The following is a 72089-nucleotide window of genomic DNA, read 5'->3' on the forward strand; positions in this document are numbered from 1 at the left end:
GTACTCTGTGGTGACAGCAGGTGTTTGCTCTGTTAAGATACTGCAAAATTGCAATCCCAGGTTAGAGGCATCTTCATTAAATTTGATGTTCACATATGAATTTAATAACAAAATTTCATATGTTGATCAACACTGTGAGAAATGAGATGAAATTGTTAAGAAAAAGAAACTTAAACCAGAAAAGGAAAACGAAGAGGTATGCAAACTCTCAAAGACAGGCAATATATAAGTTTTTCAAATGAGCAGTCTGTGTTGCTGAAACAGATAATGCCCAACAAACATTCGCCCTTGTACAAACAATACAATGCTATGTACAGGACATAATGTGTTCCATGACAACTATAAACAAAGGTAAACTCAGTTTTACTAGCATTATTTCTTTTTATAAGGCTCACAGATAAGATTTTCAAAAAAAAAATAGCGATGACCATTATCAATGGATAAAGAAATCTTGTTTGGAGTTGCTGACAGAGGTGGGGCTACACTGGCTCATACGTGAAATCTGATTTTATGTGGATGTTCCCCGGGTTATCATTGATATGTTCACAGACTTGCTATTGCCTCTGGAAGTGCATGTTTGATAGACTATAATGAAAGCATTGTAATATGCTAACTAAGAAACAGTGAGTATGTGATTGTTTCTGTATTATGAAGTAATGCCTTATGAATTATGTAAAATAATTCATTAATAACCCATTTTTGATTAATCAGAGTCTGCTGAATATTCTAAAACCTAATTCTCAGAGATTATTAAGTTAATATATTCGGATTTCAGAAATAAAATCATAAGAGTCATAGGAATCATGGGAAATACAAGTCAACTGTGTCTTGTAACCATTTACATATTGCCAATGCCACCATGTACTTCCATTTTCTAGAAGGACTAGGTCAGTCAAGCTAAAGGTGAATATGTGAATACTCATCAAATCATATAGTTCTTGATTGAAAGAAGCTAATGTATTGCACTGCTTGATGTACTGTGGGTTTCTATTCCAGAGGTGAGATTTGTGCTGCTTAAACAACCTGCCTTACCACTACGTTTTTATTTCCTACTAAGGAAAAACAATGTAATGGGTATCTGGCAGTCAAGGTGGCCAGATATCACTTTTTAGATTATTGCTGGTTCCCATGAAAGAGAAAAACTCAAGAGACTAGTTCTACATTTGTCAAAACTGAGAGATTCAAAAGCATACATTTTTGCCAAGATGTTTGGCCTGAAAACATTTCTTCATTCATAACACAGGGATGTTACATGCCATCACAAGAAACGAAGGATGCCTTTGTATACATCCAAGTTCTGTCATAACCAGAGGAGCAGCTGGGCCATTTGGAGCACAGGGCAAATCCTTCACCCCCACAACACACACACACAGAAAAAAAAAAAAAACATTTTGTTTTTGAACAGGTGTTAGAAAAAAACTCCTTGACAAACAACTTTTCACAAAAACATAGACTAGGAAACACAAAAGCATGCAGTTTTATTGAACGTTTAAAATAGTTTTCATAGTTAATCATTTAACAGCCATGTAATGCATAATTAAACACAGCACAGCTTTAGCAATTTAAAGAAACCACACAGATATTAAAAATAAAGTAGAATTCAGCACAACCAACATTTCTTTGCAGGTGCAGCCCAAATGTCAACAGTAACATAAGAAATTATGGTACGGCGGTAGCGTTGTTACCTCACAGCAAGAGGTTCTCCCGTTCGAATCTCGGCTGGGCTTGGGAGTGCCTTCTGTGTGGAGTCTGCATGTCCTCCCCGTGGTTGGGTAGTGTTTGAAAGACATGTGCGTAAATGGGCATGCCTTTGTTGAAGGTTAAATGTCGAGCTGGCACCTCGGCGTTTCGGAAAAATCTACTGCCAATCATTAGTGGACCGGTTCTGCTGTGGCCACCCCTTACCGGGAAAAGCCAAAAGACAAACAACAACAAATAGCTTAGTAAATATGAACTGCAACTCAGAAAAACATGAATTGTGGCTGTGGCACATTCAAAAAAATCATGACCGAGGGAAAAGCTACTAAAATATATCTCCAACCCTTCAAAATATATCTGTAACTGCACAAGAAAGGTTTAGTGTGAATTGCAACACCATTTGTACTTGAAGTTTACATCATATTGGCTGATCCTTTTAACACAATGTTTTAATAGTCAGTACTAGTTCAATGAACACTGGATCATCTACACAGCAGGTTGTAGCCTATTGTCTGCTAACAGCATGCCTTAATAGTATAATAAGACACTAGACCCTTACAAAGTGTATGTTTATTGTTTAGCAACAAGGATGTGCTCTACTACAAAACATAGTTATAAAATGACCCCCAAACCTAACAAATAAATATAAATGCAAAGTGTAAGCAAATAAGTAACAGAAGAAATAAAACGTTATTGGGGGGAAAATTGTCCCTTGAATTAAATTGCTTCTGATAGCATGAGTCATACTGGTTTAATTTCATTTGTACAAAGTATAAGATTTGATTCTTACCTTTGTGATGAGAAATTTGCCTAGGCTTAAAATGGCCCACAAGAGTAATTAACCTAGTACTAACACAAACACACACACACACACACACACACACACACACACACACACACACACACACACACACACACACACAATTCTATGATTCTTTTCTTATTTTATTTGCAAAACAAACCATGCTAGGTATATATCCAGTTCTCATGTTAGTCATCAATAAAGGAAGTGTCTCAGCTAAACTTAACTTCATTTTAATTAAAAGAACATTTTTCTAAAAGGCCAGTAATAGTCCTAAATAGCATATCCAATAAGTATTTGTATATGGCATTACATACACCTATCCTATTTTATGATACATTTGTTTAAACAGCAAAGAAAAAAAGGTTTTCAAAGCCCTAAACAAACTTCTGGCTCAGACATATAGTATAATACTTTGGGCAGCACAATTTGTTATTCTGAAAATCTACAGTAATCATGATTATTTAAAGGTACTGTAATGGATACCTCAAGAAGCCTGTTAAGAATACAGAATACAGTGAGGCCCCTTTTTGATTGATTTTTCTCCTTAGTTCACCTAGACAACAAATGGCCTTTCAGACTATTAAGCAACATGGGCTAAATATTTAGCCCTGGCCCCTTACCATACCTCTGAACTGTCCAGATTTTGCAAAATGTCCAGTTTTACCTCATAAAATTTATGGCTTTTTTGCAAATTAGTGAGGATTGAACTCATTAAATAATGACATACATTTGTGTTTCAGATTTTTTTCTTCAGAAAAAGCATACTAATCCTGTTATTCTAGCAACTTTCTAAATTTAAACTATATAAGAATAATATTTAAAACCTCTCTCTCTATTTTGGGGCCTTTGGCTCCATTATTTTTGGCTCTGTTCAGATTTCTTATGCTAAGAAGTTGAGAGGTATGCCCCTTGACACTGCTTTCATGAGAAGCAGAGATGCATGTTACTTTTTTTTCAATGACCAAAAAGAGACTAGTAATATAAATTTGGAGGGATACAAGGGAACCTGCACCCCTCTGCAAAAAAATTGCATTTTCAGTGAGCCTTATCATAGGGGGGTTTAATCTTTGGTGAGTCAAAGTGGAAGGGTTTGCTATATCCTTGTCTTAAAATCAAGAAGAATATGTATTAAAATTATACTTGGCTTTGTGACATTGCTGCCTATCAAGCAGTGGAGTTGCATTGCTTACTTTCTTCCTCTAAATGCCACAGTAATCAGTTTAGTAGTTTGTCCATGTATGCAAAAGCATTTCACTGATATCTAAGTGAATAATTTACCACAGTGATCACTTCAGTAATTTGTCCATGAATGTACAAGCACTGAAAACACATTAAAATAAATAATGTCCCACAAAGATCCCTTCAGTAGTTTGCCCATGTATGCATAAGAACTCATATAATAGCAGAATGAAACACTTTCCCCAGCAATCCCTTCAGTACTTTTGATCACTGAAATCTCACCAAAATGAATAATTTCACCCCAAAGATCCCTTCAGTAGTCTGTCCAAGTATACTGTAATACGGCAAAGACATGAAAATTAATCATTTCCTATACAAAAATTCCTTCAGTTGTCTGTCCACGTATGCTCAAGAACTCACACCAAAATGAAACATTTTCCTCACTGGCCACTTCAATACTTTGTCCAAGTATGTACAAGCACCAAAATGAAACATTTCTCCCAACAACCTCTTCAGTAGTCTAGCAGAAACACCAAAATGAAACATTTCCCCCAATGACCCATTCAGTAGTTTGTACAAGTATGCAGAAGCACCAAAATGAATTATTAAGTAACTCTACTTACTTCAGAGACTTGTTTTTTTTCTGCCGTAATCTCTTTCCCTCACATTAAATGTAGCCACAGCTAGCAATTTCAATTGTGAAACCACTACATCTCTCAGCTCACTATGAGCACCAGCAATACAGCCCAAAACATTGTTTTACACTGCACCACAACCGCTTCTACCAGCACAGCCAGTCACAGGTCTTTTTAGGACAGTGCCATAGCAAGAAGACTTAAGTAAGTGTGGAAGGCATATAGAAGTGGCTCAGGCATTCATTTAGGATGTATGTTTTGCAGTTTCCCTTAAAGATAAATAAAAAAAAAAGTGGTCTGACTAAAATATATATTTTTTAGTTTAGATTGGCGAGTTGCATCCTGTACAAGACAGAACCCGGGTCAGTTGCCCCATTCACCCTGCCCTAGCTATGCTACTGGTCATCACAAATTTAGTAAGGCAGTTTTAGAGCAATATCACTTTCAGTATTAAGCTCCACATTTGGAGTGGCCACATTCCTCAGAATATTTAACAAATGTTTAACTTCAGTACTGCATATCTCAGCAAAAGCATAATTATTTATCTGTGTCTGTCTGGGAGTCCTATAGCAGCAAAGACAAGGGAAATGATACTACTTTATATCAGTCCTGATGGTGTCACTGTAACATAACAAATCATCCTGATTCCTTTAAAATCAATAATATTTTATTAGTAGTCATAGACTATACAAATGAAAATAATTCTTATCAAGGAGAATGAGGCAGAGAATGAAAGAGTCTTGTTAAGTTTCTCTCTCCAACAATTCATAGCAGCAAGACAGTTCCTAAAAACCTGAGCAAAGCTTTACATGAGAAAAGAAGGAAGGCACAGTGGCTCTCAAAATGTCTACAGTCAATCCACATATTCCTTAGAGGCACTGATTCCATTTTCTATGAAGATCTGTAAACAGCCACATACTTTTGTTAATTAAAATTCACTACTTTTTAGGGTTTATAAAGTAATACATTTTTATGTTTTTAGAAAATGCAATAAACAAATCGTGAACCTCTTTTGCGGTGCATGTGCATTTTCCAGTATCATCGCAGTTTGAGAAAATTCTTTGACTCAGTTTATTTAACGGAATGCTACTTTTATTCAGATACTGAATTCACCATAATTTTAAATTAAAATGGAAGTGTATGCACTTTGGTTAAGCAAATAGGTTATAACAAGGACAGTCCCAATTTTTACTAAATTTCTTAATATGAAAATGATATTAGGGGCTCAGTGATTACTGCTTTTAGAAATGGAAATCAATGTTAGAAGTCTGACTTTTCACCAAAGGTTTAAAAGCAGTAGCCACTGAAATCTTGGTTATGATCAATATTCCAATGACACTGTTATTTATAATGATGTAGCAAAATAGATTTTTGAACTAAATGAAAAAAATCAACCTATTTCATATCTATCTATCTACACACACACACACACACACACACACACACACACACACACACACACACACACACACACACACACACACACACACACACACACACACACACACAAACACACAAACACACACACACACACACACACATATATATATATATATATATATATATATATATATATATCTATATATATATATATATATATATATATATATATATATATATATATATGGGTCTACCTGATTATGCCGAAAGCTGAGAAGAATGACAATGAGATAACCGACAATGGAAGAAGACCGACAGTTGAAAATCCCGACGCTGAGAACACCGACATGTTAAGGTAAGTGTGCAGTAGGGATGGACGTTAGGGTCAGGGTGCGGGTAAGGTAACTGTGTGATAGTGACAGACATTAGGGTTATGGTGCAGGTCAGGTAAGTGTGCGATAGTGACGGACTTTAGGTTTAGGGGCGGGTTAAGTAAGTTAGGGTTAGGGTGCGAGTAAGGTAAGTGTGCGATAGTGACGGACTTTAGGGTTGGGGAGGATTAAGTGAGTTAGGGTTAGGGTGCGGGTAAGGTAAGTGTGCGATAGTGACAGACTTAAGGGTTAGGGGTGGATTAAGTGAGTTAGGGTTAGGGTGCGGGTAAGGTAAGTGTGTGATAGTGACGGACCTTAGGGTTAGGGTTTGGGTTAAGGGTAGTGCATAGATAGTTGTGTATGTAGGTTTGTAAGGTGTTTGGTGTGCTTGTGTTGTGTGTGTGTTTTTTGGAAAAGGTATTTGTTTTGTTAATTGTCGGGATTGTGGTTTGTCGGGCAAGTGAAGTTTCGTGTTTTTGAACTTTCAGTTTTGTGGTGTCGGTTATTTCTTGTTGGTTTTTTGGACGTGTCAGCGTTATCAGGTAGACCCATATATATATATATATATATATATATATATATATATATATATGTATATATATGTGTGTGTGTGTGTGCGTGTGTGTGTGCTTGTGTGTGCTTGTGTTATCTAAGGTAATATTTCAAATGTTAAACAACCGTGATTTGTTTAAAATGGGTATCTGCTATGAAATATTAATTTAATGTCTGATGTATTTAAGTTGAAATGCCTGACTGCAATAAATTATTTATAACTTGATTTATTTCCTGTAAATACATTGTACAAAAACATAGCTGTATTCCAAGATAAAAAGTGATGCACAATACATTGAATGGAGTTTTAGTTTCATCAGACTGGCATACAGACTGAAACTCAAATCACCTGTTGTTGCCATGAGGTGCAATAATTTCTTGCCTTTATAAACAAACAAAGGAACTAACTTCTATGATTCAGTTCTTGGCTTCCAATGCACAGAGCTTGCATTTTTTTTGACTCATTATTCATCGAAACTTGGCTAAGAGATGGGGTTGTGAGTAATGTATGCTTACTGACCCAAATGAAATCACAATCATGAGCTATAATTTGCACACGCTATTCCATTTTCAAAAGAACATGCTTTCCACGACTGTTCTTGTGAAAATAAGCGTTAGCAGCACTAGCAGCTACACTGTAAAAGCTCTGTCAGCAACTAAACTGAGTAGCTGCAGCAGATCACTGAGTGGAACTATGGAAAAAGCTCTTAATATAATTCAGCTTATTATTCAATTGCTCATCTTCAAATGAGAATTAAGGATCAACTTACTCTCTTTAAACTTTAGAACAAACTTTCCCAAAAGAGTCTGATCATTATGTCATTACTGAGATATTTGACTAATAGCATCATTTCCAGTGTTACAAATTCAGGATCACTCTGTTCATGAAATAGTTCTGCTTTCATTAGATCATGTTATGTATTTATTTCTTTATACTTACCCACTGTTTTCCTCCCCCCTATTCCCAAGCATTTAATTCCATGGGTTTCCTACTCCCCATTCTACTCACTTCTCTACAGCGGGATTATGAGATGTTTCTGTCTTTCTCTATTGCTTCCAATCTTTTCCTTTCAGTTCTCAATCTATTTTCATCTATAGCATCGACTCCTTCTTGTATTTGTCATTTCTAATACTCTAATAATGTTTTTTATGTGTGTACCTATCAGATTATATTGTTTGATGTAATCACATGTTTATCTTTCTCTGGCTTTCTTCATTACACCAGCATAATTACAAATTTACATACTTGTAGTTTTCACACATATTTTATAGGGATTGTAGATACATTTTTAATTATTTCTGGGAATGTCCAACCACTGGCCTGGGAGGGGACCTTCAGACTCATCAAGACAGAAGCAGTAAAGGAAGGAAAGAACCTAGTCTGCATGACCCCAAGACACCATAGCTCCATGATGTTACAGTGGAATTAGGTAAGTCCAGTACATAGCAGGGTGGTGACAATGGAGAAGAGTGCTAGTGGCAGTGAATGACACAAATAAGAGAAATAACATAAATTATGTTTTTGCAAGGACGTTGTTTAGTATTGCAGCTTGAAATATAACAATGTGGCCTTCGACTTAAAGCTGCAGTGCTGTAAAGGATTATAGATGGTGTATCTTGTAAATGTAAAGTATAATAAAAAATAAATAAAAGTAAATACATGAAAAAAATAATAGCAACAGTACCATCTAGAGTATTAATGCTTCAGGACCACTGGCCATGTTGTTTACAGAAAGGAGACAGTGCTGGGTGGGGAGGGGAATTCAGCTGGATATAAACCCTGAAGACTAGAATACCAAGTGATGAAATGTGGATTGTATTAATTGGTGCCTTCAGTTATACATTGGAATTAAAATATGTGCCACTACTGTTTAGTTAGATATAGCTGCTGCAAGACACAAAAAGCTAATTTAGATGAGTACTGTAGTTAAGTAAAGTATTGTCTAGGTGTACACACTTATGTGTATGTGTCTGTGTCTGTGTGTGACTGAGCTGACTATACCAGTGGCATTTAAGGCATAATCTAGAAGGGCATACAGTAATAAACCATACCATGATGGAGACCTGCACAGATAATTAACTTATCTGAAATTTCATAAAAGTTTGGAATAAATATAGAAAAACAAAGGGGAAGCATTCAAAAGTATTGAGATGTTAAGCAGAATACACTATCATATTGAAAGTAGTAATCTGATAAAACAGAAATGTAAAATAAAATACCTATACATTTGTTTTTTGCTTTATGATAAAAGTTCTGATGATATTTTAGTCTTACTTTGTAAAACTACTGGCTGTGCCATTAAAGTTATATATTTATGCTTGTTCCACAAGGAAAATGTCACAGTGACTTTTAAGATAGATTTACTTTTAAATGTTAATGTTAACAGTTTTACTTTCGATCAGGAAATGAACAAAAGTGAAATCGTAACTAAGCAGAATACTTAAAGACGTATATAATTAGATTTGCTAATTGTACTCTGTTACTTTACTGCATCTGAAAATGGTTTTGTAGACAAGTTTTTCACCACTGCTAATGACATTTCAAGCTACTATAACTTTAGTGTGACTAGTGGGCCTTCTTTAAAAGGAACTGTGTTAGAAGACACTGCCAGACTTCCCTGATGTGAAGGAAGTATTACTTATTTTAAAATACCAATGTCAAACTATAATATATGTCATCCATCCACCATCACCAATTAAAAGTAAACTTTCATGAAGAGTGATGGGTTCTTCTTAACCACTGTAATCCCATATTTATTATTTATACATAATAAGGGCAGGTTTGTGACTGATGCATTAGCTCAACTTGTAAATGAATTGCTGTGCACAGTATGTGTGATGAAGATTGTGGAGCCAACCTCCATAGATATCTTTAGGTATCTATGATTTAAGCCAATATGCTTTAATGAAGAGAAAATCTGGACAGATTTGTTGTTTGCCACCTTCACATAGGCTTAGATTTTATTCATCATTCTAGGAAAACCAAGCTGTTAGGATGAGTGCCTGCTGCTGTAGGCAACAGTTAATGAAGGGCCTGGAGAGATATAAATGATGGATGTGGTGGGTTAAATACCCTCAGGGTGATATGATTTTTTCACCTTCCAGAGTGTGGAAGCAGAGCTGAGGAGACACAGGGTGTTGGGATGAAAACCAAAACATGGGCATATGACACTGCCTGGCCAGAACTAGTCGGCGGAAAGTAAGGTACATTTAGGCAAGGACTCATTCCTATGGCAGTAAATGGGGTAGTGTAGAATAGGCTAGCCAGTATGACGGTCTATTGTGTTCTGCTTTCCGGAATGCAAAGGGTTCAAGACTACTGAGAAAAATGGACTGCACTTATGAGATAGGTCAATTTTTTCCTAGATGAGATGGACCCAAGAGCAGGCGTAGGGAGCTAGTAAATCCCACATGGAAAATGAGTACTAGAATCAGGAGAAAGAAACAAAGTTGTTGCTGCAGAGACATTGAGTTAGGGACCTTAGAAAAACAGACTGTATGCACATTATCAACAGAAGAATCTGTAGTTAACTGTCCAGAGAAGCCGGACATGGAGTGGCAAGAGGAGCTGCAGATGATAGACTGAGGGAATACTTCAGTGGCATGCTGTTTCACCACTTGGGGGTAGGATGTATGGCTCTACAGCTGACACTAGGTGGATGCAGGAGTATAGGAAGCCAGAACATGGATGCAGAGGATCCATAGATGCTGACATGGTTGGGAAAAGTAACACAGTTTTCCCCTATGAACTATGGGGAACTCAGTCTACATGGAGTATGATGGCACTCAGGGATGGGAAGAACTATTCCTGGTATGGGGTCATCACCTGGGATACTGAAGGAGTGCATGCACCTTACAACACATATCCCAATGTCATTGAAAGAAAAGATTTGGAAAGGTAACATAGAGAGTTTTAACCTTATAGGTACCAAGAGTGTTCAGAGGAGCTTACATGTCAAGGCAGTGAGTAATAAAGACCTGACATAAGCCTAGGCATAGGGAAAAAGCAAACTCTCCAAGGGATGGATAAGGATCTGGATAATTAGGTGGCAGTTTTAATGTACTTAATGGCTATCACCTTACATAAGGACCACAACTGAGGTTCTCCATGATTACATATTTCATTGCGCTGAAAGGCACACAGAAATACAGAGAGGGGGATGTTGTGTCTCCGGTTTGATCAGACATTTTGCAAATTAAAAGCTTTGGATGTCACACTGTATTGTGAAACAAAACAAAATGGTACAAGACTATTCAGCATGCACAAACCACAGGTCATGGGAATGTTTCAGCAGGACATGTGGTAATCAACCAGGAGTTGCTGGGCCTTAATACTAGGTAAATGTCACTGGGCAGTGTGCCATTTCCTATACAAGCACATGTGTTGTTTTCATGACTACTTGATCTTACACCATGGGAGGAGACTAGAAGTTCTCAGTCACCCAGGAGGGCAGTAGGTCCTGAGAATACTGTTATGAGTACAACTTAGAGTATGATGCAAAGGCTATGGCAGGGGCCCGGGAGAATGGCAAGACCCTTTGTCACAGGCAGTCAGACAAGCAAGTCAGCATCCAAGCCAGAGATGAGATACTGGAGTGGATGATGACACACTATCCTAATAGAGTGATGGCTATGTACCTTATTGAGGAATTTGGGGGGATAAGATTAAAACTCACCTAAAATGCTCAGACAAATTCTGTAATGATCTTTTATTCATTAAGGGGAAGGAACATTTGGAACATGAACTACTAGATCAGGAGATTAATTTGGAATAACTGGACAGCCCTTTTGTAACCTCACCATTTCAAAGGTACAAGATCTCCCTTCTTGGGCTAGTTCACTAAAAGCTAGGGAATTTTGCCAGTTCTGTCATCAGTCCTTTCCTGAAGGGAAATCTGTGAACCACTAAGTATGTGATTTTCCAGTATACATCACTAGATGATGCAATTACCGTGCTTGAAATGAAGGGATCCACATGGATGACCAAGTTGGACATCAAATCTACCTTTGTCTATTACCAGCGCACCTAAATAGCTGTCATCTCCTAGGTGTGAATTTAGAGCCAAATTTTTTCTTCGACAAAACCATTGCCAATGACTCTGTGATGGTGGACACCACTTTCAAAAATTTCAGCATGGCCCCTCACCGAATTTGATGGTGAGAGGAAGGATGGTAGGCAGCAGTGTACTCCCTAGAAAACTGTTTGATTGCAGGCTCAAATGTAAAGAGCATAAATGGGGCAATGCATAGATTAAAAGAAGTCTGTGCAGTTCTAGTAGTACCCCTGGCCAGGATTTGTAGGAGGACTTAGCTGAGGTCATAATCTTTTTAGGCCTAGAGACACCAGGGCACAAGATGGTTAGCCTACTGAGTGAAAAGGTATCTGAATTGCTGGACAGGATCCTTGTTCTGGGGGCCAAAAGGAAGGCTAGGGTAGGGGATACCATGGATCTATTGAGCTTCCTCAACTGTGCCTGCTAGGCAGTCACCCTGACTGCACCTTCAACAAAACTGTGGCATGGATGCTCAAAGGTCTCAAAAAAACACCAAATGCAAGAGCTAAAGGCCTAAGGATGAGACTGGTATTTTTAAAATATTTAAATGACATTACATTCTGGCAGGGGGACTTGGATATCTGATGTGACTTCCAGCTATACACAGATGTGGTGGGGTCCATTGCCATAGGGGGTTCTTGGCAAGAAAGTTGTTTGCAGACTCCTGGCTGGCAAGGAGCAGCACAGAAGTGAGAATAGACATCACATTCCTCATGATCATGCCCATTTGGGCAGCTCTTTGTTGGCTGGAGAGAGGAGTTGTTTAACAGCAAGATTAGGTCTACCCTGCCAATCAGACAGTGGTCATAATCCTAACCTACAGGTATGTCAAAGCTGATGGATTTTATAGAGTAATTAAAAGGTTTGTTTTGCATGCTTTACCCCATAACATTTCTTTTATAGCAGTGAGCATGCCTGTCCATTGGAATGGCATTGCTGGTTCTACCTCCCAGTAGCATTTCCACAAATTTGTAACTCTGGCCTTGGTTTTGGCTTTCAAAGGTCATATCAGTGGAAGTATGGCATGATGGAGTATAATAACACTGAAGCTGTTAAAGGAGTCATGGATGCCCTACACTTGGGTGACCCACACTAGTGCACTGCAGTTGTTCATGGCATTTACAAAGAGCTGATCAGACACTGACAGGAGGTGAACTCCTGGGTTGTTAAAGAACTATCTAGTTTATAGGTGAGACAATGGAGACTAGACAGAAACACACTGGGGCAACTAGCAGCCATTAGTTGTGTACTGAAGGGAACAGGCTGATATGACCTAACCAAGGACTGGGTGGTAAGAAGTATGATCAAAGGGTAGAAAAGAATCAGAGCAGGAAAAAGGGCCCTAGGAATCCTCTGGGAGAGGTGCTACTATCCCATTACTGAAGTGAATGAAGACAGAAGTGGATAATTACTGTGACCTGGGGACCTGAGGCAGCCTCTTAGTCTTGTACCACTGACCTTTCAGAGTTGGAGAGTTATTCTCTTGGTGAACTGGCTACTCCCAGCAGAAGGGGATGACTCTGGGGGATCCTTATAGTCAACAACGCATGCCTGCTCATTTGGTTGTCATTTTTGATGACAGATCAGAAGGTAGTGGGTTAGCAAATTGCCATTAAATCAGTGAAGTGCAAGGTATTCTGCCTGGTTGTTTGCCATGTTAAACTCATTAGAGCAGCTGCCACAAGAAACAGGAACAAACCATTTGTTTTTCAGGAGAGGGGGCAGCTGCCCCATTACAAGAAAGTGATCCCAGGGTATGTTGAAGGAGGGTTTGGCAAGGTAAAACGTGACAACTGCAGACTGCTCATACCACTATTTCATGATGGGCCAAGTCACAGAAGTGGGATAAAAACTCCATTAAGGTAATTAAAAGAGCATAGAGATGGAAGTTTGGGCCTTCCTGCATAAGTAAGATAGTTAGAAAGGGAAGGGTTATATGGAGAGCTCATGTTAACTAAAAGATGGACGAGCTATTTGCATAGCTTATAGGAATCAGTGGGAAAGGTAGTGATATATGTACAAAAATAAATAAATAAATAAATAAATAAGTAGATAGATATATACAAGCTATGTGTGTGCTTCTTCATTTAATTTATAACCATTTCCTGAACTCTGTTATTTGTAATGCTACACAATATGTAAAAAGATATTTAACCATGATTAAATACAAACACATTACAATAACTTAAGCAGCATGCATAAAACTGCCTTATTATTTCAAACAGAAAAAAACATTTAGCACATATCATATCCCCTGTGGTCTAAGGACAGCTGTCCATAATTTCAATCTACTGACATCACCATAACATTAGAAAATAAATAAGCGAATAAAGAAACAACAAAATAAATCCAATCTCTATTTATGTAGCTCAATATTCTTACATTGTTTAGATCAACTGTTAAATTATACTGGTATCTAACTGTTGTGTGTTAGAACCAATTATTTTAGTGCTTTTTTTTAATAATTTGTCTGTTTTTAGTTTTACTTGATGCCTGCTGAATGAGATGGGAAAATAAATGTGCATTGTGAAAGTGTCTATAATCAAGTAAAAAATTGCCCCTTATTCTCATTTGCCAGAGAATACAGACTATCTTCTGCAGCCTATCCTCTCAAGTAAAGTCTATGAATATGTTAATTCATTTGGCATAGCTTTCCTGTATTTTCTGATGCTTCTCTAGATGTTGTTTTGTGTAAGAGTTAGAAATAGAGCTGCCACATTCAGCTTTAATTTAACCAGATGGGAAGTAGTTTAATCATTACCTTTGCATTCCAAATGCATATTAGTCTATAAATATATCCACTGTTTCACAAGCAGAAACAGAAATATCATGAACATAATCTGTATCCAAATTGGGTACTCTCTCATAATGTTTACAGTAACTATTAATATGATTGGGGTCTACATATTAGCACCTGTTTATTTTTCATATTAACACAGTAGTGCGGTTTACGTAAGGCAATATTATGGCCAGAACAGTAGTAACCATAAACTTAACAGTCAATAAGGCCTTCATTTTTAAACAGTTTTAAACATTTAACAAAACTTTATTTGGTACTGCTGTTCTTCAATACCATAGAATGACACCACAATACATTTTTTTTTCTCTCTCTCTTTCCTTTTTTCTTTCTCTCCATAAGCTAAACCACAACCTATGTAGTATATTAATTGTTCACAACACCCTTACATCCTAACCTTATATCTTATTCACTTGGCAGTCCCTGCCATTCATCATTAACTGGAAGTTATTGCTAATTAATATTTTCTGATAACAAATCCTCTATTACACAAGCATCACTTCTTTATACAGACTAACAACTTACAAATAATAACTTCTTGTTTTCCTTCTCTGGAGTTAACTAATTTCCTTGCATATCTCTTTTATTGTGATTTATGGTCTAAATAAATGTCAGTGTAGTCTCTGTGAGCACCATCTTCTTCTCTGCTAAATAAACACCAGCTAAAATGCCAAACTTTGTTTTTAAAGCAGGGCATAAACTGGTCTTCAGCAGTTATAAGTACTCTCTCTAGCTCCCTCTCTCAGAAACACACACACACACACACACACACACACACACACACACACACACACACACACACACACACACACACACACACACATTCAAGGTGTTTTCCGAGCTGCACATTTTTTTCACACAAGCATTTTTCAAGTTTTAGAAATAGATGGTGTACTGTCCTTTCAAGGTTCAAGTGGGTATTTAAACATTGTATTTGTCATGAGTAAGTTAATAACTCCTGACAAAAAAAGGATCATCCCAAATCGAAAGCTCAACTAATTGTAAAATCTATGTTGGCCTGATTAAAGTTATTACATCACATCTGTGCTCCATTGTCTTTGTATGAAGTAGTAATGGAACAATTCTTAATATATACATGGTGACAAACACTTACCAGAGTTTGTCTTTAGTTCCTTCAGTAATTTATCTACAAAAAGATTTTCTATGAGTTTACCTGCACTGGATAATAAGCAAATGGGTCTATAGTTACTGATATCTGCTGTTCTCTTTTATTGTTATGTATTTTTCTAATTATGTCAGTTTATCATACTTCTGGTATGATATATTTATTAAAACCTTTTTTGAAATAAAATATGTAGTGGAACAAATAACTGTCATTAAAGTAATTTAGTAGCTCTGTTGCTGATGTTATTCAATCCAATGGCTTTATATATACTGCCGAAAAGGAACTTAAGTGTCTTAAATTACTGGTATCAGTAAACCTAATATTGTTTTTGAACTTTGCTATATCAATCTCTTGTGCTGTAGGTGACCTAATGTATGGTTGATAGCCGAATGACTATTTCTATGATGGTTTCAAAATCTTCATCAAAGAGATCCAGCTTATACTGTGTAGATTAACATTTATTACTGTTGTTATACTAAAATGTATGTTTTCTTCCTGTATTTTAGCTTCATAAAAATATCTCTTACTATATTCTTAACTCTATACTAAGTTTTTCTTAATAAGTTACAATATCCATTGTATGTGATTCTTTTAATAGATTACCTAAAAATCGTACTTATTTAATCATTCATAGATAGTATTTCCTATCCTTTTTGATAATGCAAGTTTTAATTATTTGGTGCTTTGTGGTTTATTTTTGGGGAGTTTTGAAAAAAATGTTTTCTTTCTTGCTGAAATGATATCTAATATTTAGCTGTCAGCAGGCATTGCTATTGTTGATCATAATCATCAAATCTCAAGTTACTTCCCTCAATTCTTTATTAACTGATGTAGTGTCACTTCTCCTTAATAGAAAGCATTGTATTATCAGTATAGATTTTGTTGTTGTTGCATTACTTCAGCCACTTGACACATTTATATCCCACTTCCCGTTAAGCTGAGAAGGATGGCTATAAACATAACCATTAAAAGAAATGTATGCTTTAATTATAACATGAAAGTTTCTGTAAGAGGAGGGACTATGTTGCAAGTTACTTCATGTTCTTTGTATTACCACACAAACTGTTCCATATTTTGCACTCTGCAAAGAACATCAGCAAAGTATGACATATTCTATTTCAATAAGTAACTTGCAATGTTTTTCTAACCTTAGAAGTACAGCTGTCTGTGCTTCATTTAATGTTAAGTAAATTTAAGTCAACAATAATAATTATATCTTGACAGTATATGATGAATAAATCATATAGAAATGTATCTAATTATTTAGCTGAATATGTTGGTTACCTGTAAATACCAAAATTTAATAGCAAACTGTTGGTAATTCCAAGCATTAATGTTAAATAATCAGTGTTTGTTTTATTGCTAACATTGCATTCGTCCACAATGATGTCAGTTTTGACAAAAATGGTATACATCATCACCTCTATTTTCATAAATGCTTTAGTAATCACCATATTACTTAAAGCCCTCAACAGTCACTAATCTATTGGATGCAGTCAAGTCTTAGCGGCACACCATTTTGATATAGTAAAGTTCATCAAAGAATTATTTTGTTATTCAGATTTCTGGCTTTTGTGTAGATGATGCATATTATTAGTTACCTAAAGGTGCTTATTAGGCTAATCTATAACAAATCCTGATTGCTGGCTGCTATAAAATATGTCACAAATAATCTCTTCCCTTACAATGTGAGGTAAAATTAATCTTTACCCAAACAGTACTCCTTGGGATTCACTTTATAATCTCAAAATACTGAAACATCGAATTTCAGTATATCAAGACTATAAAGTTGAATCTTTAAAATACCGAAACCCCAAAACCAGGAAAATAAAAATCGCGAAGCTAAACACACCATACACTACACTACACATACACCACAATACCCACACTACAAAAAAAACCCACACACACAAACATAACACAAATTAACAAACTTACACTACAAATAAGCAGGGGGGGGCAAGCACCCCTGCACCCCCACTACACATATATATATATATATATATATACCAACTCTGAGATTGCACCAAACAGAAAAAGACAGTAAACCCCTCGCGCACACACATCACATATATACAAACACCACCACTTTCAACACTTAAACACTCATACTTTTACCTGCCTACCTTAACCCACACGTACAACTTACAAACACACTCACATACACTCAAACACCTACCCAAAAGTCTTACAAAATACTCACTTAACTTAAATTCCACCTAAATCCACACACTAACCGGACACCATCCACACAATACATTCCACGTCACATACCATAAAACCATAACCACGAACTCGACATATCTAGATTTGCAGTTATGCACATTCGCTATTTTGAACATTCGAATTTATAGTCTCGAAATACTGAAATTCGATATTTGTATGGTATTTGTATGTATTGCAATATGCATGGTATTCTTGGGTAACCCACAGTAAAAAACTTATACATTCTTTCATCAATTTGTCTGCACATCAACAACTCATATACATTATCCTTAATAATTTTAACTATATTCAAGTATTGTACATGTGATATCAACATATAGGTATTTACCTCATTCAGCATTTCATGCATAGAGTTGATCAGTCATATTATTTCATAATCACTACAGCCCCTCCTTTATCTGCAGGTCTTATACTTAATGCTTCATTGTTCTGTACAGATCGTAAGGCATGTCTCTGATCTGTTACGAGGTTATGAAAGGAACCCTTGCTCCTCTCATACAAATTCTCATGAATCTCTTTCAAATAGGCTCTGATAAATGACTCAACATGGTTTGGTATAGCTGGTACAAAGGAGCTTTTCTTATTTAATTTTGCTGTATCATACTCATTATTAGGGTTCCTATCAGCATCTCGAACGTCGACAATATCGAATACGATATTATCAACGCGAGAATGCCGAAAGTGCAGAACATTGAACGTGTAACCGAAATCTCAGTAAGAGGAGAATTCCATTTACTACAATGCAGTGCGGTCTCGGAGTTGGTAAATTTAAGTAGCGGGGGGTATGGGTATGCAGTGGGACTTGCCACCCTGCTTACACCCTTTAGGTTTTTTTTTTTTTTTTTTTTTATATCGACTTTTGAAAATTTAATAGTTCGATCATTTCAGTTCGATATTTAGTGACTCAAACTATAAAATTTTCAAAATGCTGATATAGACCCCATTATTATCTTTAAATCACAGTTTCAATGCTATATTACAGCCAAACAGTCTTAGATCTGTCAATAGTTCACTTTCTTCAGTGCATGCAGAGGGTATGAAAGTCAAACCCTTATTTAAAATAGCTACTTCAGCTTCATTCAAGTGGTAATCTAACAAATTAACAATAAGTTAATTTACTGTTTCTGTCTCCTGTTCAGAGTTATTTTTATTTCTCATATTCATCACTGCAATCCATTCATTCACTTGAAGATTGTTTTGTATTTTCCTTTTTTATTTTCCTTCTAACAGTATCATATTTATATTTTCTTTCTAGCAAATTATTAACACTTTTTTGTTTTCTTTAACTTGATATAACATAGAATTTTTAATGAACTGATCTGTTCTGCTAGTCTTCTTAGAATCTGCTTCCAGACTCCAGACAGAAAAAAATCTTAGAATAACCAGTATTTACAATGTCAACTGGCCTGTATGATAGTTTTCTATTTTCCTCCCTGGGGCTTAGAGTCTGTATGTTTTTTTTTGTTTATCCTGTGATTAGACATAAAACAACCACCTCTGTCAAAATACCCTTCCTGAGCTATATTACCTGTAACAGTGACATTACATTTTACATTTCAATACAGGAAAGTCATCCAGAGTTACAACTAAACCTAATAAAGACCTGGACTGTTTGACTTCAGTGCTGAAGTTAAATCCATCAGAGTGTCAAACTCGCCTTAACCTTTAAGCCCACTAATTCATTAGAAACAGTTAAACAGGAGATACTCCCAAGAAGTTTGCCACCAATCTGCAGTAAATCCCTATGAGCTACTTCAATACATTTCTATAGTTGTGTTTAGTATTGTTGTAGTCAACCTTTGATTTACTACTGAAGATAGTAGTCATGTAATTTTTTTGTACCTGAGTTATTAGATATATCTCAAAAACAATCATTTAGTTATTGAAGATACTCTACTTTAAAAAAGAAGTTATGTGGGTGGCACAGTGGTGCAGCGGTTAACGTTGTCGCCTCACAGCAAGAGGTTCTCTGGTTCAATTCTCAGCTGGGGTGCCTTCTGTGTGGAGTTTGCATGTTCTCCCTGTGTTCGCGTGGGTTTCCTCTGGGTACTCCGGTTTCCTCCCACATTCCAAAGACATGCATCTGGAGCATTTCTCTCCGGGCCTCTGCTGAAAACAGGCTCTGTGGAACCTAGTCGGACATTCCCGGTCAACAAATATAAAATAAAAAAAAAACGTTATAAAGAAAAAACAACTCATAAATATATTAGGCCTAGAGCTAGAGGTACTTATAGATGCAATATATGTATTTATTGCAAATTTACTTATACTGAAATAAATTTTATGGCCCAATAAGACACCATATATTTGAAATGAATGCATATGGAAATTGTTGCATCACTCAGTATATATGGCATGTTGTGAACAATGTGAGTCATTTTATATAGGCAAGACAAACCAGATTTTTAAAAAACATATTGGCAACCATCGTTCAGAAATTAAAAGGAAGGTCTTGACCAATTCTTTAGATAAACACATATCCACTACTAATGACACACACACTTTCAAGTTTTTATACTTGAAAATGTGAAGGTTCCCATTAGAGGAGATGATATTAAAGATATCACAGAAAGACAAGAAAACACGTGGATTTTATTTTCAAAGCATACCAGAAACCTGGTCTCAGTGAGGTTTTTACTTTGAAACCAGAACTCAGCTATTTGCACAACAGTGTTAGGTGAATGTGGCTTTTTAAGATTTTAATTGTTTTATTAAAGCTTTAACTATTTAATTGTTTTACCATCATGTGATTCTGTATAAAAGGTTTTTCAGAATTCAGTTGAACTGTCTCTTGCCTGATGAAACAGAAGTCTCGTGAAAGTACTCTGTACTTGCATCTATTAAACTTTGGTGTTTTTACGGACCTATGTATGGTTTGGTACAACTTTAATTATTTAGTCATGCAATTGTCCACAATTCAGACATCTCTTATTATATAAGGCAACATTATGTGTGGACATTTTCAGACACTAGACTTTAGCATCTAATTATGTTTTATAAGATCATTCATAGTTGAACCATTTAGTGTTTCCATATGACATCTACACATTTAATTTTTTGCCTAGAACGATGAAGTATTTCAGATGAAGTATATACACCTGGATTCATTGACTCAGACAAAGTACCTAAAAGTGTAATCATAACAAATATATAAAACAGAAATAAAATCTTAATCAAAAGGAAAAGAAAATCAGTACACGAGCATGCATGTACCAGATAAACTCAAACTAAAATTCTATGGTAAGTTGAGATGTCAGATGGTTGAGATTTAAAATAATAATATTTCAATAAGAAGACTCAAATATACCCCTGTCAGCATAGATCTGTAAATGTAGAACCCCATTCTCCCCTGAATCTATATAACATGTTCGAAGAGTCAGTTCATCGAATACCATTTTACATCAAAATGAACTGTTATAGTGTGATCGCAGTACAGTGAAGATCGGAAAAATTTGCCCTTTCCTAACTGTAGTATGATCTCAGAGTCGATATATATAATTAGTGGGGTGTGTGTGGGTTGCAGCCGCCCACAAGTGCGAGGTAGATGAATGGCATTTTTGATGTAAAAGCTGTTCATTGAACTGACTTTTCGTGGTTGTCATATAGACCCTTCTCCTTCCCCTGGTTCCTCCAGTCACTGTGCTGCTAGGTGAATATAGATTATTTGGGACTTCATCTCTCTGCGTCATGGGGCCAGAGCCTATAAGCTTCAGAATGATAGCCTATCAATTAATACAAATACAAAATAAATTCAACTTAACTGACATTAAATATTTGATTACAAACTGATTATATTCCAGCCAAATCAAATGTTTTCACATATTTTGAAATGAGAGCTTGACAGACACAAAATCACAAGCAGTTAATATGGCAGTACAAAAATACTAAACTTGTATTATGCCACTTTGAGAAATGTCTGCTTTGTGGGCACCAAAAGAAAACTGCCTCCCTTATTCAATGTTTAACTTTGCTTACAGCAACCAGTACTAGCTGTCACATATCACATCAAGTGCATCTGTTATTTGGCATTTAGCACACCTCTTAGTGATGACAGAGAAGTGCAGTTATATCAGAGATGCCAATAATCCCTGTCTGCAGATCAAATGCCACAATGTGAAATAAGCTTTACTAACTGTACTCTTGATACTTCCATGTAGACAAGTCAATGAATGCTAATAAAATGAACAGTGTATCCCTGTTTTAAAGAGTAAATAAAAATTGTGCTAACAGACTCCGATGTACTTAATTATTTCTTCCCCCTAACTGTGTCCATAATAACAGACTGGTAATGGAAGGAAGCCAGCAGAAGGAATCAATCAAGAGGATGGGGCGGGAGGAACAGGGTCAAGCAGCCTAGAAGGTACAGGAAAGGGACAGAAAGATGTACTGGGTAATATATAGACGTATTTTATCTGTTTAACATTCTTTACCAGGAAAGACTGAATGGGACAGAGCCCATTTTTAGCAGAAGCCCAGGGAGAAACACTCCAGATGCATGTCTTTGGAAAGCGGAGGAAACCCGAATGCAGGGAGGGCATGAAGACTCCGTGCAGAAGGCACCCCAGCTAAGAATTGAACGGGGCAACCTCTTCCTTTGAGGTGACAATGTTAACTGATGTATCATTGCACCACCCACATAAATATAAATACATATACTCATGTGTGTGCATGTATATGTATATATACGTTTGTGTATGCATATATACATTTGTGTATGCATATATATATATATATATATATATATATATATATATATAGAGAGAGAGAGAGAGAGAGGAGATATGTGTGTGTGTGTGTGTGTGTGTGTGTGTGTGTGTGTATTTATATATATATATATATATATATATATATATATATGTTTGTTTCTTTCGGCTTTTCCCGGGTTAGGGGTCGCCACAGCGGAACTCCGGTCCACTAATGATTGGCAGTAGATATTGACGTGCTGGCTTGCCAGGCCTAACGCACAACCTTCAACGAAGGAACGCCCATTCATGCATGTTGCCACACAGAAGATACTCTAACTGAGAATCGAATGGGCAACGTCTAACTGTGAGGCGACAACACTACCGCAGCACCACCACCGCAGTGTATGTATATATATATATATATATATATATATATATATATATATATATATATGTATATATATGTATATATATATATATATATATATATATATATATATATATATATAGAAAGAGATATATACAAACATATACCTCATTTGATTGGGTTAAGCAAACCCAGCCAGTAATTTTCAGGTACAATCTTCATCAGTTCAAATGAACTGGGAGTAGAGGTGAGCTGTACAGTCCAAGGGTTAAGGTAGGACTGGTATTGATGTGCTTTAGTTTCTGTTTTTGTTATGGTAGCATATAATTTAAAGGTCAGTGGGAAATTGCAAAATGGGGCTTGTTGCATATTAATGGTTACTGAGTAGGTGTAGCAGGAACTGAAGCTTGTTTGCTGCATTAAATATTTCTTGAGATAGGAATTTAATTTCCAAAGATCTGAAATTAATGGTTGATTACTATAGTTAACTTTGCTAACCTTTAGTTGCCATTTCCATGATATATAAAATGGGAAATGGATTAACATGAACTTTCAGGATTAGAACTTAATGCAATTGAAGGATTGTATAGTTTACTAAGTACATAGAAAAAGGTTTGTGTTTTCTTGCTTATGTAGTTAACAGGTTCTGATTATCTTATTTGAGGTGCATGCATGGATAGCATGTGTTCAGTTGTGTCTGGCATAGTGGTTTCTAGAGAGAGAGCATTGAAGCTTTTTGGTTAGTTGCTATGATTCTAGGTATACATTAGATATGCTCCTTATTGGTGGTTGCTTTCGTCTGAAAATAACAAACTTCTTCAGAACATTATAACATTCTGATGAAGTTTGTTATTTCCAGACGAAAGCACTCAACCTGTATTATTTGTTTTCATTTTATTTATTAAAGTTATATTATTTCTTTTCTGTACTGGGGCAGTTTTGCCTTCATTTTATTTAAATACATATGGCCATCCTCTGTAAAATTATCAGTTAACTGGATTCAAGCCCTGTTTCAGGTGTGCTTTTCTCTGTGCTCACTGCACTTACAACTTGTGCCAGCAAGGAAATTATCTTTTGAGCTTACTAGGTGAGCAGTTTCAGTTTGGATAAAAATCTATGGGGTGCCGGACATAGATATCATGGAGATACTTGTCCTGATCAAGGCACTCAACTTTTTGAACCATCAGTGGTCTCCAGGACTTCTTCATGTGGTTGCAGAGAATACCACAGTCAACAAGCAATGGGTAACCAGGTAATACACCCTTAGCAGACCAGCCATGTTAGTCTACTATATAGTTTCAAAGCACAACTTCAATCTACAGGCATCCTACATTCTGTCAGAGCAAAAGAGCATGACCAGGGTAGAGCCTCACAAATGGAAAATAGATCAGGTGGTCTTCCAAGATTTGACCATCTATGGGGAATTTCTCAAGTGGACCTCTTTGCCTACTCTCTGAGCAATCAACCGGCAAACTTCTGTTCCACAACTCCATGCAAGAAGACCTGAAAGACAGACACCTTTTCTTTTCTTTGTACAGGAATGTTCCTGTATTCCTTTCTACCCTCTCCACTAATATCCAGTGTAGTTTTGAAGATTCAGAAGAACTCCCCCCCCCCAAAAAAAAAAAAATCACTGTGGCACCTCCCTTCTGGAGCCAGTTAATCTGGTTGACTTAAGGTTCTTAACATGGAAAACAGTGTTACTGATTTCTTTGATGTCATCAAGAAGGGTATCTGAGTTGCAAGCTCTTATAGTGAATCCAAACATAAGGCAAGTACTACCACACTGTGTATGAAGCAACTTCACTTTATTAAAACAATAAAAGCAATACCAAAAGCACATTTGGGTAAATCCCTTCATCAATGGAAGGAGTCCTTTACTTTTTGTTCTTTACTTAGCTCTTATAGTGAGTCAATCCTATTTCAATTTCCCAGAGACAGGGTTTTTTAGAACTAATCCTTCTTTTATGGCTAAAGTGGTATCCAAGTTTACTTTAAGTCGTTATACTTTTCCCTATTTTCTTTCCTGAACCTAAAAATGAAGGGGAAAAGATACTCCACACCTTGGATGTCCAGAGACAACTCATGCACTATATTGACAGAACTAAATCTTTCAGAGCTTCAGATCAATTATTCATTTTTTGTGAAGGTAAAAAGATACAACCTGACTATTTCCAAATGGTTGTCCAAGGCTATTATCTTTTGTTATACTCGCCATAACAAATTTATTTGAGGCAAGGTCAAGGCCTACTCTGCCAGGGCCTTTTCTTCATCTATGGCTTTTGGAAAGGGTTAGATTCCAGAAGTGTTCTAGAAGCTGCTACTTAGTTATATGAATATACTTTCACAAAGCACTATAAGCTTGATTCGTTTTCTATGTCTAGATCAACCTTTGCTAGGATCATTCTCCAGGGGCTCCTGGATCCTTCTCCTTATGCCTCACAATTATATATAGCTATGTTAATCTACATATATAACTACGGCTACTGCAGCAGTGACCAATATGAAGAACATAGTACAGTTGTGTAAGTTGAACTTGTTGATGTTTGAATGATTACTGGTAGCTGCTCCCTCTCTTCATACCCCCTTGTTTTTTTTGTATTTATTCTAGGGTGTAGATAGACATATTTTTTTGTTCTTAGCATTGCCTTTCATGGCTCAGCCTCTCCCTCTCTGCTGACAGGAAATCTCTGAAGGGCGTTCCACACAAACGTGTCTTTAAGTCAGCTTATCTCAGCTCAAGCTGCTTGACAGTTTGGGTGCATGGAAGGTAGCCGCAGCTTTGGAAGCTGGCCAGCTGTTGTATCCTTGGCAAGAAAAAAACTCATGTAGCTAAGGCTACTGCAACAGTGATCATTTGAACATCTACTGTTATGGCAAGTTCAAATTACACAACTGTACTTTTTAGTCAATATTGATATTACTTGAGTTTCCCCACCTCAGAATATTCATACACCAAAATGCGTGTCAATGCATATTATGTCCTCCCTCATTAAAATGATCTGTGAACAGATTTTGAAGTTTGTATAAACCACCAATGCAGTCCAAAATAGTGAACATAACACAGAAAAGGCCAGAAAGACTCCAATATTCAGCTTTTAATAAAAAATTAAGCCAGTGCTCACAAAAACTGCTCCACAATAACTACTCTAGCGCCTCAGCTTATCTAAGCCTTTAACAGAGTAGAATACACATCCATCACATTAAATTTAAATATCTACTCTAATTGAATCAGCAATTAGTCAAATAAAAACATTTAAATAAACATTTTTTTTAAATATTTTTATAGGTTTTGAAGTTTGCATCACCTGTACTATTTTTCTAAGCTGAATACATTTACACATTATACCTCTGAGATAGGTGTGTGACATTTGAATTTCTTGACACACTACTATCTAGAATGCTGAGGAACATGTACTAATGCCATTCTCAATTGCACTATTGATGGCATTCCAAATAAAATTTCTTAGTTTTTACCTTGGGGAAGTGACTGTCTTTCACTGCTGCTGACTACTGCCAGTCAGTGGAGCACAGTGCCAAATGACACACAAACGTTCAAGAGAAAAAAGTCACATTTTGAAACGTACTTTAAATGTAAATTTCTGATGTTTCTACAACTTTGTTATATTGCAAAAGGAAACTGTACAGATTTGAATAACCAAACCATGGTATCAAGAACAATCATTTAAAATAATTTTGCATAATTGTCACAATGACATATATTAGCAAGAAGTAAAATTGTTTACGTGTACTCAAAATGTGACACTCTATCAAGTCACATTGAAAGTGCAACAGAAACAAGTTATAGAAGTTATCATTTCTCATTTGCCAATAAATGTCTGCATGAATAAGATATTGGCAGCAGTTAGGATATGCATGTACTCATACAATAATAAAGACTGCAAACCATATAGGTATATTCCACTCTTTCTTTGTAGTGCCCTATTCCCTTATCTATGCCTTTCTAACACCAATGCTATCTGACTTTTTTGCATATGTTATCTGTATAAATACTTAATGTACTCTCTTTAATATGCTCAATATTTCTTAATAAGAGACAGTAAATGTAGTCATTAAAACAGCATTTGAATGTTAGGAATAAACAAGGATATAGGGAATCTCCAAACGCTGGATCCCACACAGTTTGGTTTTATGAAGGTTAGATCATGCCTGCTCAACTTGGTTAAGTTCTTTGAGTCAGTCACCAGAGCTGTGGATGAAGACAAGGTGGTTCATACAGCCTACCTTGATCTGGCCAAGGCCTTTGATACCATTCCCCTCTCAGGAATCATAGAGAAACTCACTAAGCTAGGCATCAACCCCTATGTCACTAGGTGGGTTGCAAACTGACTTACAGGTAGAACCCACAGTGTGAAAGTAGCTGACTCCAAGTCAGACTGTTAACCAGTTACGAGTGGAGTCCCACAGGGTTTGGTCCTGGGTCCTCTCCTGTTTGGTATCTACTTCTCTGAAATCCAGGCCAACACAAAGGAACTCTGGCTGACAAAGTTTGCAGACAATTGCAAGTTGGAAGTTATTATTAACTTCCCAAGTAATGTTGACATCTTACAGAAAAGCCTCACTGAGACCAATGACTGGTGTCAGAACCATGGCCTTAAGCTCAATGCCAAAAAATGTGTCATCATCCCCTTTGGGAAAAACCCAGTTCCTATGAATTACCACATTGATGGTAGTCCACTGAAAACAGAAGGCATTATAAGAGATCTGGGAACACAGGAGAGCAACCTCTCTTTTGATCAACACATTTCTGCTGTGGTCAGAAAGTCCTTCTGTGTGGAACATCTCATTATTATGGGTTTTGCATCCAGGAAGAAAGAGGTCATTGTCTCCCTCTACTCTTTTCTCATTAGGCCAATCATTGAGTAAAATGCCCCATTTGGCATGTACCTCACTAAACACCTGCAACAACTGGAGAGGCTGCAAAAGTACCTCACAAAGAGGATCCTAGGCCTTAAACATTATTCCTATATGGACAGACTAAAAAAACTCCAACTATTCTCTGTCTCATATCGCCTACTTAGAAGCAATCTCTGCTTGACTACAAAGCCATGTCTGATCCAGCTCTGTTAGAAATGCTACATCTAAAGAAGTCCAAATCCCTCTGCACCACATGCTCCAGAGACCTCAACCTCATTACCACAATTAACAGAACATGCTGGAGGGACAGGTTCATAACCTAGAGATTGCCCATGCTATGGAATAAACTTCCTATACATGTCAAGCATAGCACCTCAAAGGCACTCTTCAAGAGAAATTTTGATGAGTGGATAGGAAATAGAAAATTCACCCCAGGAATCTTCCAGTGGCTTTACTTGACAGAGGCACTGGGAACTAAGGTCAGGTGGCATAATGCCAGGGTAATCCTATGGGTTAGGCTTGTAAAGGCTCCAGGGCCATTAGCCTAGTACACACCTATGAACCTATGAATGTTGCTAGCCTATCTCAGTAAATGTACTTTCAGACTTTTTGATAAGTCTCTTCTCCTTGACACTCCCTCAATAAGTGCAAGTCAAATAGTGAAGACTGAAACACTGATTGTTCCTGCAGTCAGACTGATCAAAGATACCTGCAAGTTATTAGCAGGTAACATCTATTGATGTTCATCTTACAGTGCTGGGGTATGTGTATGCAATCATGTAGTTCATTCAACCATGTTTACATTCCCTACAGTTTAGTGCACATTGTGGTATTCAGGGATGCTAAAGATTTAACACCTTAATTGCATACTGACAGTGTTCACAGGGCTGACTCTGTACTATGCAATACTATACAAAGGTAATAATGTAACTAATTAACTTGTATCATAGCAGGGAGATATTTTGTATCAAGAAAGCTTGATAGTGCTAAATACACACATTTTTGGAGATGTATCTACTTTCTAAACCATCTTCTTGTCAAGTATGTTGCTATTTCTTACAGAATACTTCCAGTGTAACATTAAGAATTAATTGGAGTGGCCAGTGCAAACCACTTTTTATCTGTCTTCTTTTTCTTTATCCTTTACTGTTGGCATAACCTATGTATACCAGTTATCTGTCTGTATTACGAATTTAGTAAAGAATGTTACCTGACATAAATTTTATAAGTTTATTTTCTTGGAATTTGAACAGTTATTGTAGAAGAGTGTAATATAGCTTCATAACAATGTCAGGTATTTCTATGTGTGTAGCCCAAAGAATGTCTTAAGAGTGTGATATTTACATGGCTGCCCTCCACACTAGTGGATGTGGCACTATAATAGTTTTTGGCATTCTAGTTGTACATTGTGAGTTAGTATTGCTACTGGTGTGGTGTATCACAGTTACACAACTGTTGTCCACATTACAGAACTGTTATATCACTTGTTATTTTATTAATATTTTTAGTAGGGATATCTTTAACTTGTATGTAGTCATAGGGAGTATTACCTTTTAAATTGTTGTGTGCATGATGGATGCATACATTCATACATAATGGAGTTCACAGCTATCCTATTTGCATATTATAAATTTAATTATGTGTCTGTTTTGTGTTTCATCTCACACAAGGATATAGCAACCAAGAAGAAATTTGCATCGTGGAAACCTCCACTCAATGATGCCAAAAATTAGATCATTATCTAGGCTTTATGTCACCAAGGAGCATTTATCTTAGGGAGAGGTGGGGGTGACCAATCTGCCCAAGAGAGGATATAACAGCAAATGTCCAATAAAATCAATGCTGTTGGTGGGCATGGGGGGAAGTTCCTCCCAGGTATGACACAAAGAAAGTTATATTATAACCTCTGCTCACTGCAGGGTGGATGCATTTGCATGGTAACAGGTAGCTATGGGAGGTGGTCCTACTACCAAACCACCCCTAAATGAAACATGTGTTTCTGTCCACTGTCAGAGATCCGGACAGCTTGGCAGAGAGTTCAAACAGAATCCTTCGTGCTGGTGCTGATGTGGAAGACAGACCTAGAGTGTCTCAATCAAATATTCCAGGTATGAAAAATAAAAATAATTGCCATTGTATATATCTTTATAGGCATATATCTTATATGTCTTATATATGTAGAGTCAGAGATACTTGTGAGTTGGACACAGAGCAACAGAAAGATAGAGGAAGGTGTTTGGAGGAAAATTCAACTGGTCAGTAGATTTTTGTATGAGATCATTCTTAATCTGCACATCTAATTGGAACTGTTCTCTGTTTCTTGTTACATTTGCATTGTGATACTTATTAGCCTTCTTTTCTTTATCTTCTTTACATACAGGAACATCTGGATTGCAGTTTGTAAGACAACCTGTACATGGTAAGGACACATTTGTTATTTGGTATCAGTGTATATAAGGTAGATTTCTGTTTAACTGAAGGTAATATTTGTATTGTTTTGGCATCCCTTATAATTTAACATGCCTTTCATATTACAAAAGTTTTGAACAATTGTATTCCCTATTTCTTTTTGTTGTGTTTATTGATTATTAGCATACGTGATCCTGACAGTGGCACTGTGAAATTTCCACCACCTAATGTCAAAGTACTGGTAATCTCTGATGAAGAGGCACAGTCTGGGGTTGCAGAGGGTCAGTCTAACTCTGAGACTGTGGCTCCCATATCCTTGCCCATATTTTGGACACAGTATGCCTATGCAGATTCATGACAAGAAGTTCTCTAATATAGAACAGGTCAAGGGAGAAACAGTTAATCAGGGTAGTGTGGTTACTCCAGTTGCAGAGATGGTTGCTTCTCCCTGTAGCCATTGACAGAGTGAGGTGCCACACAAAAAGGTTTAGGATTTCCTGTACTTGTTTTGCTACTGGCAACTGCCTTCTACCTAATTTATGCTCTGGCACATCCCGCCATGTCAATGACTCTTTTTTACTATGTCAGTGTATGGTTTCTACCCCCCCCCCCAAACACATTTGTATACAAAACCACTTGGTTTCACACCTTTGTTTTCTCAGCTTGTTTTGGTCACCTTTTGCCAAACAGACACTTCCCATATGTCCTGAGAGACCCGTTGAGAACATGGTTCTCCTCAGGGCTGAAGTTGTCTTTTTTCTCTCTTGATCTCTGCTACTACAATATGCATTTTCGTGAAGCAACGTACAGTAGTACGACAAGAGAAGCTTATTTTACAGAAATGAAGCCCAGTCCTAATCTCTGCATCAAAGCACTGAAGGTATTCTCCAAGGTAAATGTATTACTACATATTTTCAGTCTTAACACCTAAGCTCATTGCCAAACCATGCTTGCAACCGCATAAAAAATGTAACCTAAGTTCAAAGGAAAAACATATTAGCATTAGCAGATGGAATAAATGCAACAGTTGCACTAATTTTAGTTCAGTATCCTAGCAGCAGATAACATTCATATTAATACAATAAATCAGACTTCTACACATACAATGTACAACCACATAATGTACGGTTAGGATTTTCCACCAGGACCTTGTGCAGTTTCCTCAGTAAATGAAAACGCCATTGCAAACATCTATCATTTCCAGTATCAGCATGTATTTGTCATAACCTAATCAGCACAGAAAACAATGTTCAATATCCTTTCCCTTTTCCTTTCCTGTACTCAATACACAGCTATTGCATATTATATACTAACTCCCAACGTGGTAAATGCCTCTCGGTTAAAAAACAGTAGCAAAAAATAAGTCCAATAAATACAAACCAGAGGCAAACACGGCAGTCTAATAAATCCAGCATCTCAAAAACATACAATGAAGCACATTTTCAAAGTTCGTTATGGAAAGCTTCAATCAAGAAACACTTTATTGGTAAAAAACTGGTTTATTTATGTGCACGTAAATAAACCAGTTTTTTACCAACAAAGTGTTTCTTTATTACACAGCTATGTTTGCACAATTAATTAATGACACTTCACATTTTCAATTCCTGTCATTACCATTCCTGTCACTGACATCAACATAGAGCAATTGCACATTAACTACACTTTACACTGAAACCAAATATTAGCTGCATAAAATTGTTCACTGAGTTTAATTTCCATATTTACCCAGTAATTCGTAAGTATAAAATACGTAGTTGTTAGCTTCCTTAAATGGTTTTGAGCTTTGCCACATCAATTGTCACTGAGCTTGGCTGACTGCAGTTAAATATGGTGGATGTAAAACTACTGACAAGAACTGTGGCCCATTTTTACACTTCTTATGCAAATGAAGCAGAGCCAAGCTGATCACCATAACTCAATATCTTATGTGTTGGTGTACATGGTCTCATCAGCATTAATTGATTTTGATACTTTGATGACAGCTCTTTCTATCATTGTGAAGCAGAATGTCTCCATCAGATATAAATATGCAAAAGTATTGGAATTCACAGAACACATTCCACAGACATCCTTCAAAATATACCACACCTTATTACTTCCTAACAGTCACTTACTTTGAATGAAACCATAAAAAGAATTGCAATGTGTTATTAAAGTAATGCATGTTATAAAACAGTAATTATGAAAGAAAAACTAACAAGAATACTTTTCGAGTTTTTCTGCCATAACCTATTACTGAATGATCATAATGACATTATGGAATCCAGGTCAGAATGTTCCTCTGCATAAATAAATACACAGAGAAACACATGCTGAATTAATGAAGTGCTGACTGATTTCCATTCACACAACAAAATAAGATATATCTATGAAAAAAGCACTGGGAGGCCCCGTGACTTCTTCAATACAATTGGAAGACCAACCTTGACACTGCTAATTTTTCAATGGATAACATGGGAAATCGATGCTCCACACCTATGGTCACCCCCTCGTTAATCACGTCTGACCATAAGCTAATCACCCTTAACATCCACATCCCACCCCCAACCCCCAGTAAGGAAACCTCCATAAAAAACTTCTCCAAAGCCAACTTCATGCTACTCAAGTCAGAAGTGACAAACGTCATGACACCCATGCAGACGGGAGCTGAAAGTTCAACTGCTGAATCCTACACTAAGGCACTGTACGAGCACATCCACTCATGCATAAATCGTGCCATCCCAAATAGAACCAAGATGCTCTCATCCAAAAAAAGGAAGCCAATCTGGTGGTCCCCTGCCATAAACAAACTTTACAACAAAAAGAAGAAACTGTTGCAGAAAAGAGGAAAATCCCAAGATGCAAAAAACTTCCTTACCAGCCTCAGTAAGAAACTGAGATCCCTCATAAAATCCTCCAAAGCTAGTTACGAAAATAAAATTGCCAAAGATTCCAAAGACAACAAGGCATTCTATAACTATGTCAAGAATCTAAATGGCAATGCTCAGATCTGCTCTGAGCTAAAACAGAATGGGATTAAATATACTGATCCCAAGGATATTGCCAATATCCTGGCAGATTGATTCAGTGCCAACTTCACCCCCTCTCACCCCCTAAATGGCCATCTCAATACCAGAGGATTGGTAAATTCCAGTAATAACGGCCACACAGGTAAAAAACGCACTCTCCAAAGCTAAGAATACAGCATCCATGGGACCAGATGACATCCCGGGCTGTGTACTACATGAACTACAATATGAACTGGCACCTCACCTAAGTGTCATGTTTAATCATAGCCTCACCTCAGGTTTCGTGCCCACTGAGTGGCGCACAGCTACAGTTATCCCACTCCACAAGGGGGGATCCACCTTGGATTCCAGAAACTACCATCCCATCAGTCTGACAAGCCTTATCTGCAAGGCTATGGAGCGTATTATCATGGAACTTATAAACAAAGACATTGGCAACCTTCAAACTCTGGACCCCACCCAGTTTGGGTTCGTGAAGGGCCGATCTTGTCTCCTGAACTTGACTGACTTCTTCGAATCAGTCTCCAGAGCCATGAACAAGGGTAAGGTGGTCCACACAGCCCATCTAGACCTTGCCAAGGCCTTTGACACCATCTCCCACTCTGGAATCATAGATAAACTTACTAAGCTGGGTATTAATCCCTACGTCACCCAATGGGTTGCTAACTGGCTTACTGATAGAACCCACACTGCAAAAGTAGCCGACTCCAAATCCAGCTCCAGACAAGTGACAAGTGGAGTACCTCAGGGTTCAGTACTGGGACCGCTCTTGTTTGACATCTACTTCTCTGAAGTACAGGCCAACACTAAGGGACTCTGGATAACAAAGTTTGCAGATGACTGCAAACTGGGAGCCATTATTGAATCCCCAAATGATGTGGATACTCTACAAAAGGGCCTTACAAAAAGAGATGCTTGGTGCCAGAGCCATGGGCTCAAGCTCAATGCCAAGAAATGTATAGTTATCCCCTTTGGGAAAAAACATGCATCCATGAATTACCATATAGGTGGCAGTACACTAAACACCGAAAGTTTGATAAGAGACTTAGGGACACAGGTGGACAGTGGTCTCACCTTTGATAACCACATCGCCACAACATTCAGGAAATCCTTCTATGTGGCACACCTCATCACTTAGGGCTTTTCATCCAGAAAAAAGGAGGTCATTGTCCCACTGTACTCATCCCTCATTAGACCCATTATAGAATACAATGCCCCGTTTGGTATGTACCTCTCAAGACATCTGCAACAACTGGAAAAGCCACAGAAACACCTCACTAAAAGAATCACAGGCCTAAAGCAGATGCGCTACGCTGACCGCCTTAAAAAACTCCAGCTATACTCTGTCGCATATCGTCTACTCAGAGGCGATCTTTGCTTAACATACAAGGCCATGTCAAACCCAGAGCTGTTGGACATGCTACACTTAAAGAAATCCCAATCCCTCAGAGCCACATGCTCCAGAGATCTAAACCTTGTCATCACAATAAACAAAACATGCTGGAGAGGTAGGTTCCTGACCCAGAGACTCCCCAGACTCTGGAATAGATTGCCCATACATGTCAAGCAGAGTGCCTCTTTGGTCCTCTTCAAAAGGAACCTTGACGATTGGATGGGACAAAGGAAATTCACCCCGGGGATCACGTCAGTCGCCCTGCTAGACAGGGGTCCAGGGAAGTAAATAGTTTGGGAAGAAATAGCCAGGGAATTGTTATGGCTAGGCTTGTATAGGCCCTAGGGCTGATAGCCTAGTACCAACCTATGAACCTATGAACCTATATGGTTGAATGGATTGAGTATGCTTATGCCACACCTCATGAGGTGTGTTTCTTACCCTCTGATCTTCTGTCCTGCAATTACATTCCTCACTTTTGTTCTGGCACTTTACAGGATGACATCAGCTGTAAATGCCCCAGGTTGTGCTCCAAGCTAGCTGGATATGAAAACCAAAATCATAGTGTTCCTCTTACAGGAATCATTCCTGCAGAGTTTTCACATGCATAGGCTGGCACAGACTGGAAGAAAATTGACATCTGGCAGGAACTGGAGGAACACCATCATTCCTATCAAGGATCCCCTGTTTTGGACAGCAGAGTTGGCAGTGGTATGATGACCTGCAGAGGTGGAGGGGTGACCTGCTGTCTCACTGTATATTGCAGGTTTAGTAGAGAAGGCCAGAATTCTACAGTAAGTATTTTTACTTTTCTCATTTTCACTTTTCATTTCCATAGGTTTGTAAATAATGCTTATTCTGAAAAAGGCGTATATGTATGTATTTATGGAAGTATACATAAATATACATAGGTAAGCAAAGATTATTTTTATGAAAGGCATAAAGCATTTAAGAAAGGCAAATTCACTATACGCCAGAATTTGATTTTACTGTGGTACTTTTATAAGGCAGCCATTATTTCCAGAATAACTTATGTACACACACATGATGGGTGACTAGAGTTGGTCTGCATGCCTCGGCAGAGTGGAGTGGTGCAAATTAAGGAATGACCTGCATACAACTTCATGCAGGTTAAACTGTTCAAATTATTTTTTGCCAAAATTAATAAATCTCTTCCTTTTAGCTGCTTTTGTTGATATCAAGTTAAAAAAACAAAAGTAATCTGTGTAAAGTGTACTGTAATGTACACAGTTGAAGTAAAATATACAGCAATGCAACAGTTGTTAGTTGTACCCCCAGCACCTACTAGACAAGCTGGAGTTAGTACAAATCTATAAAAGCTGATAAAGCTGCAACTTTTAGTTGTAGTAAACAAAGTTAGGAAGAAATGGGAATAGGAAGTTAAAAATGGTCAGTGAATACACAAAGTCAGTCATTCTTGTTAATAATTTACATTTAGGGTATAAAGGCCAGCTCTGCTGTTTACTAATTATAGCTGAGTAAAATAATCCCAGCCATGCACAAACACATACATGACACGCAAATAACTATTCACTTATTTTGTTCTTTCAGTAGTTCAGTATGAGATATCACATAACTAAAAGCAAGCCCAGAGATGGTTTGCCAAGTTAAGCAAAGGTACTCATGAGTATGCAAACATTATTCATGCTTATAAAAGTATTATGTAGGATGATGCAATGCATTCTGCTGCAAATAAAATGAGTCTATCATTTTTTTAAAGAAACTATTAGGATATAAATAGAAATCAAGGCAGACTTGTAGAAATACTTCAGTGCCAATAACCTTTACACAACAGCCCAGTCTAGAACTATATAGCAAAATATTTAATCAGTGTAATGTGTAGTACCATTTAATTTCTTATAACTGTTTATTAGATTCTTACAAGGTACTGTCAATAAAGTACATATTAATGGAACATCTAATTATGAGTTAATTTATCTCCATTTAGTGCATCTGTCTCCTGAACTCTCTCTCTCTCTATTTCATTTTAGTTCTGTATTATTTTTCATTTTTTTCTCTCCCTTTTTATGTGCTTTTTTCTAAAGTCCAGAGATCACAGGAGCAGCCAAACCAAATTGCTCTCAGGTCAGAGAACATTCAGTATCACCCTCTACCTACCCAGGACATCCCCACAGGGTCAGGGTAGAGTCTCTGATTTTGTAGGCTCCTGATGCAGTGAAGACAGGAAAGCCATGAAATGGGTGAGGTTCAGGACCTGGCTGAGGATGTTGTTGAGTGAGCAGTGAAGAAGCATATTTGGCCCATGTAGGACCTTTTTCAATGAATGCAAGTCTCACTGCTCTGGATGGCTATGACCACTTAGTCACCAGAGTTCTCTGCCTACATATCATCAGGGTCTTCCACTGTATAAATATCAGGCAGTGGAGACATCTGAGGTCCTCTAGACCAGGTAGGCATTGCTCAAATACACCTCTCTCCTTCCTTCATTTTCTCTCCAAAACCGTCTTCCATCTTTCCTCCTCAACTTCTCTCTCATATAAAAACAATTTTAAAAATAGGGAGATCTATCCCCTGACAAAACATAGTATCCTTCTTCTCTCATCTCTTCTAGCATTACTCTCTTGAAGTCTTCCTTCTGTGTGTCCTTTATGTTATGTTATGTCTCCATGTTTTCTAGCTTTCCTGTTTTCTACTTTCACACCATTCAAAGAACCAGTCAGAGTGCCCACATAAGAACACCCCTATAAGAACACCCCTAGAGTTGATAAATAACCCTTTTATCTTTTTAAAATTCATTCTGAATAGTTGTGCTGAGCCTACTTGCCTTAACTACCTGCCAATATTTTAAGTGGGCTTGTGCAGTGCTGTTTTCATCTACAGCTGCCAAAAAATATTTGAAATTAACCAAGACTTTAAACATTAGCAGATTAATTCACATATAACTAAATGATTTGTTCCCATTTTAAGCAGCTGGAGAAAGTGGGCATTCCTTTACACAGGTTTTTGTATTGCCATAGTCATTTCAATTACCTTGCACTCGATGTATTTGCATATCGGCATTGCTGTGCTCTGCAGAGATACACAATGCACAGGTCCAAACCTTGGGATTATGAATACCACCCATTGTTTCTCATTGGCCATTCATATAGCTTTGTTAAAAATTACATCAGAATATTGTATCTTCATCTCCCACATATAGAATGCCCAAATGAGCTTCATTGTCTTTATTGACCATGCTGTCTGGACATAATTTATTTTGGAAACAGTACCAAATTCAGTGCCAGCACTGCATAAATAAGAGCCATTATACCACCAAAAACAGAATGTTTTTGTGAAGATAGGTGAAGGCTGCCAGCCTAGCCAGATATAATTTTGTAGATAATTCTGTTCTTTGTAAATATTAGTGTAAGTCACATGCTTATTCTCTTTGCTAAATGCTGAACTTCAAAAATGTAACCACATTGCACTCTGCTGGAGGAAAGCTGATAAGTCAAGCATGGTATAATTCTTTGATCTAAAACCCAGATCCAAGATGTCTGGATGAAGGAATTCTGGCTATTGTATTGAGACCAGAGTTAATTGCTATAATTTGCATGCATAATGTCTTTTATTGCTCTGACATCTTGACCAGTTGCAAGATCAAAAGGACTATTAATCTTGGAGTTTCTGTTAGCCTGGGAACCAGAAAGAAATGATGCAATCTGAAATGAATCAGTAGCACTGTGTTATCAATTTAAAGAGAGAGAATCAGAGGACATTTAGCATCTGTCTTTTGAACATCCTACACACTAGCATTCTGCCTGTGTTCTATATGTAAGTTTATTTTAGAACTGTGTTTTCTCTTAGATATAGCTAGAAACGAGGAAGATTAGAATATGTTTTTCTGTATCGATGTCAGACTTTTTCTACTGTATTATTTTAAATAATTCTCTGTGATCTCTGAACTCTTGACTAGCACTGCGTAGTAAGAAGTATTGTCTTGTGTTTTTATTATTTATTATTAAATATTTTTAAACCTTAAAACTGTGGCTGTTTTGTGTTGAGATAATTTAAGCTCTAAGAGTACACTGCATGTATTTAGTGATATTGCACAAACCCACTCCAATAGCCTTGCTGTTCAGTCACACTTACCGTTTGGATAATAATATTACACAGTATAATTGGACACCCTTTCATAAGGGCCTTTTAGTAGCTGATAAATAGTAGTGGTAGGTGGCAAGTGGTACTACTGTATAGTCTGGGTAAAAGGGGCACAGCTGGAGAACTTGTGTCAGCCTTCCACAGGAGTGTCTGTGTGGTTGTATATAACTCTTATCTCAAAGTGTGTGTGTGTCAGCTACTTGGGCAGGGACACGAAGCACTAGTTGGACAGTGATGGTGCTGGGGGGTTTAGCTTGCCCACTAGGCTGAGATCTGCACCCTATAGCTGTGCCAGCAGGGAGTCTTATTGGGGACCTGGAGAGAAAGGGAGAAATCAACCCCAGACTGACTGTGATCTCTGTGTGCTCTTAAGGGAAATTGTACTTTACTGTGTGTGTATTTATTATCCTTTCCCTATATGGCACCCCTCACTGATGTTAATGGTGAGGATTGAGGCTCCTTCATTGCTGGGCCAGTGCATGGGCATCACATAATTGTTTGGCAGTGGTGGGATATCCACACCACATATTAATTGGTTGACCAATATTAATCGGCTTGTAGTAGTGTGGGTAGTGTGAATTCCTGTAGCTTGTGTACAGTGTTTTGATCACTGAAGGTGTTTTTGTACTCTAAATCAGCCACACAGTGAAGAGTTCAGATCACAATTGTTTTATTTATTTTGTTAGCTTAGTTAGTCAGGAAGAGCAGGCAAGCATATTAGTAGAGGAGTATGGAAAGCTGAGAAGGAGCCAGCTGGCTGAGATGTGCCAGGCTAAAGGACTAGTGCATGGAAACCTGACTAAAGCAGACATGATTGCAGCTTTGGTCACAGCTGCATCAGAAAACAGCAACCAGGAGGATGATCAGACTGGCTGTGGAGATGTACAACACTCAGGGAATGGACAGCTCAACCTTTGTGCAGAGGACTTAAGAATCCATCTGAAGCTAAAGAGACTTCAGTTGGAGGCCAGGCATTTGGAAATGGAAGCTGTTGAAAAGGAAAGCAGAAGCAGCATGAAAAGGAGATGCTGACTCTTTGCCAGAGTCATGGAGGTAATGGGGAAGGGAGTAACTGAACCCCAGAAGCACAAAAGGTCAGTAAATTTCTTCTGCAGTTTACAGAGTGGGATAATTTTGATAGTTTCAGTCATATGTTTGAGAGGGTATGTAAACAATATGATGTTGACCAAAGGCTCTGGGTATGGTTCTTGACCCCCTTACTCCATGGTAAAGCTGTAACTGTGTTTTCTAAAATGTCTGATGTTGACTGTTTTAATTTTACTGCTGTTAAGAACTGTTTGTTAGAATTTTTTAAGCTAAAAAATGAAATGTATAGGAAAAAGTTTTGTGAGCATTGATGCAAGGCAGATGAACTGTAGGGTGATGCACATGAGGACCACCCCCTACCATCCCCAGACTAGTGGTCTTGTTGAGTGGTTAAACTCTACAATCAAGTCTATGCTACAGGCATTTGCAGACCAATTTAAGATGGAGTGGGACAAATATTTTCCCCATCTGTTGTTTGCTTACAGAGAGGTTCCCCTGGAATACACAGTTTTTTCACCATTTGAGTTGCTGTATGGGCATTGGGTGAGGGGACTTCTAGATTTAATTCATATTAAGTGGGAAGGTGAGTGTGAATCTCACATGGAGTCTGTTGTGGCATATATCCTAAACCTCAGGACAAGGCTCAGGGAACTCATGGGCTTGGCCCAGGAGTACCTGGCAGAAGCCCAACAACAGAAAAAGGTATGGTATGACAGAAATGCTTGAGCTAGAGAGTATGCTGTAGGGTAACAGGTAATGGTTCTCATTCCTGTCAGACACAACAAGCTGCAAGCAGCCTAGGAGGGACCCTACAAGTTGGTAAGAAAGGTAAGTGAAGCAAGCTACATGGTAGAACTGCTAGGCAGGAGGGAGGGGCACAAATAGTACCATGTTAACATGATGAAACCTTACCATGATAGGGAGGCCCTTGTCCTGAGCATTTGCAGTGGATTGCAAGAGCAGTCTGAGGGAGATCTGGTGACTGACCTCCTCAGTGAGACTCGGACTGACACCTCAGTGGAATGGGTAGCAATGTCCCAGCAGCTATCACCTACCCAGGTTTGAGAAATCTGAGCAGTGTTACAGGAGTTTGGGGACATGTTCACTGGGATACCAGGATGCACCCACCTGGTGCAGCACCAGGTGGATACAGGACCCCAAAGGCCTATTAGGCAGGTCCCTTATAGAGTTCTTGAGAGAGTCAAACAGAGGGAGGAGATGCAGGAAATGTTGGAACTAGGGCTGATTCAAGAGTCCAACAGTCGCTGGGCCTCCCCAATGGTGCTGGTGCCAAAGAAGGATGGCAGCACCAAGATCTGTGTGGACTACAGGAAATTAAATAGTCACACAGAGTAAGATGCTTACCCCATGCCTAGGACAGATGAGGCCCTAGAGCAGCTGGCTGAGGCTAAGTATCTTACAACTATTGATCTTTCCAATGGTTACTGACAGGTGCCCTTGACTCCCAGTGCTAGAGAGAGGCAGCCTTTTTGACTCCTTTTGAATTGTATGAGTTCACAAAGATGCCCTTTGTGATGAAAAAACCCCAGCAACTTTCCAGAAGCTGGTAGATCATATCTTAGCAGGAGCAGGAGGGTTTGCCCTTGCTTACCTAGATGATATTGCCATCTACACACATTCCTGGCAAGAGCACCTTCAACATGTCAAGGAGGTGCTGGGCAGACTACGGAGAGCAGGGTTGACCATTAAGCCCAACAAATGTCAGGTGGGTATGGCAGAGGTCTCCTACATGGGACATAGAGTGGGGAGTGGTAAGATCAGGCCAGAACCTGTGAAAGTAGAAGCCATTCAGGCATGGCCAGCACCTGTTACCAAAAATCAGATGAGGGCATTCTTAGGGACAGGAGGATACTACAGAAAGTTTGTTCCTAGTAATAGTATGATAGCTGCTCCCCTCACAGACCTGACAAGGACAAACAGGCCAGATAAGGTAGCGTGGACCCCAGCATGTGAGCAGACATTCCAGAATGTGGCCAGCCATTCCAGTAGCTTAAGGAAGCTTTGGGAGGACCTCCTGTGTTAGCCAGTCCAGATTACAGCAAATAATTTGTTGTGCAGGTGGATGCTTTGAACCATGGGGTGGGGGCTGTACTTAGCCATATTTCTTCAGAGGGAGAAGAGCACCCAGTGGTTTATCTCAGTCGTAGGCTACAACCCAGGGAGGAATGCTATGCAGCTGTAGAAAAGGAATGTCTAGCTGTAGTGTGGGCAGTGCAGAAAATACAGCCTTATCTGTATGGAAGAAAATTCACTGTAGTTACAGATCACAATCCCCTAATATGGTTAAACAAAGCCAGCCAGCAAAATGACAATTTGCTAAGATGGAGCCTAGGGTTGCAAGCATATGATACGCCAGTGCAGCACTGCAGTGGTATTAGCAATGCCAATGCAGATGGACTCTCAAGACAGGGAATGGGGTAAGTATATTCAGATAGACCTAACCCTCTCAAGCAACAATTCTCAAGGGTCACTTGAAAAACTAGCTTGAGTTCTCCGGGGGGGGGTGTGAAGATAGGAGAAGGCAAAGATAATTTTGTAGATAATTCTGTCATTTGTAAATATTAATGTAAGCCACATGCTTGTTCTCTTTGCTAAATGTTGAACTTCAAAATTTTAACCACAGTGCGCTCTGCTGGAGGAAAGCTGATAAGTCAAGCACAGTATAATTATTTGATCTAAAACCCAAAGGCGAGATGTCTGGATGAAGGAATTCTGGCTATTGTTTTGAGATCAAAGTTAATTGCTAGAATTTGCATGTATAATATCTTTTAATGCTCTGGCTTCCTGACCAGCTGCAAGATCAAAAGAGCGATTAACCTCTGAGTTTCTGTTAGCCTGGGAACCAGAAAGAAATGATGTAATCTGAAATGAATCAGTAGCACTGTGTTATCAATTTAAAGAGAGAGAATTAGAAGGTATTTAGCATTTGTCTTAAGAACATCCAACTCACCAGAACTCTGCCTGTGTTCTATATGTAAGTTTATTTTAGAACTGTGTTTTCTCTTAGATATAGCTAGGAACTAGGAATATTAGATTATTTTTTTCTGTATTGATGTCAGATCTTTTCTACTGTATTATTTTAAGTATGTCTCTGTGATCTCTGAACTCTTGACTAGCACTGTGTAGTAAGAAGTATCGTCTTGTGGTTTTATTATTTCTTATTAAATATTTTTAAACCTTTCAGCTATGGCTGTTTTGTGGAGAGATAATTTAAGCTCTAAGAGTACATTGCATGTATTTGGTGATATTGTACAAAGCTACTCTAATAGCCTTGCTGTTCAGTCACACTTATTTGGATAACAATATTGCACAGTATAACTGGACACCCTTTCATAAGGGCCTATTAGTAGCTGATAAATAGTAGTGGGGGATGGCAAGTGGTACTACTGTATAGTCTGGGTAAAAGGAGCACAGCTGGAGAACCTGTGCCAGCTTTCCCCAGGAGTGTCTGTCTGATTGTATATATCTCTTATCTCAAAGTGTGTGACAGCTACCTGGGCAGGGACATGAAGAACTGGTTGGACAGAGAGGGTGCTGGAGGGTTTAGCTAACCCACTAGGCTGAGATCTGGACTGTATAGCTGTGCCAGTGGGGAGTCTTATTGGGGACCTGGAGAGAAAGGGAGAAACCATCCCCAGACTGACTGTGATCTCCGTGTGCTCTTAAGGGAAATTGTACTTTACTGTGTGTGTATTTATTATCCTTTCCCTATAGGGACACCCCTCACTGGTCTTAGTGGTGAGGATTGAGGCTCCTTGATTGCTGGGCCAGTGAACGGACGTTACAGTTTTCATAACCAAAACCTCATTATCTATACTAAAATGGTAAACAGTGAAGGGGGAGAAGTTGACACTTTACATATAATAACAGCTTTATTTTATAAACTTTTATATGAGAGATGCCTCATTATTATTTTTGTCTCCCATGGATGTCTATAATTTCAAATGCATAAGTCACAGCTACATTGTCTTTTAGTTCTGCTTAGCATTTTCATAATTATTCAGTGCAGAGATAAAATAAGCCGGTTTGTACTGTCAGACTGTAGGATTTGAACTTTTCAAGGACATTCCTGTTCTCTGAACAATACACAAAAGAGCATTTCATCTTTATCATCTTAACTAGTTCACAACTCCGACACAGTATTACATCATCATCTTCACTACCATTTCCTTTTTTGAGGGTAACTACAGTATTTACAATTCAAATGTGCACTGTGAGTTGCAGATAACTATTTATGAACAGTGACTGAAACAATGAGAGCACCTTAACCAGTGAGCACCTGTTATTTACAGAACATGAGCAGGCTAAACAGATTGTTTTGCACCTCTGTTTTTTAGGATTTTCATGAGATTTTTTTCACAATTGTGTATTATCTATTACTTTTCACTCTGTCCAAAGTTTTGTGTATCCTTTATTACTCTTCAAATTCGATGGGTTACACTTACTGGTTTAGCCTGAAAAAGGTCTTTTGGCTCAGTGCACTAAACCCCACAAAAAAAAAAAAAACCCACACACACTCACATTTGGAAAAATAAGAGACAATCACTATTCATTATTGTTACACAGCCCTGCTAACAGAATGTAATAGTTGCACTGATCATTTTATTGCTGCAATACGTTCTCATGTTCAGAAGCTTTATTTTATTATATAGATATTACACACTGCATTCCGAATAATAAGTAATACCGTCATGGCAACTGTTTATAGTTTTGTCTCACAGTTTTTATCTTTTGCTTCCATATTTAAAAAAGATGCATCAGAATATTTTATTTTGCTAACACTATTGGAAATGTAGGTCTGAGTACATTTAGGTAAATTATTTAACATCAGCTAGTAGCTATGAGAGTTCTAACTGATTGTGCTTTTTAAACGTCCTTGATGGGAATCCTTCATTTTCTAAAAGATCCTGAATTTTGCTAGTATGTATATGATACTGAGTATTACTTAAAATGTCAAAAAGTATGTGGAGCTAACATTTTCCTTACAATAGGTCTGCACATATGTATATTCGTCTGATTCATACAGTGTAACCTAAGTTATATTAAAATAATGACAGGCATCACTATGCATCTATGAACTGTTTGCAGTGTCTAAATGTTAGTTAGGACCTTCTATGTTTGCAGATTTTATACTGTCTAAATTTATTCAGCACTGACAGAATGGTGTTCAACAATACGGAAATATATTCTAATAAGTAGAGTATGCAAGAATTTTAGAGTGTTCAGAATTCTAATTGCACCTGTTTATAGGTCTTAGCACTTCCTACTCAAATTACAGTAAAGAAACCACATAATATGTTTCAGAAGAAATTAATATAGAACTGCTTATATATATATATATATATATATATATATATATATATATATTTTTTTTTTTTAAGTACAGAAAGCACAGATATGCATTTCTGGTATCAAAATGATTGATGGATGGACTGTGGAAGGAGCAAGGTAGGAAACCTGATGATTTCTGAATTCACTTAGTTGCAGTTTAAGGGATAATAGAAAATGATAACTCACATTTGTCCAACAACAGATTAACAATAACAGTGTTACAGTTCAGAGAAGACAATTTAAAAATGGCATAAACCTTACTTAGAGATTCAAAAAGAATCCATCACTTATGTTAAGGGCAGTGGTAAAAAGACCCTGTTTCTTTGATACAGTATTCTGTGATCCAGTGGCACATTACATGCAATGAGGAAATACCTCATTTCCATCTAATTTACATGTTCCTGAATTACCATTAGCTATTGTGAGTGCAGATCACATTTTTTCTGAGGTAGTTAACAGTGTGGCCACTGTGTCATGTTACCACAGGCATCTCAACATTCAGTCTGATATAGAAACTACACAAATTTACACACACACACACACACACACACACACACACAGACACATGCACACACACACACACACACACACACACACACACACACACCAAATATCCTGTACCTGTCTTTGTGCTGTCAGAATGTCTATGATGTTTCCTTTTTCTTGTCCTCATAAATCACTGAGGATTAAATTCAACCATTAGTACCAGACATTACATTTTCAAACTTCATATCCTTTAGTAAGTTACTGCTATTGGAAAAGATGCTGTTCTAGCAACTATCTATATTTATAAGAGGCATAAGTAAACTCTGACCCTGATTGTGTGTTGTTGACACATCATTGATTGTAGCTTTGTCTACATTTCTATTGTTACAAGGTTGAGATATACAGTTATATTTAACCTGTCTCTCTACTTCATAACTCATTAACTCATGAAATGTTTCAGCAATCACATAATGCCCAAGATCTGAATTATATATATATGGATCTCGGACTATTGAATGAAAGTTCAATAGTATATGTATGTATATATACATATATATATATATATATATTTACCAGTTTAGAGCAGCACTTTAAATGTCATGCTTGACTCCACTAATTAGTTATTTGTCCACTGAAAAGTACTTTTTTTAATCAAATGCCTTATTATTCATGTTAATAAAATGTAGTTTATAATACAAGAATTTTAGTGGCTTGCTAATACATATTTCTTAACCAGAAATATACTATTTCAACAACATGATGTAGTTAAATATTTTCAAAAGGGGCAGGAGTGGTCCTCATTGAGGAAGTGGCTATCCGAAAAGCAAATATTGAAGTGACATTTCAGTGAGGCTTTTTGGTGAAAATGCAATTAACTGAAAATACTGCCTAACTATATTTTGTTCTATAAAACCAATTTTTAACTCATGATGATCTGACATGATTTTATAGATTAGTTGCATGCAGCTCTTCTACTGTAAATCAGATTGTGATTTGTTTCTAGGACAACGAGATCTTAAGACTCTCTAATCAATTCCAGTACTACAACATTCTTGTATCTGTTCAGCGTCTATGTAATCTATTTCTCAGTGAATCTATTTTTTCTTCATCTCTGTAAAATTATTAAACTAAATATGTACAACCAACCTGATAAGAAAAGGATAGGATTCCTTCTCTTAAATTATAAAATCTGAACCTAATTTTACAATGAAGAGTAAGACGGTATCCTGCTTGACATTCTTTTCCAGATTTTGAATATCTATTTATTTTATTTATTTTACATTTGTTTACCGTGGAAGGCCGACTGGACAGATCTGTCAGTTTTCGGCGGAGGCCCAGGGAGAAACTCTCCAGAACAATTGCTAACATACTACAGATAACATATTTACAGATTCAGTTATAAAAATATAGCAGACAATAACATATGATTGCATAAGATATTTACATAAGCATAGAGATTTAGACATATAATTACAAGTATAGCAGGTAGTAACATATGTTGGTTGTTCATACGGTATGTTTAGCAGAGATAATCTTGAAAATGTATTGAAGAAAAGACAAAAAAGGAAAGACTAAAAAAGGAGGAGAATATTGTTTGAATAATTCCATTTGTATCTATAGCTTTATAACATTTAGATGCTGGCCGTATTGAAAATTAATCTATATAAATAAAGCATGCAATTCAAGAAAGTGGAATGCAAAAGTATAATGTGCAGTTGAATGTTGCAAATAATCAAAAAATATATTTTCCCCTCAATGATTAATGGGGACAAGTTTCTAAAGAGTGTAAACTTTTTTAACAGACAAGGTATCTATCTAAACCCATTAAAATTATAAGCATATAACCACATACACAGAACGATTTGTCTTATCTGTAAAGCATAAGATAACTTGAAGTGTCCTTCATAAACATAAAAAGTCAGCTAAACAGGAAAGACTCTCTTAAACTGCATGTCATAATTCTGTTTGTTTGTTTTGTTTGTTTGTTTATTGGTCTGTTTGTTTTTTTTTTTCTTGCTTATTTTAAATGGGTAAGCAGGATGGCTACAGGATCCCTGTTAGACATAACTAAAGACAAAGACATCATAGAGCTTAACAGTATTGCAAGAATAGCATTAATGGGAAATATATTACATCCTAGTAGTGTATATAATTTATAGTCACATTACAGGCATGTGGCTTTTTGGGAGCATTCAGTGTCTCATTGAATGCCAGAACAGTATATGTTTAATTGAAGATTATACAAATACATAAAACACCATTATAAATTTTTTGCTTCTTACATTTAGTTTCCAGTTATCTGTTTAATGTAATTCAGTGCTGCAGGATGGCTGGATTCTGTCTTGGCTCACATCGGCTGAAAAGCTGAGAAACTAGTCCCAATAAGTATGTCAGCCCACTGCAGCACACGCACACACACACACACACACACACACACACACACACACACACACACACACACACACACACACACACACACACACACACACACACACACACACAAAATGCTGACAGAAGGAGGCTATGCAGACTCTGTACAGAAGGCTAGAACACCAAATTGAAGAGTTAAGCACTGATAGGCAGCAGTGCTACAATGCTAACTGCTGCAAACTATAAAACCTAAAAATCATAATTTAGACGCTAGCTAACATTCTGTCAAGAAGAAGTTGAATATATCAGTTTAGGTAGAAATTTCGAAAAAGAGAAGGGGATTGAGAAGAATAAGAAATTTGAAAAGACACTTATTTTAGAATACAATGGGTATACTCAGGACATCAGGAAGCTAGTGGTTAGGAACTGGAACATCTTTAGGGTGCAAAAGGAAATTAATGACTTGGTGGGTCCAGAGCCAGTCTTAGTTTTTAAGACGGGGAGAAATTTTAAGCAAATACTAGAAAATGAATCAGTAATTGATAAGAGTAACAACAGGGGCATGGCACCATGTGGAAGGTGTAGCTACATTTATAAGGAGAAAACATTGATTTTTGGACAATGTTCTACATAATAAAGTAACATTTGTCCATGGCAACTGTGCAACCAACAAAATTGTTTATTTAGCAAAGTGCGATAATTGTGCAGGATTTTACATAGGGAAGACAGGAAGAGCACTAAAATCAAGGATTTATGAACATATATATGAAATAACTAAGAAAAAGGAAACAAATGCACTTTATAGGCACTTGCTGATTTGCCCCAAATATAAGAAATTGTCTTTTGCTACTTTGGAAAAGATTAAAATCAACCCAAGGGGATGTGACTGGCATTGAATATGTCTGAAAAGGGAATTGATATGGCAGTTAAAACTTAATGCTACATCCACCCAGGGCTGAATGATCAGGTGTCTAGTGGACCTATTTTAAAGGAAAGAGCTTACACTTTAAGTTGAAATTAGGTGAGTATGCCTTTAAAAATGGATGAGATAGAATTGCCTTTAAAAATGGATGAGATGTAATTTACTTTGATTGCTCATAGATGAGTTAATGTTTTAACATTTTAGTATAAAAGAACATGTACTGTGGAATGTATTTATCTGATGAAGTCTCCTTGGGAGGTGAAAGCACTTATGAAATTTAATTAAAAGTGTTTTTTTGTATTTGGTTTTGGTATTTTGATTTGGCCGTTCCTTTGGACTTTTTGATCAAACGTCATATCAGATGTTGTCACACTATGCCTCTATACCCCTGACATCTGTTTCAGCAGCACAATAATCATTTTTTAATTGCTTTCCCTACAGTGTTGCACATTTCTGACATTGTGTAGAAGCTGACTCCTGCATTCAGGCACCACCTTTCTAAATTCTATCCTGCCTACCGATGGATTAGACACATACCATTTTAATGTAAGTGACTAGTGCTTGTTATATCTTACTACATAATGTTACATGACAATATTTAATTTATAAAATCTAGTTGCAGTTTATTCTGTATATTATAATTTAACATATATTGAAGTTAGTATCATTGCACCTATAGCCAGGCAGTGCTGCTTTCTGGAATCAGTTAATGGAATAAAACAATTTGGGTACATTTATTTTTCTATTTTGTTCTTGTGGGAGTATTCATATGGGACATAAACATACTTATTAATAACTGTTTGAGTTTACAGATGATTTTTTCATTAATTTGTTAAATTTGTTAACAGGAAAGTAGTCTAATTAAATTGCCAGCTTAGAGTAAAACAGTTTACAAGCAGATGCAGAAGGCATCAAAAAAAGACTTCAAGATAAAGCTGACAGATCATTTAAATAGCAGATGGATCATTGGGAAACAGTTAAAAGCAGAAGGATTAGTGATCATAGACCATATATTTGGAATTCATGGAGCTATTCTGGTACTTAACACATTAAAATACCAGCTAGTCAAATGGCAAAAAAAGAACTCAAATCCAACTAACTATTGTAGACTTCAATAATTGCTGTAGTAAACATATAAAGCAAAGCAATACCCCTTAATGTAAGTTAGTGATTCATATGGCGATAATACAATGTAGCCTGAATGTTATTTAAAAATCCCCTAATCCAAAAGAATAAAATTACACATATATAGCTCCCCCACTGAGTGCAGAACATTGGATAGATTATTAATTACTACTCAATGCTAGAAGTCTAAACCTCAAAACGCACTAACTCGAGGCACTCCTTAAAATGGAGAACATTGACATCTGTGCAGTGACAGAGACCTGGTTCAAAGCTCCAGAGAGCACCCCTGCATTACCAGGCTTCAATTCATACCACACCTTTCGGCCACCTAACCCAGAAAGAAGCACTAAAGGCGGAGTCGTGTCCATATTCAGTAAGGATATCCACACCTCCAGGCTAGTTGCACAACATAATGCATCCGAGATTATCCAAGTGCAACTAACTCTGGGCAAGACTGCAATCCAAATTGTAGCTTGCTACAGACCCCCCACCATGCCCCAGGATTCACACTCCTCATTTCTTGATACACTGGAAAGTATTAGGGTACAACCCAACACCCTAATAATGGGCGATTTCAACTACCCCACCATTAACTGAGAAAACTACTCATGTACAAACTCTTTTGCTCAACGTTTTCCAGAATTCATAAATTCCAACGCCTTGGATCAACTTATTCACACCCCCAACAGGGGCAGCAATATCCTAGACCTGGTCATCACCAACATGGGAAACCGGTGTTCCACACCAGAGGTCAATTCCTCGTTGGTCAAATCCAACCACAAGCTAATCAGCCTAGACATCCACATCCCACCCCCAGCCCCAATTAGGGAAACCATCGTAAAAAACTTCTCAAAAGCCAACTTCACACTTCTTAAGACAGAAGTGGCAAACTTCATGACAACCATGCAGACGGACAATAGAGGTATGACTACCAAATCCTACACAAATGCACTTTATAAGCACTTACACAAGTGCATGGATCATGCTATCCCTAATAGAACCAAGATGTTATCCTCCAAAACAAGGAAGCCAATCTGGTGGTCCTCTGCCATAAACAAACTCTACAACAGAAGAAAGAAACTGTTGCTAAAAAGGAGTAAAATCCCATGACTGGAGGAACTCCCTGGTCAACCTCAGTAAGAAGTTGAGATCCCTCATAAAATCCTCCAAAGCTAGTTATGAAAACAAAATTGCCACTGACTCTAAAGACAACCACAAAGCATTCTATAGCTATGTCAAGAATCTAAATGGGAACACTCAGATCTGCCCTGAGTTACAGCATAATGGCACTAAACATACAGAACCAACTGATATTGCCAACATCCTAGCAGATAGGTTCAGTGCTAACTTTACCCCCCTCTCACCCCCTAGAGGGCCCATCTCTGTACCGGAAGAATGCAAAGTTCCTATAATCACGGCTGCACAGGTAAAAAACACACTCTCCAAAGCCAAGAACACAGCATCCATGGGACCTGACAATATCCCAGGCTGCGTTCTACACGAAATACAGAATGAACTGGCACCCTACCTAAGTACCATGTTCAATCATAGCCTCACCTCAGGCTTTGTACCTACTGAGTGGCGCACCGAGACAGTTATCCCACTCCACAAAGGGGGAGCCTCGACGGACCCTGGGAACTACCACCCCATTAGCCTGACGAGCCTGGTCTGCAAGGCCATGGAACGTATCATCATGGAACTCATAAATAAAGACATTGGTAATTTCCAAACTCTGGATCCTACTCAGTTTGGATTTGTAAAAGGCAGATCATGTCTCCTAAACCTGATTGACTTCTTTAAAGCAGTCACCAAAGCCATAGATGATGGTAAAATGGTTCACACAGCTTATCTAGATCTCACCAAGGCTTTCGACACCATCCCCCACTCTGGAATTATAGATAAGCTCACTAAACTAGGTATAAATCCCTATGTCATAAGATGGGTTGCCAACTGGCTCACAGACAGAACCCACACTGTGAAAGTAGCGGATTCCAAATCCGACATCAGACCAGTGACAAGTGGAGTACCACAGGGTTCAGTCCTGGGTCCTCTCCTGTTTGGTATCTACTTCTCTGAAGTGCAGGCCAACACAGAAGGTCTTTATTAACAAAGTTTGCAGATGACTGCAAACTAGGAGCCATAATCAAAACTCCTAACGATGTGGACAAACTACAAAAGGGCCTCACTGAGACAGATTCCTGGTGTCAAAGCCATGGCCTGAAGCTCAATGCCAAAAAGTGTATTGTCATCCCCTTTGGTAAAAACTTGTACACATGAACTACCACATAGCTGGTAGTCTACTTAATGCCGAACATGTGATAAGAGACCTTGGGACATAGGTGGACAGTAGTCTCTCCTTTGATAATCACATCGCCACAGTGGTCAGGAAATCCTTCTACGTGGCTCATCTCATCCAGAAAAAAAGAGGTCATTGTTCCCCTCTACTCATCACTCATTAGACCCATTATAGAGTACCATGCCCCTTTTGGTATGTACCTCACAAGACATCTACAACAACTGGAAAGACCACAGAAATACCTCACAAAGAGGATTACTGACCTTAAACAGATGCGCTATGCAGACCGTCTCAAAAAACTACAGCTTTACTCCATCACATATCGCCTACTTAGGGGTGATCACTGTCTAACATACAAAGCTATGTCAAACCCAGAGCTGTTGGACATGCTCCACTTAAAGAAATCCCAATCCCTCTGAGCTACATGCTCTAGGGACCTTAACCTTGTCACCACAATAAACAGAACATGCTGGAGGGATAGATTCTTGTCCCAGAGACTTCCCATACTCTGGAACAGACTACCTATCTATGTCAAACAGAGCTCCTCATTAGCACTCTTCAAGAAAAATTTTGATGATTGGATGGGAAATGGGAAATTCACCCCGGGGATCACTTCTGTGGCTCTGCTCGACAGGGGCATAAGAAAATAATTTTCTTGGGTGGCGAAAGCCAGGGTACATTTTTTGGCTAGGCTTGTATGGGCCCCTAGGGCCGATAGCCTAGTACCTACCTATGAACCTATGAATTAGTTAGCTCTGCTACATGTCATAGGAAAGGACATTGATGTGATACTGGTTACTGAAAGTAGGTTCTCTGAAGTTAACAAACCAAGGCTCTTAGAGGGTTCATGGAGTATCATAATAACAGAAGACATAAGAAAGATGGTAGTGCCTCAGTTTATATAAACTATAGATACCCTTCTCCTATTATCTTAAACAGTAATGAACATATATTGATAAGAGTCAATATCTACATAACTACACAAGTGGAAACTGGTTGATTTTATTGCCCACCTGAATGTAAGGAAGAGCTAGATACATTTATTGCTGCCTTGAGTAATCTTAGGTTAAGAGAATATATAGTATATCTGTTGCTGCTCTAAATACCCCAAATGTTAAATGCATCTTCAAAATTTAAAATAGCTATTCTTTGAAGTGATTAGTGGAAGTAAGTCAGGATGTAGGTTACTCACAGATAATTACATAAGCAGCAAGAAAGGATATTATTTTTGATGTAGTTTTGTAATGGAAGGTGCTATAAATGGCAATTTTATATTACTACCAGAGCTTGAAAGTTCTGACCATTTATGCCTTTAGGAAACTTAAGTTAAACTATTCTAATATAAAATCCTTCAAAAATGGTTAAATAAAATCTTATTTCAGAGCTTATTACAATGCCATTATGGAAAACAAAATAGATGAATGAAATTGGAGCAACAGAAAGAAGCATAAAGACATTTCAGATTGATGATAGATTTTCTCTTAATTATGTTAATCAGATTTTTAATACATTTTCTGTGACTTGTTTTAATTCCTTGATTCAAAAACATGATCCATGTGTGCACAATATATCTATAAATAGTTTATTCCTATACTAGACATCTAAACTTGATAAAGAAAAAAGGAAGAAAAACATCATTGTCATATTTATAAAAGGACCCTATTTGTGCACAACAAATTTAAAAAGGCTAAAACAGGGTAAGAAATTAAGATTCATCAGCTATAGATATGAGCTCAAACTGGCTGAATATTCAATAGCCAATTAAAAAAAAAGCATTATGAAACACTTAAGGAGTTGCAAAAAGGATGACTAATCAATGACAAGAATGAATCACCCTGGGTTCTTTTTAACTGACCCTGAATTGTTAGTTAATTTACTTGGTGATGCATTTTCAAGAACAAAACCTATTCTGAAATTCGGCAAATTTCAACACTGGTACCCAGTTCTGCAGTGTGTCCATGTTTGTTTGCCTTTTCGGCTTTTCCCAGTTAGGGGTCGCCACAGCGGAACTCCAGTCAACTAATGATTGGCAGTAGATTTTTTTATGGTGCCGATACATACCAAAAAAATCAATGAACAAAGTTATTAAACTTGTATATCCCACAATAATGGCTGACATGAGGGACTTTTTTTCTCTTTCAAAGATTATCAAACATCTGCTCCCTTGTCTACTTTATTTGTTATGGAGTTTTATTGGTACAGCATTTGTTCCACTAATATGGAAGGAGGCATATATGGTCTGCCAATGCCAGGCTTGTGTTAAAAAATGTACAAACAGTGGGTTCTGACAGTATTGTAACTGATTAAATGGATATGTTTTAACAGACAATACTGGAAGAGAACAGGTTAATCTAAATCCATCTGACTTTGAAAAAATACTCTGAAATTAAATTACTGGGCCTAGGCCATAAAGATGTTATCTCACAGTTTTGAAATGAAGCCAGAGATGCAATGTCTGTAAGAATTATGATTTGTTAGTCTCTGTAGGAAGAACAGAAGAGTTGAAATTGTTTTACGGCTTCCAGGTTCTGTAATAAACTTTAGCAAAGCTCATGATATGTATTGTAACACATATGTGCTAAATCCTGGGAGCCTCTAGTTATGGGGGTAGTGTGGGGAAACGGACATCAAATGACCAGATGTATGTGATGTCATTCTGTAATCTATCACTAAAATGATGTTTTAATACTAGGTGAGTCTGAAGTCTCAGGGCAGTCTGTTTCGTAACCTGACAAAGAAGGATCTCCCACCTACCTCATCTTGCCTTGCTCTAGTAAGTAAGTAGGGAATAATAATGTTTTAAATCATTCAGGAAAACATAGTGAGATTAGTTAAGTACTGTTTTTTTCTGTATCTGTGTGAATCTATTCATCTGTGTTATTTTAATATTTCCTGTGTCTAAAACCGTGGTGTTTATTGTAAATAGATATTCCATATTTTCATGTTCTTTTATTATTTATTAATAAATATATATAAACTTTTCATTGTGGCTGGTCTTTAGAGAATATTTTAACCTTTGAGAGTACTGATATCAATTTGGTGACTCTGTGGTCACTCCTGAAAGCCTTACTGCATTGGCCAAACACTATTATTTGTATTAGTATTAATTTCACTCAGTATAATTGGGTACATTTGTAAGAGCCTTAGAGTAGCTGACTTAGAGTGTCTGGTAGCAGGAACTACCTTATAGTCTGGGCAGAAGGGGGCATAGCTAGTAAATCTATGCCAGCCTTTCCCAGGTGTGTGTGTTTGTGTGTGTGTGTGTGTGTGTGTGTGTGTGTGTGTGTGTGTGTGTGTGTGTGTGTGTGTGTGTGTGTGTGTGTCTGAAAATCAAATTTCCAAGAGTGTGTGTGTAAGCTACTTGGAACAGTGGCACAAAGCACTGGTTTAACAGAGAGAGTGGTGAAGGATTTGACTTGGACACTCAGCTGAGGACTCAACTGTATAGCTGTGCCAGTAGATAGTCTTATTGGGGACCTGGAGGGAGAAACCCAGACCCTGGACTGAGTGTGTTACTTGTGTGCACTTAAGGGAAATTGTGCTTAATGCAGACAGCTTCATCTAGAAATACTGTATATCTACTTTTGTTCCAAGTGAATGTCCCTGTCTAGTGTCAGTGGTGAGGATTCAGGCATTGTGATTACTGGCCCAGAGAAAGGGTGCCACATATGCTATCAGGAAGGTAAGATCTACTTCCATTAATAAATTTCACCAAATTTACCTGACATGCATATTGGGGAATTAGCTTGGATGTATTCAAAGTGATTATATAGCTGACTTCATATATGTTGCCATTGATATTTAGCATCATGGATTTATATTAGGATATTCTTGCTTAAATAGCTTAATTAGTTTTTGTCAGTCAGTTTAAGAAACTGTTTAATATCATTATATCAGACATTCCGACTCATAATAAAGTTTGATGAAGCAAATTTACAGATGATACAAAAACAGATTCTATAGTTTCCATTCTTTGCAATCATTACAAAGATATATGGATTCTTTGGATCTACTTTGGAAGCTTGAACTTTCAAAATTTCAAACATGCTTGAGACCATAACATCAACCTTTTGAAAATTTGAAACTTCAATAAAAAAAATATGTTTATGCAGGGGGCCAAGCACTCCTGCACCCCTCACACCCCCTGCTAATTAAATATACCAATTCTGAGATTGCACTACAGTGAAGAGAATGGTAAATATCCTGTTCCTCACTGTATGGTGATCTCCATTTAAACCATTCAAAGTTTCAAAACTTCAATGTTATGGTCTTGACCATATGAAGTACGAAGTTTTAAAACTTCAAGCTTCCAAAGTAGACCCGGATTCTTTACCAAGCTAAAGTAAAAAGCAGACCCATGGAATTTCAAGCTAAAAAAATCAAAATTCTTTATTCTTGGGCCAAACAATCCATATTACCCATGTGCTCTTGACAACAACATCTTAGAAAGTGTCTTAACACTGGAGGTTTTTGGGTAACAATAGATGATGACATTACATTTGACTCTAATGTTTGGATGTTGTTAGAATATGTTGCATGGCAGTTAAGGATATTTTGCATATTATCACTGGTATGGAGAAATAAGTATTTTTGCCACATTAGATGTCAGACTTATGCTGAATATTGTGCAGCTGTTGGTTCTTACAATTGTGATCAGTATAAAAGGCTACAAAGAATACAGCAATATTTTGTCAAGGGCATTATTGAAGTGAAGAAAATGAACAGTAAGAGACATCTTCAAATACTATCCTCATATTCCATAAATTACAAGTTGATAATACATGACTTATTATTAAGTGTGGATATAATACTCATTTAACAGTTAATACGAGTACTGAAGTTAAAGACCAGTCTATTGGAACATGGAATGGCACAGGTTATTTTGTGGTTCCTAGTTGTAAAACAAGGATTAAAAGAAGCTCTTGCTTATGTAGAGCAGGACTGATGTATAATGCCATTGCTCTTAAAATAAGAAAAGCAGATGGAGTGAAGTCCTTTAAGAGCAGATGTGATAACTGGATGAGCAAAAGTTATATGATTCAACACTGGTGAAAGGCAAGCTAGTTGAAGACCTAAATTGTGGCTTTGAGTTTGTTCAAATATAAAATACTGAATCGTTGAAAAATCCAGTCTTCTGAGTAATTTGAGTCCATTAATTATGATGTAACTTATAACAATAAATACAACCAACTCCTCTTACCATTCCCTGCCAGATACTGACATCACATGTTCACTTAAAATTAATTTATACAATTTCCTGTGGTAAAAGTGGATCCTACTCTAAACAAGAATGAACATTTAACATAGCATACATTACAACAGAAATTATTAATAGCATTCATGGTAAGTTGAGGCTAACCAGTGGAAATGACTCAGCTAAACAGTGGAAATGTCTCAGCAATTATATTCTGATTTATTAGGATCTCTATCACTGTTGTCAAAATAATAAGTCCATTCACGTCAATGTTTATATACTCTTTGCAGTCAGTGATGGATAGAGGAACTATAGATTTCTATTACCATTTTTGAAAGTAGTAAAACAAGCCTGTCTTCTTTGGATAAGGATAGACAAAATCATTATATCCTTTGTTCAGTATATTATCACTTCTGACCAAAAAGTATTCCAAGTTTCACATGCCAAAACATGAGATTTATTAAGTACGTTGTACAATCTTCTAGTCTTCTGACATTTTTAACAAGAATGTGACATATTAGGAAACATATCATGTATCTCTTGGTGAGTGTAGAAGAATAAAGTGTAATAGCTTCCTTCAGTAAACCGTTCATTTGAGCCCCATCTATCTTCAGAAGTGCCCAAAATCTGTAACCTATCACGCATTAAAATTGCTCTCAAGTTTAATTTTCCAAAATTGCTTAAAAGCATTGAGTTAGATCCAGCCTAGATGTCACAAGCAAGTGAAATCAAATCCTTGCCCTCATCTCTCCTCATATGTAGTTTTCACCACATTTAGTCCACTATTTCAGATCAGACCTGCCCCATTTATTTTCATAAATTAGATGTCTAATCTTAAGATACTTATAAAAAACTCCAATAGGTAGGTTAAATGCCCTGGATAAGTCTTAAAAAGATTTAGTACTTATGAGACTAAACATTTGAAACTTTCTGTTATGCCCCTTTTTTATAACAATTGCAGAAGGAGTCCCTACTTCTGATAAATATTTATCTAAAAACTATTTTGGCAGCAAAAAAAAAAAAAAAAGGAAAAATGATGACTGAAGGTTGAATCAAGCTACTGTCTTGTGAACATCTTTGGCATATTCACTTTTTGACTTACCTGCTTTAAAACCCCACAAAACTTATCAATGTCCTATTTCTTTTCATGACATTTAAATTTCATCACTTAGCCATTTTAACCATAATGCTAACTTTGCCATCATAGCATATTTTTTCACATTTTGGAATCCTAACCCACTGACATGTATTAGGCCCCAGTGAGAGTTCATCCTAGGTAATGCCTTTCATTTTTTTTAATTTCTCCAAGTCTTTTGGTTTTCTAATACCATGATGGGAATGGACCCTATTCCTAAGTCAAGGAAAAATTAAAGTTCATGAAATTAATATTTCTTCAATCACTGATATTAGCCAGAAGTACTCTTTGCATTACCCACAATTTGTCCAGTAATGACTACTTCTGCAATTCATATAGAGTTACATGCATCAGTAATATATCGAAGTATGATAGTAAATTTTTTTATAAGACCTGTTGCTCCTACTACTGAAACTGTCTGGGTATCCTTCTTCCATATTGTCCTTGTTTCTGCCTGCAAATCCTGGTATTTTATAACTTTGTGTCTCTCTGTACATAAGACACTGTAGTCACTGGGTGTAACAATTTAAATAATCAATGCTACTTTTGTCTTCTTTTAATGGACTACTATATGCGATTTTCTTGGATCTATTTTTTTAACTTTTTGGTAATTGATGATCCCATGTGATATAAACTTCATCATTTTCTATGATGCTTTGTGGATCATGTCTCCAGTGTTTTTCAGCTACTTCAATACCATGTTTGCACAATCCCCAATGCAACAATCTTGTTACAGCATTATGTCTTTCAGTATACAGTCCTTTTGCCATTAGTATAGCATAGCCAACAACAAGATGTGAAACTGTTTCCAATTCTGTTTTACAAAACCTAAATTTGTCTGTTTCTCCCATATGTTCAATTGACTTTGTAAACCAACGTTTACAAAGTCCACTATCTGGAGCCGCCAATATTAACCTTTTGTCTTTTGGTTTAAATTCACCTCTCCATAACCATCCCTGCATTTGATCCTGATCAACATGAGGTTGTTCCAAGAGTTTTCTATACTTGCAATTATATATATATATATATCTATATATCTATATATCTATATATATATATATATATATATATATATATATATATATATATATATGCATTTTCCACATCTTGCCTTCTCATCTGATCCTTCACCTTATATTCTTTCTTTTGGTTTTTGGCACATTCAGTTGCTGGCTGATTTTTATTTACTTCTGGTTTGATTTCCATTCCAGCTTGAAGCTGATATGCTTCTGCTAAAGTAAGCAGGAAAGTCATCTTAGATTTATTCTCCTCATGTTTCAAAACTTTCACTACATTTGAGTCTTGTGAGGCAGCAGATATGTATGCAGTCCCACTATTGCAGATCTACACATGTAATCAATTTTGAGGAGGCTCATAGCTCCTTCAGAATGGAGAATATATAGTCTTGGCTCTGTTTTTATAAATCATTTGATGAGCATGAAGCATCCTTCTTGTTCGTTTCCTGTCAAAACTATCCAGCACCTTTTGGGGCCAGTCACTCTCTCCAAAACTGTAAGTGAGGACAGGAAAAGCAAATTGGTTTATAGCTTGGACTTTGTTCCTAGATGTCAATGCTAGTTTTAGTATTGATTTAACCCTTCTAATAAATTCCTTACTGAGTTTTATTCACATTTGTTCATGTTTTATTGTAAGCACTCTTTTCTGCATGAATGTGGGATACTGTCAAATGCTTTTTTTATAGTCTATCCATGCCATACTTATATTTTCCCCTTTTTACAGTTCTCCATTATGACTTTTTTTAACATAATGATCCTTTGTTCCATACGATTTTCTTTTATTACCCATTCGTTCTATTTCCATGATTGAGTTTTCTTCTAAATGACTATAAACTCTGTCAGCATCAGTTCCAGTGTATAGGTTATATTTCGTCAGAAGGCAAGTTATTGGTCTATAGTTTTTTAGGATGGCTTGTTGGCTTGCTCTTAAACAGGAGTATTGTCTTTCCTTTTGTTAACCAGGTCTGTGTCTGTTCAGGGTACGCATATAAATAGTTCTTACTCATGGCTAAATCTTCATGTAAAGATGTTAATACTTTTAACCAGAAGTTAGGTACTACATCTGGGCCTGGGGCTTTCCAATTAGATGATTTTCTTGACTTTACTTCAATCTCTCTGGCTGTTACTTGATTTCATTTCATATCCTGTATATTTGAAATTCTTATTCTTGCTTTTACTTCTGTCCATTTAGTATCTTTGTTACGTTCCACAGGGTGCTCATAAATATTTCTCCAAAATGTATCTATTTCTTCTTTTTTGGTGGTGTTTCAGTTCTTTTTGCCTTGTTACCTGGAATTTACTTATGGATAGTGAAAGGATTTCAAAGTGTATTTACTTCAACCTAGTTTCCAGTGATTTCTTATTTCTCTTTGAATACAGCTGGTGTGTCACTTGCTATATCTACGTGCTGGTTCAATTTTTGCTGCTTATTTCCCAATTCTCTGTAAAACTTTTTGAGTCCTCAATAAATTGCTTATTTTGTACTTTTCCTTTATATTTAGCTGCATATCTTCTTTTTTATCTGCCTGTGCTGATTGTGCTGATATTTTTAGTTTATTATTTGAAATAGAGCAGGATAGATCCTGATCTCTTCTGATACTGTGCATTGCTTTTATCATATCTATCTTTCTGAGTAATATTGTTGCTCTGTTCCCCCTTCTATACTCTTCTAACAGTGACACTTCTTGTCTTAATTGCTTTATAGGTTTTTCTATTCCTTACTTCCATGATGGCATTCAATTTCTCCACTTCTTTTCCCTTACTACCCTGTATTTTTGTGGTAAGAGTATATCTGTTATTAATTTAGCTGCCCAGTCACATATACTATTTACTTCTTTTATATGGCATGAATTACTATGGACAGTCCTAATTACTGTGTTTATTTGTTTTATCAAACTTCTAACTTTTGGGGTTTTATTGACTTTCTGTAATCTGTTTCTTTCACTGATCTTTGTATGTCTGTCCATTTCTATTAAATCAAGTAACTCTTCTCTTAGGTTATGTTTCTCTAAACTGAGGGCATATTCTTTATTCTCCATTTCCTGTGGGAATTCTATAGGTAGTTCCACACCATCTTCCTGTGCCACATTCACTTCAGTTTCATCCTGTGGCATCCATTGCTCTTCCATATGGGAACTCACTGGACTATCACCACACAACATTGGCTGCATCAGAGTTGTCACAGTTTCCTGTTCCTCCCTTTGCTGTACAACTCCAACTGGACATTTGCACTGGTTTCTTATGGAAGATTCCGAAGAATCTTCATCTGGCAACTGATCAGATGTTTTCACACTCGACTAGTTTTGCCTTAATTTGGGGATCCATTGCTCTATCCTGCTGTAATGTTTTCTAAGTCAGATTTTCTACACTAAATCCTTCAGGTCACATGTAATCCATAACCTCTATAAAAACAAAATGAAAACTCAGTAAAGCTAGAACTTCCACTGAGTGACATCCCAAACCTCTTGTATCAGGAGGCACATGGGATATATGCAAATGACCCTTATGAACATCAGGTGTTTCAGCTAATTGGTGATTCTGAATGCCCATGACTTGTTTCCTCATTTTAATGGACAATTTCAGGCCAATAAAGCCAAACTCCACTAGCTGTGGATATGCATATTTTGGCCTTGTTATGACCTCATCAGCACAGCAATGAAATAAATCATGGGCATTCAGAATTGGCAATTAGCTGAAACACCTGATGGTCATAAGAGTCATTTGCATATATCCCATGTGACTCTTATACAAAAGGTTTAGGAGGTCACTCAGAGGAAGTTTTAGCTTTGCTGGAGTTTTCATTTTGTTTTTACTGATTGTTTTTTCAATAACCTTAATAAAACAAAATAAAACAAAAAGTGGAGTTTCTAGCCCATTTTGTTTGGTCTTTGTTTTGTTTTATGTGTAATCCATAACCTCAGTTTCTATTTCTTTAATTTCTCCATCACTAATCCTCTTTTCTTTCTTATTTTTTGTATTGTAAAATGTTCCATCTTTGGATGCCTTTGCCTGTATTCCTCTTTATATATCTTTGGTGGTGCTCTTTTTGTTTTGATTATTTTTGTTTTCTGCTTTCCATAAATATTACACCATTTTAAATCTCATTTTCTTTCCCACAGGAATTGTTGGCAGGACAGATTTGTGTCCCAGAGCCTCCCACTTTTGTGGAATATACTTCCTCTCCATGTAAAGCAGAGTACCTCATTAAAACTTTTTAAGCGCAACCTGGATAACTGGAAGGAGAACATAAAATACACCTTTGGGATTCTACCTATGTCCCTGCTGGACAGAGGCATAGGGTGCTGACTTGTTGGAACATAGGCTAAATTCTTGGCTAAGCTTGTAAGAGCCTCAGGGCCAGTAGCCTAGTAACTTCATATGATCATATGATCCTATGATTTCAATATTACTTTTCATATGTCTCCTCATCCTCCTGTTTCTCCTTCTTTGGGAACTCACTGTTCCATCATGTTGTGATATAACCTGTGTTAAGCTTTTGACACTAAATCCTTCACTTCGCAATTGTTCCATAACTTCAACTTCTATTTTTTTTTTAACTTCTACTTTACTAGTCTTCTGTTCTGCATTACCTCTTTGTGATCTTATTTTTTATTGTGAAATTTTCCATATCTGGATGCCTTTGCCTATATTTCTCCTCGAGTATCTTTGGGGCCAAAATCTAGATAAGATGTTATTAGCTCTTCTCACTACATTAATACAATGTCAGCAAATAAAATAAAGGAATGCTCATTTTTCTGTACTTTTATACAGTTTATGTTATTATTGGATCAGACCATTACCAAAAAGGCTCCACTGCATGAGTAGCATATTATCAACAATTCGGCTGATACAAAGGGAAGGATAGAATGTTTTGTCATGAAGTTAGGCCTCACGGATGTGTTAATCATTTGGGTTAGACCCTGGTCTGAAACGGGTCTATATTAAATCACCGAGCGCTTAAAAAAGAGAACTGTGATTAATCGGCCCTATGTAAGCGAAAGCTTACAATGTTGAAGTGTCAAAACAGTGATTTTTTTTCCAAGGGAAAAAAAATCGCTGTTCCAACAAAAAAAAAAACAATTTCAAACATTACATTAAGTGGGGGGGCTTCACCCTCCACTTAAACATACCAACTCCGAGACTGCACTACAGTGCCAAAAATGGAAAAGTACCGAAACGGCCAAGCAAATTTTTCCCAGGGAAAGAATTTGCTTAACAGCCACTTTGATATTTTGCATTTTTAGCCTTTTATGTTTGACCAAGACGCATTTGAAAGAATGCACCTTCGGTCTTGTAATATAGACCCTCAGGAACTGCCCTCTGATATCTTTGTTTGATATATAGGGTATACAAATAATGAAGCAACAACAAATTCTTTTTTTTTTAATTGCTGTAAGTATATTGAGTAATAGGCAGTACAAGATAAGTAGTGTGGTTGAAGGGGGAGGAATGAATAATGCAATTGTAGATGTTGGTGTGTTTTCATAGGTTCATAGGTTCACAAGTTCATAGGAGATTACTAGGCTAATGGCTTTAGAGCCCTTACAAGACTAACTTTCTTTCCCCAGATTTTACCCAATTTTCTATAGGGAAAAGATAACAAGGGTCAGCAAGCTGGGTTTTGACAATTTTTACAGACTGCCACTGTTCATAAGGAACATGGGTGCCACCCAAGGAATGAGTTGGTGATTTCCCATCCACTGGTCCAGATTGTGCTTGAAGACGGTCAGGGAAGGGCTCTGTTTCATGTGACTAGGAAGCCTGTTACAGAGGAGGGACGATATCTGCAACACATATCTGTCTCTCCAGCATGATCTATTCATATTAGATATCAGGTTTAAATCATTGGAACAAGTAACCCTCATCTATAGAATGTCTCATATTATCCAGTTTCAGGCTTCTACATCAGTGATTTTGGATTTTATTATAACTATAAAACTAATGTTTGTTTGTAGGGGAAGACTTCTCCAATCTGATTTTCTTAGTCATGCAATTAATACTTATTGATAAGAGAAATCATAACTCCGGTTAATATACTTACATCATCCTAATGCTTTATCTTCTTTCAGCTGTTCCCATTAGGGGTCACCACAGCAGATCAACTGTTTCCATTTCTTCCTGTCCTCTGCATCTTGCTCTGTCACACTAACCACCTGCATGTCTTCTCTCACCACATCCATAAACCTTATCTTAGGCCTCCCTCTTTTCCTGTTACCTGGCAGCTTCATCCTTAGCATCTTTTTCCCAATATACTCTGCATCCCTCCTCAGTACATGTTGAAACCAACGTAATCTTGCCTCTCTGGCTTTGTCTCCAAACCTTCCAACCTGGGCTGACCCTCTAATATAATTATTCCAAAGTCTGTCCATCTTCGTCACACCCAGTGCAAATCTTAACATCTTCAACTCTGCCACATCAAGCTCTGACTCCTGCCTTTTTGTCAATGCCACTGTCTCCAACCCATATAACATAGCTGGTCTCATTACCCTCTTGTAGACCTTCCCTTTCACTCTTACTGGTATCCGTCTGTCACAAATCACTCCTGATACTCTTTTCCACCCACTCTATCCTGCCTGTACTCTCTTCTTCACCTCTCTTCCACACTCACCATTACTCTGAACTGTTGATCCCAAGTTCTTAAACTCATCCACCTTCACCAACTCTACTCCCTGCATCCTCACCATTCCTCTATCCTCCCTCTCATTCACACACACACACATATATTATGTCTTTGTCCTGCTGACCTTCATTCCTCTTCTCTCTAGAGCATATCTCCACCTCTCCAGGGTCTCCTCCACCTGTTCCCTACTCTCACTACAGATCACAATGTCATCTGCAAACATCATAGTCCACAGGGACTCCTGTCTGTTCTTGTCTGTCAACCTATCTATCACCATTGCAAATAACAAAGGCCTCAGAGCTGATCCTTGATGTAATCCCACCTCCACCTTAAATGCATCCGTCACTCGCACCTCAGACCTCACCGCTGTCACACTACCCTAGTACATATCCTGTACCACTCTTACATACTTCTCTGACACTCCAGACTTCCTCATACAATAACACAACTCCTCTCTAGGCACCATGTCATATGCTTTCTCTAAATCCACAAAGACACAATGCAACTCCTTCTGACCTTCTCTGTACTTCTCCATCAACACTGTCAGAGCAAACATCGCATCTGTAGTGCTCTTTCCTGGCATGAAACCATACTGCTAATCACTAATTATCACCTCCCTTCTTAACCTAGCTTCCACTACTCTTTCCCATAACTTCATGCTGTGACTGATCAGTTTAATCCCTCTATAGTTACTACAGCCTTGCACATCAGCCTTATTCTTAAAAATCCTAATGCTTTATGATGGCCACAATTTCTGCAGAGAAGATAGTGAGCCAAGAATCCAATAAACTATTTAGGAGATATCATTTTACTCTTCTTTTAGTGTGCATTTTTGTATTGCTGATGTTTATAAAGCTAGGGAGATTTGGACACGGGTTTGGTTCGATTCCACTGCATTGGAAGAAAAGGAACAGAACAGAAAGAGAATAAAATGAGCAGAATTTAAGATGCTTAAAATAATGGAACATATTTTTCTTGGTCAGATATATAAAAATACTTTCAAATATATAAAAGGGAGTGCAGTTAGTGCACAAATGGACAGATGTAAGAGCACAGAAACGAAGATAAACTGGATTGAAGTATATTTATAATGTATTCCAAGTGCTGACTGTTGTGAAATTGTTATTGCCATATCAGTGATGATAATGAGATATAACTTAAGTGAAATAAGTAAAAGGAATCATAAATGGCTTCTTAGTTATTTCGGGACTCTTTTGAGTCATATACAAACCTATGTGCTCTAAATTAACTTCCATAGCTGCAATTGTATAAAATTACTATACAAAATATTTAAAAGTGCTCAATCACATCTTAGCTAGTTTCATTAAATTGCACCCATCAAAGTTACATCCATGTGTATTTTTAGTTGTGCAACCACTGCAATTTCTCACTTCTCAATTATGTATCCTCACTCTGACATAATTATGAGTTAAAATAGTATCTGATCACTGAAAGCAACAGCAACAGTTATAAAAGCTGCCTCAATCTATCAAAAACACTGCCATCTTGGATGCTATAAACACTAATACAGTTGAAGCCTATATATATACTGCTATGTACCTAGACATAAATGAACAAATAGTTAATTAATAATCATTCTTATGAAAACAGCAGTTGAGGAAAGTGGTACCAATCAGCTCCAGGTAACCCATTATTTAGTTTGTAGAATGGGGATATATTATGTTTTAAAAGACAGCATAGTCTTGCTTTAAGATAATACAGCACGGTTGATAATTTGCATAAATGTCTGCAAATTTAGAGGCAGCCCGGGTAGTTGAAAATAGATGAGAAGGAAAATGCACAGTACTTCAGTACTTTTCTTATGGAATACGTTCTTTTTTTATTTTATTTTTTGCACATTTGCAAGTTAAGTCCCTATAATTAGGTTACATCAACAGACAAAGTTGCTTTTTAAGATATGATTTCTATAGCCCAGTATGAGATGAAATATCAATGTCCATGTTACATCAAAAGCTACTTTACATAAGCAACAATATACTGTTAAAACCAGCTGTGTTTGCTTTTCTTAATATTCTTTTTAATGGTTCTACAAAGAGGAGGACTCCTAATCACTCTATGGCGTACTATGTGGTTAATATCTGCTACAAAATGGATTTAAAAGTAATGTCAGGTTTTTTTCATAGCAGCTGTTAGAAATAGTGTAGTTAGTAAACAGGTTAGCCAACTTGAAGGCCATGACTTGAAATAATTTGGTGAGTTTATTTCAGTATCAGTTATGTCTTGCAGCAGTGCTTTGCATTCATTTATAACTGGAACAAATTGTTTATATTCCAAGTGTTTAATACATTTGAATGGATCTAGTATAAAGGGAAATTCTAAAATAATACAAGATTAGATGGATAATGATCATTTCCTTTGAGAGCAGCAACTGACTTACAAAGCTATTAAGTGTACATTAAGGGAAGTTAGTACTTGTAACCCACATTTCCTTATGCAGATAAAATATTAAAGATAAAGATATCTGACTTGTGTGTTTTTTGCCATGTTATAGTTATTCTCTGATTTGCTTCCTCCAATGAAAGTGAACTGTTTAAAAATATCACTTCGTACTCATCAGCATCTAATAATGATCTCCATCTTCTGTACCTGTCAAGGAAACCAGATTTCCTACAGGCATGAGTAATTCTATCTGTTTATAGCCATAGTGCCTGCTATACTTTTTAATCAAGGGAAATACAATATGCCAAAAGCAGTAGTCCTGGATGAGGAAACATATACATTTGATAATTTTGTATTTTCCAAAACAAATTTAATAAAATAATAAACATAAAAAAATATGATAAAATAAGTAAGCTCTTTCAGACACAAAAAGGATCAAACATGTCTGTTTTCTCACACATGCCTATTTTGTATTACTTCATGAAGAAATATCGCTGTTTTTCTGGTTTAAAATATCATAGCCAAAAATAAAATACTGCAAAATAAATTAGCTGAAATCAAAAGTGAACTGGCAACTACATTACTGAGTGCTTTCATCACAAGCAAAGTGAGGACTTCATTAGAAAGAAAAAAAAATAGAGGCCTACTTAAATATTAAAAAAAACCATGATCAAATAAAGTCAGCTGACATTTTAAGAACACCGCCAGTGTAATTTACACTGTTTTCTTCTTTTTCTTTCTTTCTTTTTTTTTATACCTTTATTCCAGGATTTTCTTTGGTTTAACATATGATAGGCTACAAATCCCACGCGTAACTGAAGTGGATTAATCACCGACTCGCTAGATTTCTCAGGATCAGTACAGGTACAGTATATGCCAATACATTAGTGCTTTCATTGATGGTCAGTGATACATGACTTGTTTTAAAAACTTACACTACATATAACATCTCTATTAGTTTGCCACTGGATATTATATTTGGCTGTGATGACTGGGGAAATCATAAGGTTGTAAATTCCATCCCTATGTGAAATGCATTGACACATGTTCTGATGCTCACAGATCAATCCCATTCCCAACACAAGGTGTATAGAGTCATGTTCTAATGCTTAAGTATAGTGTAGAAAAGCCGGGTTATGTATTATGCACTTAATGAATGCTATCCATTGGATGAGCTGTTCAAATGAAGACTTGTCTACCTGAGTTGTGATAGCTTGGTTTACTATCACAGAGATGAAGCCCACAATCCTGAAATGCATAATCCCTGTCACATAGTATAGACCAAAATTCTAATGACCACAATATTTTAAAATCTTCAATACTGAATATCCCTACTAGTGTAAACCATGGAACAAGTGCTAACATGGGTCGGGGGTGGCAAGTCCAAAGGTTCAAGATTTTGGGATTATGCATTTCAGGACTATGTGCTTCTGTCTTGTCATTGCAAACCAGATAGCTCAGATAGATGCAGATGATTCTTACATCTCTGGTCTCCCCTTAAAAGAGAACATGGCTAGCAGGACTAACTTACAAAATACATAAACAAATAAATTAATTAATTAAAGAAGTAAATGCCATAATGGTTAATATCTTTGCTTGCTATGCACAAGAAGCAAGGTTCAGTTCTGACCTCTGGCCAATGCCTGTGTGGAGTTTGTATGTTCTCCATATGTTTCTGTGTGGTCTCGTCCACCCCAAAAAAACAACTGGGTGTTTCCAACTCAAGCTCACCCCAATATCTGAATGGATTCAGAACCATAGCTGGCTCATCTAGGACTCAGTGTCAGTCATTAAAGTGCTGCCTGCCCCTCAGCTCTTCAAGTGAAAAAAAAAATGACTATAGCAAGCCAATCTCAGCTTGCTTTACAAAGTGTTTGAGTGCCTTTCTAGACCGGTATTTTGGTACATTGAAAAAATATGCAGGAACTCTTGTTCATGTTCTGTAACAGATTGCCCCTGAGGCAATATCTTCTTTCATGCCAGCCTTGTTATAATACTGAATGAAGTCATGAGTGCAGTCTCTAACTGCTGCCTATCAGGAGAAGAGTTGTGCACGCCAGCTGCTTTAGCCTTGGATCACAGACTGTTTGCCATGTCAGGGCTAGCTACGGTGATGGGTGTAAAAACTGGCATTAGGAGATTTGTTTATATTGACTAATGTCACCAGAAATGAGCATGGGTATCTGCCAGTGATAAGTTAGATGAAGACCAGGCCTACAGTGACCTATGACAGCAACCCACGCTAATTGTAGCTGGCTGGCTGTTCTCCAGTTGCCCAACTTCGCTTACCGGGAATAGCTGTAATTATAGATAGATGGATGTAAAACCAATCATCCTGTCAAATATGTACCAAGAATTGTTACACTCAATATAGGTTGATTGCTAGGATGTAGCATGGAAGTGGACGATAAGATGGTAAAGAGGAGGCTGTACTTCTTGTATATCCAAGGCACAAGATGGAAGGGCAGTGAGTAAAAAAAGCCATAGGACATGGGATCCAGTGCCTACTATATTCAGTGGAACACAGACTAAACATTTTGTGGGAATTGTAGTGAGGCAAAGTCTTTAAAAGACAGTGAGGTATATCTTCAGAATTAATGATAAGTTCATGGCAATCAGAATCCAATGTAAAGATAAAACTATATTTGTCATCTCACCCCAACCAAAAGCAGGGTTGTGATAGAGAGGAAATGAGAGCATTCAGGCAGCAGTTGCAGGACCTAATAAGCAATGCATGGTAACATGATTCGGTGCTGATGACAGGGGATCTGAATGCTCTTATTGGAACAGACAGAAAAAGATATGAGGACTGACTGGGTCCACATGGAGGAAAGAATAAAGAAGGAAAGGCTATTCTAGGCTTCTGTCTGGCCAGTGGCTTGATGGTGGCCAACGCATGATTCATCAAGAGAGATGGTCACAACATCAAATGTGAGAGTGGCCAACATGCAACTCAGATTTCCTCCCAGTAAAGGGGTACTGGGGTCAGCAATTGCAAAGTTATCCCCAGTAAAACAGCTGCCCACAGCATAAATCACTAGTTGTCACAATCATCTACAAGCAGTGGTCATAGATGGCTCTAAGATCAGCAGAGACTAGGCTGAACATCTGAAAGTTGTGTGTAGTGAAGACACAGGGGTTCAAGAAAACACACAGGGCTTTAACACTTCAGCAAGAAGAAGACATAAGTGGAATTAAAGAAGAATGGTAGCATTTGAAAACAACGTGTCAAAACTACAGAACAGACGTGTGGCTGAGCCAGATATGGAAATAAGGTGCATAAGGAACGTTGGTGGTGAAATGCAGCAGTCAGGAACGTTTTCAAAAGCAATACAAAATAAGAAATGCCACAAAATAGCTCTATCAAGTTGAAAGGCAAAGACAAAAAGATAAAGAAGATAGTCATCAGACACCCTTTAGAAGGGATGCCAGCAACAACTGCTCAGCAGTTCATAGGACTTCAAAGGCAGATGGAAGGAATATTTCCAGCAGCTTCTGCATGAATAAAATTCCACAGCCTATGATAAAAGAGGATGAAAAGCCTGGTCTAGAAGAAATAAAAACAGCACTATGGAAAATGAAGTCAGAGTAAGCAGCAGGCTCAGATGAGGCTATGGCAGTCATGATCAAGATGTTGGGTGAGTTAGTGGAGAAATGGCTCCAGGTATTACTCATAGCAGTATGGAGAAAAGGTATATCCCAGATAACTGGAGAATAAGAATTTTAGTACAAGTGGTCAAGAACAAAAGGGACATTCAGAACTGTGGGCAGTATACAACTATCAGCCTCCTGCCATACTGCATGATAGTGCTGGAGAGGGTTATTGCTAAACAAATACTTACAGTAGCAGAAATTAAGATGAGAGATAAACATTTTGGTTTTGGATCAAGAACTGGCACAACTGACCAATGTTTTTTGTGAGACAGACAGTTGAGAAGAATCTAGTAATGATGAAATAGTCTGACTGGACATTTCTAAACTTGGTGAAAGCATATGACAAAGTCCCAAGAAACCTGACTTGGGCAATCTTGTGATGGTCTGAAGTCCCACAAAGAGTGATAGAATTAAAGCAGGCAATGTACAAATAAACCGTGACATACATACAGACAGTGTTTGGACTCATAGAAGGATTCTCAGTAGGAATGGGTGTGCAGCAGAGTTCAACACTTAGCTCACTGTATCTCATACTGGTGATAGACTACATCAACAGATAGTGACAAATCTACAAAGCTGCTGTGTGCAGATAATGTGGCATTACAAGCAGATTCTGAACATGAGCTACAGGAAATGATTGGGGATGGAATGCAAAACTGAAGGCACATGGGATGAAACAGAGTACAGACAAGACGGTTGGCATTGCAGTAAATGTGGAAAATCAGGAGAAGATGGGAATTTACTTAAAATGGAAAAATAGTGGAATAGGTTATCATCTTCAAATATC

The sequence above is a fragment of the Protopterus annectens genome, chromosome 2.part2 (assembly GCF_019279795.1).
Source record: "Protopterus annectens isolate FY-2018-M chromosome 2.part2, PAN1.0, whole genome shotgun sequence".
NCBI lineage: Eukaryota > Metazoa > Chordata > Ceratodontiformes > Protopteridae > Protopterus > Protopterus annectens.